The sequence below is a fragment of the Felis catus genome, chromosome B2 (genome assembly GCF_018350175.1).
Source record: "Felis catus isolate Fca126 chromosome B2, F.catus_Fca126_mat1.0, whole genome shotgun sequence".
Taxonomy (NCBI): Eukaryota; Metazoa; Chordata; class Mammalia; order Carnivora; family Felidae; genus Felis; species Felis catus.
In genome coordinates this window covers 137,760,383-137,832,471 of record NC_058372.1, presented here as the reverse complement: position 1 = coordinate 137,832,471, position 72,089 = coordinate 137,760,383, and the positions used below count along the sequence as shown (strand labels likewise).

General features: G+C 36.3%; 1 long non-coding RNA gene across 1 annotated transcript; it reads left to right on the top strand.

Moving 5' to 3' along the window:
• Positions 1-39,130: 39,130 nt before the first annotated feature.
• On the top strand, positions 39,131-44,839 carry LOC102899522. Its single transcript, XR_440371.3, has 4 exons — positions 39,131-39,220; positions 39,580-39,792; positions 44,434-44,490; positions 44,719-44,839. It is a non-coding gene; the product is annotated as an uncharacterized LOC102899522 (long non-coding RNA).
• The last annotated feature ends 27,250 nt before the right edge of the window (positions 44,840-72,089 follow it).

Genomic DNA, 72,089 nt, shown 5'->3' with positions numbered 1-72,089 from the left:
ACACTTGAGCAGGAAACAAATATTTTAACACAAGTTATAATTATTACAATTAAGTATTCTCAGACTCTACGTTGGGGACCTGGAGGAGATCTCAATGCATACTACATTATAAATTTATTGTGTTGGACGCTCCTGCTTATGATCCATATCTAGTTAAACATTGATATAAGGGTCCCTGCTAAAGAATACAAGCGACTTTTATAATACGGAAATAATTCTTACTAAGAAACAGAGTTTTGAGTTTCATGAGAAGCTGGAGCTCACAGGTTCCAAGCTTTGTAGATTGGGAGATCTAAACAAATAGAATTAAATACTGATTTGAAAGTCTAGTCTTGGTGATCTAGGAAGAAAGTATAAGCTATGATAGTGATATGTACTGTTAGATCAAAGTCTGAGAATTAGATAAAGCAAATTAGCTAAAGGAAAACAGATGAAGCAGGTGTTGGGGAAATAGTTGAGGTGGGAGTTAAGCAAGTGAAGTGACTAAGTAAGAGGGTTTTTGCCTAATTAGACCATAGTCTTAGTTTCTGGTATTCTAGTTTAGTGTAGTATTCGTCCAGAATTTTCTTTTATTTTTTAGGAAATATTATTATTAAAAGTTGGACTAGAATGAGCCAAGACTAAAGATAGAAGAGATAACCATAAAGGACATAATCAGATGAGTAATAAAATATGAATATACGGTGCATATTATGTCTTAAAATTGCATAATTATTGTATATTGTAAACGATGTTGATCTATATAAACTTTCCCCAATAGCTATTTATAGTTGTGCTATAAAATAGCTATAGTTGTGCAAGAAAATTCCTTGTTCTTAGGATATGTATTGAAGTATTTAAAGGTCAAAGGTCATAATGTCAAGCTCTTATTCTCCAACATTTCATTCTCCAAAAATTGCATTAATAATATAAATTATTTAGAGAAACAGAGATAAAATTTTTAAAAATTATGAACAATAATTGAATACGGGCAAAAGGCATATGAATGTTTATTGTACTATTCTTGCAAAAAATTCTTTTAATAAGAACCTATAAATATATGTTGTATGCCCTTCCCCAAAATAGGCCAAATGGGTTTGGTAGCCCTCCACTTTGGACTTCCAGGTTCAGGTATGGTTTTACCTACTTGTATGTGAGATCCATGTGCAGTGGACAGAATTATCATTTTAATACACAACTAAATCTGACAGATGACTTACAAAAGCTGGACTCTCTCTTTCTTACCCTTTCCTTGTATACAGCCCATAATAAAGTCTGACTAGTCTTCTGACTGAATCCTAAATCACGATTAATGAGGCAGATTGTAAGAAGTCTGAATTGAAATTAGAGTTGCCATGCACCAAAGGCAAAAAGTTTACAGTTTCAGATTATTGCCTGATAAAAGTCAACTTTTTTGTAGCAATATAGTATATTGCTAGTATAGAATCTCCAAACACAGCATTCATAATATTCAGGATTACAATCCAAAATTATTTAACATAGCAAGAAGAAAGAATATGTAACTCATTCTTAAGGAAAAGACAATTAACAGATACCTAGCATAAGATGATGCAGACCTTGAATGTATCAATTGCAGACTTTAAAAGCAGCAATTTTAATAATGTTCAAAGGTAAGAAAAAGTGTTCTATAATGAATGAAAAGATAAACCTCACCAGAGTTAACAGAATATGTAAAAAATACCTACTGAAAATTCTAGAATGAAAAAAGATATTGTCTGAAATTTAAAAAATTAATTAATGGGTATATTAATGGAATAGAGACATATTAAAATCAATTAATAGAAATTCAACACAAAGAAGAAACTACTAAAAGTTATTTTTTTGAGAGAGAGACAGAGGGGGCACAAGTCAGCAAGAGGAAGAGAAAGAGAGAGAGAGAGAAAGGAAGGGCTCACCTGAAGCGGAGCTCATGTTTACCCGAAGTGGGGCTCCTGTGTTCACCCAAAACATGACCCATCCTCACCCGATGTGGAATTCGAACTCATGAACCTGAGCTGAAGTCAGATGCTTAACCAGCTGAGCCACCCAGGTGCCCACTACTAAAAGTTATAAGACAAAAGAATAGAGTCTGTGGAAAATTTTAACTTGCAGAGAATGAGGCAGAGAAGCCATTTGAAGAATTGCTCCCAAATTTGTGGAAGAGCATATATTTACAGATTCAATCAGCTAAGCATAAATCTAACAGCATATCGCTTATAATGATAAAAAGAAAATCTAGAAAAAACACAGAGGGAAAAAAAACTGATGTATTATATAAAGGGAACAGCAATCCAAATGATCACGGATGTTTTATCAGAATCTACGAAAATAAAAACACAATGGAACACGATTTGTATAGCACTGAAGAAAAGAAAAACTACACAGAACTCTATTGTCAGCAAAAGTATCCTTCTAGATTGAAAGGGATATAGACACATTTTCAGATTTAAAAAACCTAAAAGAATTTCTCACCACTAAACACATACTACACAAAAATGGTAAATAACAGAATTAAGGTGAGAAAAATGTTAATGGATAAAACTTGAATATTCATAAATTAATGACCATGGAAATGGTAGGAATCTGGGAAAATATAAAATATAAAAGACTATATTACTGTTTTAATTTATTTAAAATACATATGGATGTTAAAATAAGAATATTATAGAATGGTCTTGTGAGGTTTTTATATATATAGTTGAATTTTATATGACAAAAATACCATAAATACCATATATACCAAATACCATAAATACCAAAAATACCATATAGAACTGCAGTTCTATACACATGAACTTAACTTAGACTGTGAAAAGATCAGTAACTGCATTTAATTCAGAGCAACTCTGAAGTAATACAAAACTGATAACTCAAAAGCAAATAGATAGAGTCTGCTGCTTACAAGAAACTGGATAGATTCCTATCATAAATTTTCTTGAATCTAGAAAACTGAGATCATCAAGCAGCCAGATGTCCTGAATTCTAACTGGTGCCAGGACCCCGGAAGAGAAATGGGGCACAAGAAATTTTCACCTTTGTCAGAGTACAGGGGGAAGATGAGGCTTCCGTGAAAACCAGTGGGAAGAAGACAGCTTAAACTTGAATGGATGCTTCAAGACCAAGTGTGAGCTAGCATAACTTAGTAGCCCTGGAGTTCTGAGACCCAAGGGTGGTCAGTCCTAACCCACTCCCCAGCTCTTCTCCACGTGCCTTCCACCAAGTACTTGGAAGAACTCGCAGTGCAGCAGAGACCTACAAGAACCTTACTCAATGATACATATGCAAGAAACCTTGCTTGGTTCCAGACCCTTCTTTCCTTTGAAGCTAAGCTGTAAGTCGCTAATGAAAGGAGAGAAGCACTCCCGGTTTCTGGAACAAAGCAAATACTCAGTGACTGAGAAATGTATAAAAGCAAGAGCTATCTGCCGTGGGTGGCTGGGACTAGGGAGAGAAAAACCATTTTGAGCCTATAGCCTCGCACTGAGACCAGGCCGAGGTCTGCTGTCAGAGAGGCAGGGCCAGGAAACTCACCGTTACCAAAGACTTCTCATCGATGCAAAGCTCAATTTTATGGATACAAAAAGAGAAAAGAAGAAGCCTAAGAAAGTCTTATGGCAGAGGCCCAAATGCAGTCACAGCCTAGACTGAGGTTAAAATAGAAGGAAGGAGAAGCCCAGGCCCCATCACAACCCTTGAACTGAACGAGAAGCAACAGTGGTCTATTATGTGATGAGGGGACAGAACACCGAGAGCCGTCTCCTCAGTGGGGAAGACATGTAGTGGCTGCTGAAAGTTGAAGGTGCAGCAGGACATCGAGAAATAGGTCACCCCTGGTGTTAAGCCAAGCACAAGGTGGCAGCAGCCCGATGTTAAAGGAATTCATCATTTATGATGCAGCGAAGGCAATTACTAGAAAAATAAAACCAAAACCCAGACCAATGACTGACCAGAATGACCCAAAACCTCACACTGAAGACCTTCCAGTAGAAGAGACAGGTGCATTTCTGAGCATGAGTATTAATGATGTCAATGTTTACTCTTAACGTTAAATCAAAATGTGTGAGTCATACAAAAAAGTAAGAACAGAGTAAGGAAACAATCCACTGTCAAGACAAAAATCCAGTATATAGAATAGGATCCAGAAAGGACACAAACGTTGGAATTATAAGACAAGCCATTTAAAACAATTATGACTCTTTTGGTTTATATCCAGCATAATAATTAATACACCTACTTTCAGTTTCAAGAGTGTTTTGATTTGGGCAGTAATTTACATGATCATCCATCTTACTTGTAAAGATTTCAAATTTTACCTCCTTTAAACTTCACCAAGGATTGTGAATCAGAAATTATTATTATAATAAAAATTATTATTATTATAATAAAACTTACTTCAGTGAGCATAAAAACTTGCCCAAATTGCATATCTAGAGATTGTGTTGTTATTCAAACATAGCACATTTGATTTAAAGTCTCAACTTTACCATATTAAGCATCACTGAGTTATACAAGTTTTAGATTTTGATACATTTCTCCTCTGTTAGCATAGATGTTAAATAAATGATTATTCTACCTAATTTATAAAACATACTGAAAATCTCATGTCCAAGGTCTGGCATGGTTTTCTCCACAAACTGAGATTCATTTGGGTAGAGATTAGGTTCTTCTGATCTGTTTCCCATATATTTTCAGCTGTTTTTTCAGACCTAGTCATTGATCTTTCTTATTATTTCCGAGTTTAATATCATAGTATGCAAAGAATTTTCTTTTGGATGCACCGAATTGTAGTCGCCATCAAAGCAGAAATACTTGTACCTTCTGATCAAAGCCAATTCCCAGCCAGAGTTTCAGAATTAATTAAATTGACCTCGAAAGCAACAGAAAAGTAAACAGTCTGCTACGGTGACAATAACATAAAAAGAATAATGAAAGTATACCAACAAAAACAACTAGGAAGAAATAAAATATTTCCTTCTTCTCTCTTTTTAATTCACAGTCGCAGGAATGAACATTTTTTACTTATTGATATTTATGCAAATTACATGTCCATTTTACACTCAAAATTCTAAGAATTTGGTATATTGTAATCAGGAATTCGATGGAAATGAAAATATCATTAAAAAAACACGAGTAGATATCTCTTTAAGGAAGCATTCAGTTTGCTGTGATAATGGCAATGAATTCCCTGATCAATAAGATGAAATTCATCAGATGATTTCTGCTATCAAGTTAAACTCCGGTAGGAGACATTAGATTGAGCAGGATAAAAAGAAACCAACTCTAAGTAGCTTTCTAAAAGGACTGTAATTTCTACTGTCAGATCACAAATCTGTATAAAACCAGGAAATGATAAACTCACATATAATGTCAATTTTCCCCATAGCTGAAGATTAATTACCAACAATAATTTTCAGCAAGCTAAGCTAAAGGCTTTTCTTGCTTGCTTACATCCTTATCAGAGCCATATTTTATTGAAAATCATACTGAATTTATTATGCCTTTCTGAACAGAGTATGTGAAACAAAATCCTATGTTTCTGCTGCTGTTGAAGTAGAATTTTGCTGTTGCCTCCTTATTTCTTCAACATTATGCTGTAAATTGCTGGGTGTTGCTGTCTATGGTGTTATTTCCTCTGCCAAAAGATGTCTTAATCTTGGTTTAAGAAACAGTCTTATCAATTATTCTTTCCCCAAATTTTTACAATAGGTGGACTGCTTCTCATGAATCATGCATTTGATGTTGTATGTAAAGACTAAATGCCAAACCCAAGGTCATGTCGATTTTCTCCTATATTTTCTTTTCTTTTCTTTATTTTTTATTTTTATTTTTAACATTTACTTATTTATTTTTTTTAGAGACAGAGAGAGACAGAGCATGAGCAGGGGAGGGGCAGAGAGAGAGGGAGACACAGAATCTGAAGCAGGCTCCAGGCTCTGAGGCATCAGCACAGAGCCTGACACAGAGCTCAAACTCAAACTGCAAGATCATGACCTGAGCCAAAGTCGGACGCTTAACCAACTGAGCCACCCAGGTGCCCCTTTCTTTCAGATATTCATAGCTTTGCATTTTACTTTTAGTTCTATAATCCATTGTGGGTTAATTTTTGTATATGATGTGTGGTATATGTCAAAGTTTGGTTTCATTTCGCTTTGCATACGGATGTCTAATTGTCTCAGCACCCCTTGAAAACCTATGCTGTCTCCCTTGAATTGTCCTTGCATCTTTGTCAGAAGCAAGTTGACTATACTTGTGAGTCTATTTTTTATCTCTTTATTCTGATCTACTGATATATGTATAGATATCAACTCCAAGTTCTCCAATACCACACTGTCCCAATTAGTGTAGTTTTATAATAAGTTCTAAATCAAGTGATGTGAGTTCTGCTTGAGTGCTGAGATCAGTGCATGGGAGCTCAGAATTATTATGGTTCTTCTATTTCTTTTGTCTTTCCAGTATACTTAAAATCACCCTGTCAGTATCTACCACAAAGATTACATTGAATTTATAGATAATATCAGGGGAAAACGGGATCTTAACAATATATAGTCTTCCACTCTGTAACCCTTTATATCTCTCCAGTGCATAATCCATTGAATTTACAGTTAACTACTTCATTCTTTGTGCTACTGCAAATAATATTGATTTTTAAATTTTAGATTTCAGGTGTTCATTGCTAATATATAGAAATACAAATAATTGACTTTTTAATGTCGACTTTGTATCTTGGGATCCTACTAAACTCACTTGCTAATTCTAAAAGTGTGTGTGTGTGTGTGTGTGTGTGTGTGTGTGTGTGTGTATGTGGGTGCATGTAGAATCTATGTTGTCTGTTAATAAAGATAGTTTTATTTCTTGTTATTGATGTGTAGTTGACACACAATATTTCTTTTCAATCCGATGCGGTTGATTGATTGATTTTGGCCTCATTGCACTAGCGAAGATCTCCAATGCAATTTTGAATAGAAGGGATGAGAAAAAATACCTTTGTCTTGTTCCACATCTTATTAGGAAAGTATTCAATCTCTTACCATTTAGCATGCTGATACCTGAGATTCATAAATATTCTGTTAGGTGCAGGAAATTTCTTTAGGCAGAATGATTATGATATAGGTCAGAAACTCATTTATCTCAGTTAGGGATGTTTTGGGGTCTACTTTATTCAAAATCATCTACTCCGTCTTTCTTTTGGTGAATGCTTGTATGGTATATCTTTCCCCATGCTTTTACTTCAAATGTAACGAAATATTTTTAAGTGGGTTTTTGTAAACAGCATGCAATTGGATCCTGCTTTTTTTAAGTTTATTTCTTTATTTTTTAAATATTTATTTATTTCTGAAAGAGAGAGGCAGAGACAGAGACAGAGGGTGAGCAGGGAAGACGCAGAGAGACAGAAAGACAGACAGAATCTGAAGCAGGCTCCAGGCTCTGAGCTATCATCACAGAGCCTGACATGGGGCTTAAGCTCATGAAGGATGAGATCATAACCTGAGCTAAAGTCAGACGCTTAACCTACTGAGCCACCCAGGCACCCCACTTCTTTCTTTATTTTGAGAGAGAGAGTGCACGCATGGCACAAGCATGGTTGGGTCAGAGAGAGAGTGGAGAGCCTAAGCAGGCTCTGTGCTGTCAGTACAGAGCCTAATGTGGAGCTTGAACCCACAAACAATGAGATCATGACCTGAGCAACCCATGTACTGGGGCATCATGTCTTGAGCCAAAATCAAGAGTTGGGTGCTCAACTAAGTGCCCCTGGATCCCGCTTTTATATCTGATCTGATAATCTCTACCTTTTTACTGGTGTATTCGGAATATTTGCTTTTTAAATGATTATAGATATATTTGTAATAAAAACTCTACCGCCTGACTATTTTCTTTTGTTGCTGTTGCTGCCGTTCTGGCTTTCCGGGTTTTTTTAGAGTACATTATTACTTTGTAGTGTTATAGATGTTCAGCTTGTAGTTTTTTGTTTTCTTGCTGTTTTAATTGTCTCGTTTTAGAACAGAGATAATTCAGATGATTTCAAATTATGCTGCTGGCACTGCTGTCTTACTGCCAGTTAAGCCAGTATATTCCAACATGAAAAAGGTTCTATTTATGAATAAAACTAATAAGAAAAATAGATACGATGTATCATTACTGAGTTCTTCAAATCTGCTGATATGATTTTATTACCACCTTATCTTTCTCAAAATCCAAGATAACTCTCCCTTATTTTCCTTACTCAAAAGATAGTTTAAGCAGCCATAAACAAGGTTCTCAATTTTGAAGGTTGTATCCACATTACAGAGCCCAAGGTCAGAGCTGGTGGAAAATGTAACGTAATGTAAAGCTAGACTCTGGTGATAGATTCACATTTGGGTTAACTCAATTTATGATCCGCAAGGCCTTGTGCACATTGCCCTATTTTCATGCCTTTACCTTTCTCGTCTGTAAAATAGGGTGATAATTTTAGTACCATAGAATTTGTGAGTATCAAATCAGTTATTCTTTAATGCAGCTCTTATATAGGACCTAATATGTGTTTGCTGAAAACAATGTACCACTTCTGTCATCCTCACATCAATAGCAGGAGACAATGAGACAGATAGTTCTACAATTAATTGTATTTTGCAAATGAGAGTAACAGAGTCAGAATAGGCTTAATATTCCTAAGGTGGAACAGCTTTTGGTGCCAGAGGCATTACATTAATTTGAGCTGCAAAGAAGTATACTTTAAATGTGTAAATGCAAATTTGGGATGTTGAAAAAGACCGTGCTGCTCCACTACTTGCTGTCATTAATATTTCACTGGAAAACATTCATATTTCACAGCTAATAAAACTGAGTGAGCCACTGGAAGGAATAAGAAGACAGCCCTGAGTTCCTGGCATAATTTTTAACCTGTATGTATTATGTAACACAGAATTTACTTTTGTTGCCTAAAATGGCGTGTGTATGATAAAAAAGAATATCATCAAAATGCACATAAGCCCGAACATGCTAATCCTTGAGAATTGTACACAGGACTGGAAAGTTCATGATTGCTTCATGAATAGTAAGCAACTCTAAAAATTACCTTGCATCTCCATTATTCATGTTTTGCCGGAAGAGTCTCATGGAATTTCATTATATAAAACTTTCTTTAAAAAGGTAGGGAAGAGTTGAACTTCACCTACCTACATTAAAAACCTAGTGAAGCATTATTTTATTACAATATTAGAGCCAAATTTTTTATTGCAATTGTATCCTTTAATTTGGGAAATTGTAGTGGGAGCAGAAATCCTGAAAGAGAAATCAGCTTTTTGTTTAAGGTGTTATTATTTGCACATAAAGCAATTTAAACTGTGTGAGAAAATCACAGAACTCTGTAATGTGGTTTCTTGTTTCTCCAGCCTCCAACTACAGTTTGAAAAGTTCCATGTATTCTTAGGTACCTTTATTCTTCTACGATTCAGAAACTACTCTTCTCAAATTTCTGACTCACTGCCAATACACGCACAAGTATTCATTCAGGAAAATATTTGTTTCTACTGTATCAGATATGCTTCCTGGCACTCGAGATGCTATGGAGAAATACCCAGATAAAATCCCATGCTCATTAATATTTATCCTCGGGGGTGAAGGATACAGAGTATAAGCAATTTAACCGCGAAGCATAATATTACATAAGCCTTTCTCTGCTTCACCGGAAACAGGAAGGCATTAGAAAGGAATAGCCCCACTTGCGTTTATAGACCTCCATTTTTTTTCCTGTTCTAAAGAATTTGGTAACCTTCCTATTATTTAAGGCTTATCTCATCTTTTGTTTTGGAATATAATTCACTTTCTTCATTGTTATCCAAACTATGTCCGTATAATGCCGTACCTCCACTGCTTTCTAACAGAAGACCAATTCACTTCTGATCTCTTTCTCCTCTCCTCCTCCTTTCACGTGAAAACGTGTGTGTGCACGTGTGTGTGTGTGTGTGAAACACACATACATACTCACTATCTCCACTTCCTCACCTTCCACTAACTCCTCAACCTGCCACAAACACAGCTACTAGTCTAAAATGTTCTCAGGATTAAAATGCTCTCACCAAGCAATTCCATATAGATTAGGAAATCTAAAGGAGAAAATTTTTTTATTTATCATTCATTCCCTTAATGGCACTTGAAATAGTTGATCATTTCTTCTTTCTGAAGGGACAGTCCTTTCCATGACACCACATATTCCTGGATTTGTTCTACATCTATGGTTATTATTTTTTTTTTATTTTGTTATTTACTTTTAGAGAGAAAGAGAGAATGCGAGCTGAGAAATGACAGAGAGAGAGAGAGAGAGAGAGAGAGAGAGAGAGAGAGAGAGAATCTTAAGCAGGCTCTGCGCTGACAGTGCAAAGCTCAAACTCAAACTGTGAGATCAGCTGGAATCCAGAGTTGGATGCTTAACCCACTGAGCCACCCAGGTGCCCCTCCTACTTCTCTGATTTTTTTTATTTACCATTTGTTCTCGATGTTTCTCTCCACTGAATATCTTTCAGGCACCTTGACAACAACTACAACAAACTGTAGTAAGCTGATTTCTTCTTGTTTCCCACCCTTTAGCATTTTCTCTGTCACTTACTGGCATATTTAGCAAATTGCCCAAAGCAAGAATTAAGAAATTACTGTTAAACTCTTTTCTATTGAAAAACATCCATACCCAACCGATTGTGAAGACTTATCATTTTTATACTTAATTTTCTTTCAATCCCATCCTCTTCTGCCCATCCTAACTGCTACACTCATAGTAAAAGCCAATATGATCTATGATTTATAGTAGTTAACATTCACCCCAAAACCTGAGCATTTTCTGTTGTTCAGACATCATTCTAGGTGCTGGGGACACAACAAGGATCAAACCAGACCAAGTCACTGCCATCGGCATGCTTAACATCTGTGCGAAAGACATTACTGCAACTTGGTTTGTATTTCTCTAACACTGCGTTATGCACATAAATTTTTGACATTGCAGCCAAAGCCATTTTTTTAAATAACAGGAATATGATCGAATGACCCCTGTACTAATGATCTTCCAAAGAATTTGCAATTTCCTTAACAAATATTGTAAACTTCTTACTAATCATTTTACTGCTTATCTGTTCAACTTCTTCAGGTACTATGGTACCTGCACTATGCATGCTAACTCTACTGAACATCTTTACTTAAATTTTGGGGGGAAAGGGGAAACTTTGTAAAGTTGAAGAAGGAGCGTGCAGCAAATTAAGGCAAGGCACAAAAACAAAATCGCTGTAGTAAAGAGGAAGCAGTGCAATGCAGCACACAGAGGGTCACAATCAGATATAGACAATCACTGAAATGACAAGAGAAATATTTAAAGTCAGTAAAGAGAAAGTGAAGGAAGACAAGAAAATCTTATAATCCAGCGGAAGGGATGAAAAGCAGCAAAGAAGAACCATAGAAAGTGGGAAGCACAACATACGATGCAGAAAGAATTTTAGGTATATTAGTGTCCACGATCAATTTTAAGTTCCATTAGAATGCAGTCTACACAAAGGTGTGTTTTTTTCTTTTTTGCTCGCTGATACATCTCCAATTTCTAGAAGATGTACAAACATGTACCTGCAGATAATCAACAAATCGTTTTTGTTTTTGTTTTTGTTTTTGTTTTTGTTTTTGTTTTTGTTTTTGTTTTTGTTTTTGTTTTGACGTCCCTGGGTGGGCACAAAAACAAATCATTTTTGAATGAAGGTAGTTTAATACACACAAAATTGTCTCTTACGGGGCGTCTGGGTGGCTCAGTTGGTTAAGCGTCCGACTTTGGTTTAGGTCATGATCTCATCGTTCATGGGTTTGAGCCCCATGTTAGTCTCAGTGTGACAGCTCAGAGCCTGGAGGCTGCTTCCGATTCTGTGTCTCCCTCTCTCCGCCCCTCCCCCCCCTCCAAAAATAAATAAACATTAAAAAATTTTAATTGTCTTTTATGCATCTTTTGAGAAGTCTTCACAGTAATTAAGTGAAGCAAGAACTTTATAAAGTTTCCTTGATAGTGTAATACCAGTGCCTTACCTCAGCTACAAGTCACAAATTGTCAGAAACTAGAAACCCTGCCCCCTCCCTGACTCTTCACTTACCTTTCTTCCTCCCACATGATAATAGACTTAGGAGCTCTCTGAATGTAGGAAGCTATTCATCTATTTCTGGTTATTTAATGTGAGAGGTGGTTTTTATTGCAGTTGATAACCAGTTGTATTCTGGCTCATGTCTCCCATGTGTATTTTTCAACTGTAAGATTTTGTCAAAAGTTTCCTTTGTTAATACCTAAAGCAGCCTAGACTAAATTTAATAAGTCCAAATGCTAACAATTGAGATAAAATTATGGCAAATTAAAATTTTTTTGAACTCTTGCTAACTGTAAAGTGGAGAAAAGTGGAAAATACAGTTTGTTAAAAATAAATTAATCTCCATCACTTCAAAATGAAATACTGGATAATAGTCTGAAATAGATAAGGAAAGGTAATGGAATTTTGTACCTTAGAGATTATGCTTTTACTGCCATGGAGGAAAAATTAAATATAACTCTGTTTGACTTGAGCCTAGTAACAGAAAAACAGTTCTTTTTGAAATTTTTTCAGCTATATGTTTAGGTTCCAACATTGAAGTATTTTGTCAATATTTTAATACACTTCATTGGTACAAGCCACCTATGTTAGAGATGAATTGGGATAGTGAATATTTAATTCAAATTTTTCCTTCTTTAGGTTTTCTCATTATATGCAGCTTAAAAAACAAGAATATAGCATGATCTTTAACTGGATCCCTGAAATATGTGAAGAAAATATATCTGAAATACTGACGTACTTAAAAGATAAATGTATTGAAGAGCTGTTTTTTTTTTAAAAAGAATTGTAGTAGACTCTGGGTCTGCAATTCTCTCTTGTCCAGCAAGAAAGCAGGATGCAGGACTACAAACACAAGAGAGGTTAATGTCTGGGAGGTGACAAGAGCCCCGAGTAACAGTCTTTCCTCCGTTTTTATTAGGATCAGAAGGCTTATAAGCGTGACAGGCATGCACAGAGAGACAATGAAATCGTGAACATTATTAACTCATGGGTGTGGGGAAAAGGGGGTTTTGGAGATATGCAGTGTTAGTGGTTTGGGTCAATACAAAGCAAGATTCTAGTTCTGGGTGGAAGGTTGTTTATAGGCTACATGAGGCCCACCTCTGTTTTCCTAAACTGGCCTAGGGGACAAGAAAGAGAGAACATGCTACCTCAGGGTCAACAAAGCATCTTTCTTTTGCCAATTAGCTCCACTCTGGGCAACTTCGCCCCTCTGTGGTCCATAGCCCTATTTACCTGTTTACTTAATTTGGTCCTTCCTTCCCGTGAAAGTAGCTTTCTGCTATTGCACTAAGTTGGGGGACATTTCCATCTTGATTACCTAATCTTGTTAGCCTAATCTTGGATGTTTTCATCCTGAGATTCCCTATTCCTATACCTTTGTCCTATACTGGGGGCCTTTGTTCCATTTACATAATCTTATTTACCTAGTATTGTTTACCCAGACTTGGGTGTGTGTGTCCTATGGCTTTCTATTTCTTTATGTCTTGTTAACCCATCGGTGCAAGCTCAGGGAATTCCTAAGCTTATTCCCCATAAAGAATCATTAAAATTATTAAACCACTAGCTAGCATTGGAAAAAAAGAAGAAAAGTACACAGTCACAAATTTAGGACTAATGGAAGAAAACTGGTTATAAATATAAAGGGTAGAAAAATGAGAGAATAATAAAAAGAAAAAAAAAGAAAAATGAGAGAATATTTGCATATCTACGTTAATACAGTTGAATGTCTGAATGAGTTAAAATTACTTATTAAACAATGATCAAAAATGACTTGTGGAAACATACATATGAATAAAAAAGAAACAGGAAATTATTTGCTTAGCTACCCTCCCACACCCAGTCTCAAAATGAACTCTTTCTAATTTTAAATAACAGATCATTTGACTTTCCTTAAACTACATCAGAACATGCGTTACTTCTCTAAGTGGAGTTTGTGGACCGTTTGTATTAAATTTTTTGGGTTGCTGATTAAAGATGTGGATTGCCATGGATGAGGTAAGACCTAATAGCATAAGCTCTCTAGCTGTTGAATCAGGGAATCCACATTCTTGACAAGCCTCCCGGGTGATTATGATGCACATTAAAATGTGGCCAAGAGAATAAATTAAAAATGTTTTTTACATAGCCTTCATCTTTCAAAACAAGTAGTGGCTTTATCATTCCACAAATCATCTAGAGTCACCATTTTGGAGTAGTCTTTGATCCCTAAATGCAATTATCAGGCAAACTTTTCCTTCCTGTTTGCATTGGGTGTGGATGCTACCCTCTGCTTGTCAATGACTCATCATCTCTATTATGATAGTCTTTCCATTGCTCTATTCACCTCCATTCTCCTCCTTCAATTGGTGCTTCTATATAATTCTTTGTAAATATCAACTTTTGTCCTCTCATTTATTTTTCTCTTTTTAATTCTTTCTTTTGGAGTGTGTGGGGGGGGGGGGGCGGGTAGATATGCATAAAAAATATTATTCTCAAAACAGGGCATAGACTTCATGGAGTAATATCCCCTCTCTCTCACTGTGAATTTATCCTAACATTAGAGGATTTGCAAATGGATTTTAATAAGCCACTGGTGGTTACTCTGTCATTTAATTACCCAAGTCATCACTAATACATCAGTAACCATTTTAAATAAACCTACTTTTACTTTCATGTCTTACCCTAACTTATATCATCAAATGCAAACAGCTATTAACTGACAGAGGATGCCTCATTTCATTTAGAGATCATTAATATTGGGAAGTAAAATCTTAAAATGTGTAGTGATATAGTTAAGGCAATATATTAAAAAGTACCTTATTTATTTTAGATAAAAGAAACAAATTCTATATCTACTTTAGTATTTAGTTCAACATTTGAATTTGAGTAGCAAATAATAAGGAAAATATTTAGATCTTGCAACAAAGTAAAATAAATATATAAAATTGAAGTATGTCCTAACCTCCCTTAGTTATGGAAACTGAAGGGCTGTTTAGTAGCATGATAATTCATTTATTACTTGGAGTTAGTATATGAGATTTTAATATAAGAACCAATAAAGGGAAAGAAAATAGCTATACTGGTATAAATACACCTCTTTAATACTTTTTGAAAATATTATGTGATACAATTGATAAATTGTACCATAATTTGAAATCTACATCCACCGGTGTTATCAAATACTTAAAATCTCGAACCCTCTAAAGTTGTTAGTTTCTAGGTGTGGTGATAAAAACAGATTGTTTCTTCCTAAAATAGTTTTTAAAAGGCATATCATATAATAATACTTGGTAATAAATAGTAAATAGAAAATGGTGCAGAAAGGGAGAAAAGCATGATCTCCTTTAGACTGGCATCTGTCTAGCAATTCCAGGAAGGGCCTCTGACAAAGCCCCACACATGTCTTAGAAAATACTTCCATGGACCTCTTTCTGTATCTTTTTCACTTAAATAGCTTTCCTTGGGGGACCAATTTTCAAGATTTAGAAACCCAATCTCTTGAGTTCCTACTGGAGTGACAATCACTTACTTCATGCCAAGAATGAGGTATTGATTAGTGGTCTGATTGAGAAGTGGAGAATCAACTTCTGGCCACTTCATAAAGCAACACTGCAGGTGGACATCCAAGTCCTCTGATTCTCTAAGCCATTAGGTAAACAGGGGAAGAAAAACCCAGCTGTCCCCTGACTTATTCTCACTGTGAGGACTGCTCTGGGACAGAAGGAAAAGAGCTCATGGTCCATTCATTCACTATATATCTACGTCTATCTCCATGGCTGTTTTCTCAGATTTTGGCAAAAATTTGGTGGCCAATCTTCGTTTGGGCACTGTTTTTAAGCATTCATTTTTATAGTCTTGTTTTTCTTAATGTATGTATTTTCTTGGGCCTTGGTTGGTACTTCAATGGGAATATAGTAACTATAACAGAGATTGTTAGCTATTCTCTATTTCGTTCCAATGATAAGCAAAAAAAGATTTTGAAAACCTGACAATAGTGAGAAGATAACAACACTATCAAATTATAAAGGTATAGCAAATTTATTAAATATATAATGGAAAAATACAGAGAATTTCTAGGTTTATTGGCTCTATTGGATTGAGTAGGATACAAGCAATTTTTTGTCTTAGTTTGACTTCAAATCCAGTCTGTCAGATTTGCTTTCCCTGCACCTAGATTATAACACAAGTAGATTTAAAAGCTTCCAGGTCACTGTCAGATATTGATGACAATCCCATTTTCAGACATTAGCAAGTCCAGTCTGATCTACATCAAATCTCTTGTTCAGCTCAAAGCTTACCACAAACAAATCTTGAGTAGAGGGAAAGGATAATGTTGTTATTTCTCTCCATTGATACTCTATTACTTCTCTCTTAATAATTTTGGTGTTTGTGAGTCCCCTGAGGTTAGTAGACAAAGAGAATGAGACATGAAGAATTAATTGCAACCTGTAGTTTGGGTTCTCTCTACCATTTGGTGTAAGGTGACCAACTGTTGCATAGTAGGAAATATCCCCACCACATAATCACCTCCAAAGATTCATGGTTTCCTGATGCAACTATATAACCTCTGGATAACTACCTGTGACACCGACTAAGTCTCTGCTTCCAAAGTAAACCCCATGCAGACTCTTTCTGCTGGTATATATCATATGTCTATCATCTATCTGTCTATCTACCTATCTATCTTTCTCTCTATCATCTATCATCCATCTCTCTCCCTCAACGTGTGTATATATATATATATATATATATATATATATATATATATTTTATATCTCTCTTGACATATATATAGCTCTATTTTTATGGAGAACTCTCATACGCTGAGGTTTATAGAACACTTCAGCCAACAGCAGCCAAATATACATTATTTCCAGTGAACATGGAACATTCACCAACATAGATCATATTCCACATTTGGGGCCATAAAACAAAGCACAAGAATGTAAAACAAATGAAATAACAAGAAGTGGTCAAAGATAAAAGGTAATTAAACTAGAAGGTAATAACAGAAAGACATCTGGGAAATTCCATATATTTGGCAATCCCTGCACTTTTATTTATTTTTTTATTCACTTATTTTGAGACAGAGGGAGTGAGCAAGGAGCACAGAGAGAGGGAGACAGAGAATCCCAAGCAGCGCCAGGCCCGAGGTGGGGCTCAAACTCACGAACATGAGATTATGACCTGAGCCAAAATCAAGAGTCAGACATTCAACCGACTGAGCCACTCAGGCACCCCATTCAACACACTTTTGTTGTTGTTGTTGTTGTTGTTGTTGTTGTTGTTTTTAACATTTATTTCTTTTTGAGAGACACAGAGAGCCAGAGCACAAGTCAGGGAGGGGAAGAGAGAGAGAGGGAGACACAGAATCTGGAGCAGGCTCCAGGCTCTGGGCTGTCAACACAGAGCCCAACATGGGGCTCAAACCCATGAACCATGAGATCATGACCTGAGCTGAAGTCAGACACTTAACCAACTGAGCCACCCAGGTGCCCCTCAACACACTTTAAAACCATAGAAACTTCTGCCTCTGAAATGGAGTAGCAAGGACTAATTTACCCTTTTCCCTGAAGCAACAACGAAACTTGACGAAATATGTAAAACAGGTTTTAAGACATTGACATCAGACAACAAAAGAATGTGATTTCTCAGAAATGGGAAACAAATGAGGCAAGCTCTTCATGTGCCCTAGTTTTTGCTTTGAGAGAATTTCCAGGCCAAAGTGTAGGGAGGCAGAAGCCAGTCAGAACCCCTGGGACACTGAGTCGGGGAGCTGGCGCCTTTGTGGAGTTCAGGGAGATCAAGACAGCTGGAGTTCACAGGACAGATGGCAAGAGAGGAAAGAGGCAAGCAGAGAAACAACTGTCTCCACCTGCAGATGGTTGGTCTTGAGATCAGTGGAATCCTGCTTAGCATATGTGTGTGAGGAGGCTACCTGAGGCTGTGGAAAAGAAAGAGCCAAAAGGATTTGAGGCAACAGTATTCAGATTGGTTTCCCTTCCCACCAGCCAGAAGGAAAACTTCCAATTCACAGGACATTTAGCAGACTACTCAGAAGGGTCCCGTTCTCTTTGGGACCAGAGAGCTTTTTAAAAATAGCATTATCTCCCATCTGCATTTCTGTCAGAAAAAGACGAAGTTTCCTTTACCAAATGGCAAAGTATTTCTTAAATTTTTGGCAAGAGGAATTTCTTTTGGGCCTTCTCAGTGGACATTATTAGGAGAATCATGCCATGCTTCAGTATTCCCATCCCCTCAAGTTTTTGAATTCCTGCTTCTACTATATACCAGTGATTTCTGGTTGACAATCTTCTTTTATGTGAGCCAATGATAGATTTAATTTTGTACAATAACCCAGAAAACTGTTAGAATTCATGCCCATTTGAGTACATTGACTGTAGCCTCTCTGGTTGGAGCACTAATTATCAATAAATTTACCCTCATCTAAAATATGTTCAAATTCCGTTGGGTGAGCCACCCTAAAACCCATTCCCATAAATATTCTGAGATATAGTCTAATATTAATGACCAAATCTCTGGGTATATCAATTTTTCTTCTTTATTCTAATTCTGTTTAATTCCCAGGGAGTGCTAACATCTGGCCTATTGATTTAACAGGTTGGGATGATTGGTCTTGTATAAAAGAGCTCTATCCAGTGTGAGGTTAATACAGAATGAGCTATAAAGGAGTCTCAGCCTCGGGTAAAGGAAGCTCAATGAGGTATTACAGAAGCTTTGGGGTTTAGCGTTCTGTAAGTCATTTTAACCCTTCCAACAGCCCCATTTCCACCGTTGGCATACCTCTCTTTCCTGCGTGATGCCATAGTTTCATATAAGGAATCTGAATCTGAAAGTGGTATTGTGGTTATGTTTTTAAAATAGTCTTAATCTTTTAGAGAGGCACAAAAATATACAAACGAAATTATTTGATTTTGGGGAATAAACTCAAGTTATTTTGGGGAATAACTCAAAATAACAGAAGAAGGTAGTGCATGTGTGGGAGTGTAGTTGAAAACCAGTTAGCCATGAGGCCCTAACTATCAACATGTATGTTAACATCTTATTATATACCTCTGTATATTTTTACGTGTGAAATATATTTCACTGGTAAAATAGGAGTGAATGGAGAGAGACAATTAATATGGCATTTTAAGCAAGTCAACTCAGAAGCTTATCTGTGGTTTTGAGAAGTAATGGGAGTTAGCAAATGGGAAGTATGACCGAGAATGCTTGAATATTAAATATTTATGGGAATGACTTTCAGAGAGAGAGACATTGAAGACACAGGAGTAAGTGGGTATAATAAAGATATGAAGCCTTTTATAATGTGAAAGAGAATGATAGACAATAAGGGAGGGGATTGGTCTCTTCCAGAAAAAGTACATACCTATCTATGTAAATAAGAGGAAAATCAGAATGGAAAGTAATAAATAATAGAGGTAGGGAAGGATGCGGAGATTTGGAAGATGAGAAAACATGGAATTTGCTGTTTAGTTTTACCTATTTTGTTCAGGGAAGCACGAGGCAAGGTCTTCAGATAACATTGTGTGTGGAAGGCTGGAGAGAAGTTTGAGGAAATGAGAGAGGTATGGCATTGCAAGATGTCTATGCCATGCTGAGTGCCATTACCAAATAGCTAGTTTGCATACTTGTTTGTCAGTCTGTACCCAATGTCAAGACTCTGTTAGGTCTCCAGACGCTGCATTGGAGAGTCGTTGCCTGTCTCAAACCGAACAACTGGCAGGGTGGTGGGTCTGTCCTTTTTTATTTTCTTGATAACCTCTTCTCCAGAGGCAAGGCTCTGGTTCTGAGAATTCTTCAAATTATCTGCCCCACCCCATCAAACACTGGGTCAAGATCACCTAACTTTATGCACTGCAAGGCAGTAATCATTTTCCTAACTCAGCTGCTCAATAAGGCATATGGAAATATTTTCCCAAGAAAATGATATTTTATTAAATAATGCATATCAATTTTCTCTGAAACCCAATTTTTTTTCCAAATTCACATTTTATCATCACACGGGTCATTGGCATTTTTAAAATTCTAACTCATTTTTATAATAACTACATAAATTACACCAAACCTTTTTTTGTGTGCAATATGCCAACACTTTCAATTAAGTCTATTTTCTTAGATGCCTAAATCAATTATAATTAACTGTTAATTAATTAATGAGGTCTTTAGGAGAAATTAAATAACTCAAAGATAAGAAAAATTTATCTATTGTACACATTATTGCAGTCTCTGGGGAACATAAATGGAATAAAAATATATTTATGTACAGGGATCCTGATGTACTGAGTTCTCTTTTCTAACTCAGTGACAGACAGTAGAAAAAAATAATCAAGATCTGTAAGAAAACTCTCCACAATGGTAGGCACACTATATGAGCTGCAATTAAGTTTATGTGCTGAGTTCCTGTCCAAAAATATCAGTTCATCTGCAGTGTGATTTAAGTGATTTTTTTTCTTTAAACATTGAGACACATTTTGTAAGTTTTGATAATTTAATACATAAATGACAGTTCAGCCGCGTTTGTTCTCTGCCTTGACTCTGCCTTCAGTTCCATGGACAGATGTAATTGTATTTTACTCAAACAAATTTTTGTTAGCAGAGGAATTTCATTTATATGCTTTTATCCCAGGGAACAAGGTTTGCTCCATATTTGAAAATCAATCAATCTATTTTACCGTATCAAGTCTAAATTAGAAAAGTTCATATGATCATGGAAGATAGATTCAGATGTGATCTTGCGGCCCTGGGTGAAGCAAATATTTCTTAGATAAGACATTAAAATCAGTGGCTATGAAATTAAAAATATGATAAATTAGACTCCATCAAAATTAAAAACCTTGGCTCTATGAAAGATATTATTAGGAGATGCAAAATGGTAAAAATGTTTGCAAAACACATATCTGGGGAAAAGCCTTATATACAATAAATATGAAAAATTCTCAAAACTCAGTAACATGAAAAAAAAAAGAAAAGAAAAAACATACCCAATTAAATGTGGGCAGAAATTTTGAATAGGCACTTAACCAAAAAATATATGTATTCGGCAAATAAGGGCACTAAAAATTATCCATATTAAAACTACAATGACGTATCACCATATACACATCAGAATGTCTAAAATTGAAAGACTGCTCATACCACATGTTGATGAAGATGTGAAGTAATTGGGACCTTTTTTACACAAAGGAGGGAAATGTGAATTGGTACAACCACTTCAAGAAGCAATGCGGTAGTTACTCATAAACTTAGGCATTCACTTACCATAAGACCCAGAAATGTGCCTCTTAGGTGTTTAACCAAGAGAAGACAGGTGTCTGTGAACCAGGAAGCAGTCTTTCTCCAGACGTAGAATCTGTGGTAACATAATCATGACAATCATGAGTCTCCCAGTCTCCATAACTGTGACAAATAAATGCTTGTTGTTTAAGCAACCTAGTCTATTGCATTTGGGTTATAGCAGCAGCCCAAATGGGCTTAACTGTGTTCCCCCAGAATTTCTATGTTGAAGCCATAACCCCCAGTATCTCAGATGCAACAGTTTTTGTAGATAGGACTTTAATTTTTTTTAATTTTTTAATGTTAATTTATTCTTAAGAGAGAGATAGAGCATGACTGGAGAAAGGGCAGAGAGAGAGGGGAGACACAGAATCTGAAGCAGGCTCCAGGCTCTGAGCTGCCAGCACAGAGCTGGTGGCACAGAGTTCTATGCAGGGCTCCAACTCACGAATGGAGAGATCATGACCTGAGCTGAAGTCGGACGCCTAATCAACTGAGCCACCCAGGCGCCCCTGTGGACAGGACTTTAAAGAGATGATTAAGATACTATGAGGTCAGTAGAATGGGCTCTAATCAAATCGGGCTGGTGTCCTTATAAAAAGAGCTCAGGACACACAGAGAGAACAGGGATGTGCATGCGCAGAGGAAGTAACACGTGAGGACACAGCAAGAAAGCAGCATCTGGAAGCCAAGGAGAGAGACCACAGGAGAAACCAACGCCACAGACACCTTGATCCTGAATTTCTTACCCTGCAGAAAATCAGTTTCTGTTTAAGCCACACAGTCAGTGGCATTTTGTTAGGGCAGCCCTTGCAAACTAATACGACATCCCAAGACAGGATTAGCTTGGCCCATTAAAACAATACAGGGACTGAAAAATTCAACAGAGTGTTAAAAAATGGTCACTGAACCAATATCAGAGAAATATGCATCAAATCCTACCAATAAGTTTGTCACTAAATTATCGATTAGGTTTTCCCTGCAGAAGGTAGTTTACACAATTCTGATCAAAATGGAGTCTCTGGATTTTCAAGCTGGAGGTTCCCGTGTCCTCTTTGTAGAGTAAAACAGAGATGCAGAGGGTTCAGAGAACTTGTCAAGACTTAATGGTTACTTGAGCAAAACTGTACCTGAATAAGCATACAATTTTACTTGAAAATAGCCTGTATGTCCTTAGACAATCTCTGTTGTTCCCTTAAGAAAATAAGCTATCTGTCTCTGACAATTCCTCTGCCAACAAGACTTCCCTCTTTGCATATGTCCCTCATTATTCATCTTAATTTTCAGTTGTACTTTTTTAGCCCATGATCAGGAGTGTGAATCCCTTGTTAAATCTCCAAGTTCTGTCTCCTTGGCAATTGGAAGATCAATATCATTGTAATTTTTTTTTTCACTTAGCCATTCAAATACTCTGGCTTTTATGTAACATCTTCATTAAGGTTTGCTAGTTTTTTTCTCCTGATTCAACTGAAACTAGTAGCTTGCTAACTTTGGAAAAGACAGTCCTTCTCTTTAGCATTGGAAACTTTTCATTTACTTTTAACACAATGATTAGCTTAAATTTGTGTGCTCTTAGACTTTTACCAAGTGAACTCAACTTCTGACCATTAAGTAAAATAGTCCAAATTCTTCAGTAATTTGCCAATATTTCAACTTCAAATTATATTTGGAATTTTTACAATGTAGTTTTTTTATGTTACTTTTTAAAAAAGATTCTTTGAGTAGCTTTAGTGACCTCTGTTTTTACAAATTATGTGAAATTTGCCTTAATATTTCATAATGCGGTTCTTGATTTTAGCTCCACATGATGCAATACTCAATTCAATTATTTTGTGTGCTAAATGAAGACTAAAGTACAGTTTCATGTCATAAAAACTGGGCAAAAACTTGATAATGAACTTAATATAATAATACTTATACTTTAAAAATATTATAGCTTGCCAATATCACTATCTACCCATTTTTCTTAAAAGCAGAATGTGAGTCATTGCCAGCCATTCACCTTTCTCTTTCATTTTTGAGTTAAAAAAAATCCTTTTCTTCCAAGTCAATCGATTTCTCTAAATTAATTTTCAATAAGCACAATCTTTCCCATTTCAAGTGCTCATGCATCGGGTCAAAATTTGAATAAATGCAAAATAGATTCTTTTTTAGTTTCATCATCTTTGTCACCTGAATCACAAGACTAAAATCGTGATTAGAAAACTGTTTTATTATGATAGAAGACTGATGTTTAAGTCTTGTAAATGTCATATAACAAATTATATCCCATATATATCATTCCTACCTGATTCACAGGCTTATCGGGTCTTAGATAATATATGTAGAAGCCCTTTGAACACTAAAAACTAATAAAGTATCAAATTAAAAGAATAATAAGAATAATATTTGAGCAGTTTTCACCTGCTTCATCATTTTCTTCTGTTATAATTCAACCTTCATTATTTGGGATCAAAGTTCTCCCTCCCTCATTTAACTTTTTCTCATGGTCAGACCATCTCTAGGAGCATCACTGGGGAGTGAGGTACTCTATTTAATTGAGGATTTGTAGACTGCATCACAAACTTAGAATCATAATCTTGGGGGATATGGCCAAGGGATTTGCAATTTAATGAATATCTAAGACAGTTCTTTTCCCCATTAAAGTCTGAGAAACATTAATCAGTGTGTTTTTCATATCTTTCTCACTTTGTTATTCTTTAAAATCTTCATGTAGATTGTGAAAATGGCCAGATTTTTCATCCCTGTTTATATCCATGCTTTCTGAAATGTGACTTTGTAGTTCCTCCCATCACTAGGTAGAATTTATTTCCCCATCATTTGAATTTGACTTGCTTTGGTTAATCAAATTCCACAAAAGTGGCAGTGTACCAGTTTCAAGCCTAGGTAATAATGGGATCTGGGCACTTGTGCTCACTCTCTTGGAACCCTGGGACTACCACCGTGAGAACAATTGCAGCTAGCCTGCTGGAGAATGAAAAACCACATGGAAAGACCTCACGGTCCAAGCTGTCTCAATTTAGGGCCCCCAAGACCAGCTACCTATCAACTGCCTTTGTAGCCATTTACAGACGTATAACTGAGCCCAACCAAGACCGAAGTCTCCATCTGACCAATAGACCCATAAGCAATAATACATATTTAGTGTTTAAGCCACTGCAGTTTAGATGCTTTGTTATACATCAATCAGTAACTAATACACTTCATGCATCAAGAAACTGAGTTTAGGGAATTTTGCTGGTTTTCCAAAGTCTTCATAATCAAAGTCAACCCTTTACCTTAAACATACACATCACGTATATACTTTCACAACTTGAAATTCTCCTCTGAATGTTTCTAGCTTTATAATTGGGGGGGGGGGGGGGGGGCAGGTGGTAGTCATAAGTATCATCATGTTATTTAAAATGCATATATAAAATAAGATTATTCCTTTAAAACTCACCTGAAACTTTACCTCAATTGTTTTTTTTCTAAATAAATAAAAAATGGGCATGTAAGTGATTTTCATTGAATTTCATAAAGCAAAACCATAAATCCAAGTGAATATATTTAGTCCACATCATTGTCTAACTTAGAACTGCCTTCAAGTTTGAAGTCTTTGCAGCACTTTTGTATACCTATATAATCTACATCATCATAGGTAGTTTGCATTAGCTCCAAACTTCATTTGAAGAGACAGAGTATCTACTTGGTTAATTAAATATGTTTAAATATGTAAGATAATGTGGCTCTATAGTATCTGAAAAGGGAGACTAACAATGGAAATTTTCTATTTGCTCATACACCCTCCTCTTCTATACTTTTTGCCTCTTCAAATTCAGTCACTTATTTACTGTTATTAATTCCATGCAATTAACTTCAGAATCTCTGTGCCTAACCACAGCTTACTTTTGAAGCATCAAATACCCTGTATCAACTACCTGTTAGATAATTAGACTTGGTATCCTGCAGGCACCTGTCAAAGCATAAATAAAATTTGAGGTCATGTCTGGTACAAACTTTCAACTTTACTTTTTCAAGGTCTTATTTAAACTTTATGAAAATCATGTTATGGCTCAATATAATTTATTTTCCAAACAAAGCAAACACACTTTGGAAATATTACAACTCTAAAGGTTAAACTTGTAGATCAGAAATAAAGCAATTTGACAGCAAGAGAATGCTTTCAACTTTTTAAGCATTGAATTTCCAATATAAACAACCTATTATTTAATCCATTAGAGTTAAATTTAACCCTTAACAGATTATGCCAACACTTCTATTTAACAGATGTACTCTGCTTAGCAATGTATTTAATCTATGATTGTTTGTTAGTTTTAATATAAATAATTCACAATATAGTGTCATTAAAAAAAACAAAAAATATTTTAGGTTTGTGAGGTTTGTTTCAAATTTTCTTTTTAATGAAACCTGTTTCCCTAATTAAAAACTGACTAACATTTATGATTCCATGTTTTCCTTTTTCAAAGAAGGATTTAGTCATTTCCACACTGAAAAACAGATGTGTTTAAAATTCAATTCTTCATTTTCTCCAGAAAAACCTCCAATAAAAGCTTTTGTTGCTGTTGTTATTAGTGTAAAAATTATCTCTTTAAAACACAATTATACTTTTAGGTCTTTCTTTCATATATCACATGTTTGTAAATACTTGCCAAATGAATGAAAAGCAAATGCTTAGTTTTACAAATAGGCGCATTCTGTTTTTACACTATTTATATAAAAGGGCCATATTTAATGGCAAATAATGGTAATAGCAATGCCAGGAAGAGAGGAAGTCAGCAACTTTTAAGCTTCCAGCCACTAATTCCAAACTGGGAACTGGACAATGCAGTAGAGTATCCTTACATTGTCTGCATAGTAGTTTATTTTAATAATTTATGTAATAGTCTATTTTACAAAGTGTACAGTGCCTCTTTGTAATGGTAGAAGATGCTTTCTAGGTAGACTGAAAATATCATCTATTGATGGGTAGCAATCGTCAAGGAGACGAAACCTTCCTTTCACCACTTAGTGCAGTAACAGAAGAGAGAATATTCAGGACAGCTACAGCAGTTGGTCTGCAGATTTGACAAAGATATTTGTAAAATGTACTTATACTCTCGGTCCTCAATAAATCAGATTTCATGTAATCTGCAAAAAGCCAGGCTGTCAAAAGACAACCCAAATCTTGAGCATTCTGTAAGCAACATGAAGGCAAAGACAGAGAAGCTATCTTTCTAATTTTAATATCAGCCATGAAGCAAGAGACCCTTGTTGTTGTTCATGGATTTAAGTGGAAATTCATGGAATAGAAATGGTAAGGGAAAGATCCAGGGTTAAAATAGTGATAATGAAAGAGAATATCTTGTTATTGCTTGTGCAATAGTTTATTTTAAAGATAATTCTGGATAAGTGGTTTGATGTTTATGTACAAATGTTAGTTAATTTTCAAAGAAACCCAATCAGAAACTATGGGGATGGGGGTTAAATAGCATAAAATTTGCTTAATTTTGATTAACACCATCAAGCATCGTTAGTATTCACCCATGGAATGGAATAAAAGAATCTAACAAGCATGGAAAACTTATCAGCTGATTACCCTTGGCCTCAATGTCTAGAGTTCCTGCATTCCTCCACTTTATCGAGGTCCTGCCATCAGATTTGATCGTAAGTCTGGCCAGTTCTGCCATTAGAATATCATTGTGCTGCCTTCATGAGTTTTCTGTTTAAGGAGTTAGTTGGAGTGCTTGACCATAGAGACAGACTCTCCTATACTTCAGTGTATGAACACATAGTTTAGGTTTGGCAGAATTTGGTTTAGGGCTTGCTCTCATTATAATTTATCGCTTGGTAACAAGGTTGTGGTGGAGGACTGCACAATTCTCAACTGTCTCTTAACACTTGGAAAATATCAACATTTAAACAAAGAACCTAACATTTACCAAATGACTAAATTGACTAAGCCAAATATAGATGAGAGTTAAAACAGTAAAATTTCTTTTAGTTCTGCTCAGATAAAAGCCTTTCTAAATAATTGTTAAAAATGACTATTATTTGATAACAGGACCTCGCAGTGAGTAGATCTATGACACTGGTTATTCTGTGTTGTACCACTCATAAATATATACGTATCTTCACGTATATTTATACACGGAAATTGTTAAACCAACCCTAACCTCCTCATTTCATGGGATAAAGTCATCAATGATGACAATCCAGTCATCAGTCGTGTACTATATCTTCTACTGTGTGCTAGTACTGTGTGCTGTGTACTATATCTTCTACTGTGTGCCACAGTGTGTAATTAATGTGCAATACGCCCTGTCATAGGTCATTTTTAAGACAGCAAGAGAGACAGACCAAGTAATAGGTCATATGTAACACAAAAGCAGGATGTGATGAATTATGATGTCTTAAACAAGATGTTGTAGGCAAAGACAGCGTGCCACACAAATATTCATACTGGAGAATCAAACGGTTCTCACAATAAAACTATATGAACACAGAGTGAGGGTTTCCAAGCAAAGAGGGAGTTAAGTAAAGGTATACCAGATGAATGAAATAGCACAGCTTTACAACAATACCTCTATACTTCAGGAATACTATGAAGCTCAAAGTCAGTATAATAAGGAGATAAGGGTATGAGAAGGGGAAAGAGATGCCACTAGAAATTGTTCTGTTGGGGCGCCTGGGTGGCGCAGTCGGTTAAGCGTCCGACTTCAGCCAGGTCATGATCTCGCGGTCCATGCGTTCGAGCCCCGCGTCAGGCTCTGGGCTGATGGCTCAGAGCCTGGAGCCTGTTTCCGATTCTGTGTCTCCCTCTCTCTCTGCCCCTCCCCCGTTCATGCTCTGTCTCTCTCTGTCCCAAAAATAAATAAACGTTGAAAAAAAAATTTAAGAAATTGTTCTGTTGAAATCAGATCATGCAAGGCTTGTCACTAAAGAAATGAGTGATCATTTTAACTTACGGTGATGGCAAGAGAGTTATTTCTGTCTGTTTTTAACAGGAAATGAATGATGTAATGAAATCCACAGTGAGGAATGTGTGAAATCTACAGTTATGAGTGTTTCGCAATGGAGACTGGTTTCAAGCGGGGCAAGACTGGGGGAGGAGAGAAACATGAGGAGAATATTGTAGGATAACAGTCCCATTTCTCTCTTTACTAAGTATCAAAGATTAACAAAACATAACAAGGTCTAGGGCGCGAAACGTACAGCAACCAAAGCCACCCCGAAATCCAGTGGCATAAAAATGATGTGGAGAATCTTGCTAAGACCTGTATAGACACAAGATCTCCAAAATGTAAGGAAAGGTATCACAAATAAACAAAGTACAACAAGAAATTAATCTGACGTTATCTTTACATTTTCCAAGGAGAAGGAGAACGGGACAAGCAGACAAAATTTGAGTAACTTCTGATGTGTTATTAGCCTTACAACCCACCTTTAAGTTACATTTAAAAATTAGCTTAGTTTTTTGGATGGAGACAAGGAAAGCCCTTTTTATGCGTGCTCACTATGTGCCCTATGACGAGAAGAAGCTTCAGGAATCCCTAGGTCTTTGATGTATGCTCGCTTAGAATGTCAGAGTCATATATGCTCTTCAGGGAAGCTCCTTGAATCTATGTCAGCTTAAAAGCCGCTTGAAACACCAACCCATAAAGTAATTCTGTCAAATACTATAGAAACATGCAACCCATGCTTGAGGTTCTATAGTTCTATACTTTGTTGTGACCTACAATGATTTGCCATTTAATATTAATAATAGTTCTTAGACCAGGATTCTTAAAAAAGCATGAAAAGCTGACTTTGATGTGTGTTTTCTTTGAAAAGCCGTGATTTCCAGCCCTGTGCGACATTAGCAATTTTCAATGCTCTATGACCCTTTAATTTGGATTGGAAACTAAGGCTACATGTTTGCCACGTTCTATCTGCCATATTCTTAAAGGTCATAATGAATTTTTTATTTGCTTTTTTATATTTCAGTGTCAATTAGAGCATAATTCAGTACTCTTCAATTTCCAAGATGAGAAGTGAAAAGGCTGAGAAAAGCAATTACTGAGATTTCTTATTTTCACCCCAGACTTTGTAAGACTCTATTCTCACTCAGCGCTAGGTCTCTAAAATAACAGATGTCCTAGAAGTTTATAAACTAGCTTATGTCGACGGTTTGGAGTTTTGCTGCAATGTTAGATATAGAAAAAAAAATGTCAGATACAAAATCCACCCAGAATAAAAAGGCCTTAAAACTGACCAGAAAGGGATAATAAAAGGGCACCAAACTCAGTGTGGAAAGAGAAAAAAATCTATTAAATAACTGCCAGCATGTGACTTGCTATGGGTCTGCACTCTTGTTGCTTTATTTCTTAGTGTTCTAGTATTCTTATTTATAATGGAAGTATCATACCTGACCTACTACCTAGCATTATGTATTACAAATTTTCCTAAAAGATAATATATAAACTGTAAGTGCAGGAGAACGCCATAAGAAATAATGTTTTATATATTTTATGCTTCCTCCATTTCATTGAAAAATAAGGATCAAAAAGTAAAATGATAGTATGTAAATATAGAGTTTCAGTTTCCAAGACTAAAATGAAATTTCTACCCAAAGAAACCCTTCCACGTTTTAAAAATCTTCCAAAATGTAAGACTGGTTTAAGTGTGATGGTATGAGAAATACTAAACAACTTAGAAAAGGAAGGGAGGAAAGAAAGAAGGAAGGAAAGAAAAACGGATTTAGAAAAGATGCTGTTTACCCTTCCGTATTCTTGACTGGGACATCTAAACAGTCATATTTGCTTCGAGTTTTGCTTCAGTGGTCCATTTAAAGAGATCAGAAGAAAAGCCAAAGGTAACATGAAGTAGAACCTTTCGTATCTGAACCCCTGTAAATGGAAAGAACCAATAATGGTGGCAAACTGAGTGGATAAATTAGGGAAAATCTACTGTCTAGTAAAAGACTGTAAGAATATTATCATCAGCATTGACTCTGGATGATAGTTAAAAATTATTTTCCCCGAAAAAAACTCTCTAACACAAGCCAAATACTATTTAAATTAAGAACAAGTATTCTTAGTAGCTTCATGGTTAAATACCAAAAGACAAACAACAGCAACAACCCTAGGAAAAATGTGCACCCAAAGAAAATTTTGAAAGATTACATTTAAATATACAAGAGCTCATAATGGAATAGACAATGGACTAGACAAAGAGTCAGAAGAAATAACAAATAATATATTCTAACCCAGAAATACAGCAAGTTTTGGCATTATCAGATAAATAATATGAAGTAATAAAATTTAACATGTTAAAGTATTAAAATGGAAAATTAACAAATAAGAAATACATTAAAAAAAAACTATACAATTTTACCAGGAACATTTGAAAAAAGTCATATAGAATTTTGTTAAATACAATATAAAACAATTGAGATTTACTCAATAAAGGTGCTCAGTAGCAAATTCAAAGGCACCAAGGAAAGAATTAGTAAACCAGAAAATCAATCTGAGGGGATATCGAAGAATGGATTACAGAGAGACAAATAAAAAATACGAAAAACAAAATTTAAGAAACACAAGAAACTAAGAAAGTCTAATGCTTAATCAAAGTTTGAGTAAAAGAAAGAAGAGGTAGAGGTTCCATTTTGTGATAATCCTAGGCTTTTCCCTCTAATATACTCTGTCGGAAGAAATAATGGCTGAGAACTTTCGAGAAGGATAAAAGACATAAATTCTTCGATGCAAGGAGCTCAATCAATCCTTCCCCAAAATGACAGATGATAGATAGATAGATAGATAGATAGATAGATAGATAGATAGGGAGATGACAGAATAATAGATAGAAGATAAAAAAAACAAAACCAGAGACATTTAGATCACCAAGGCATATTTAGGAGTGACAGAAGAAAAGACAATAGAACAACAGGCCACTAACTGCTTCAAAGCAAAAACTAGAAAACAGAAAAGAGCGCCAGTCTGCCCAGAAAAATATGGAAGATTAGTAAACACTCAATTACATATAAATTGACTGAAACTCAATGCCAAAGAAAGAAATATATTCAGATTGAAGGGAAACAATAGGATCAGCAAAACTGGCATAGGAAAGCACAGTGGGGAAGCAGGTGAGCACGCTCAACTAAAAAAAAGAGGCGGGGGGGGGGGTTGTTGAGACATCCTACTGATAGGCAGAGCCAAGAAATACCAGCCCAAAGTCCCTTCAAGTGAAAAAAGCATCCCACTACTTTTAAGATCTAAAGAGCCTAAATGTCCATCAACTGATGAATGGATAAAGAAATTGTGGTCTATATACACAATGGAATACTACATGGCAAAGAGAAAGAATGAAACCTGGCCTTTTGTAGCCACGTGGATGGAACTGGAGAGTGTTAGGCTAAGTGAAATAAGTCAGGCAGAGAAAGACAGATACCATATGTTTTCACTCATATGTGGATCCTGAGAAACTTAACAGAAGACCATGGGGAAGGGGAAGAGGAAAAAAAAAGTTACAGAGAGGGAAGGAGGCAAACCATAAGAGACTCTTAAAAAACTGAGAATAAACTGAGGATTGATGGGGGGTTGGAGGGAAGGGAGGGTGGGTGATGGGCATTGAGGAGGGCACCTGTGGGGATGAGCACTGGGTGTCGTATGGAAACCAATTTGACAATAAATTTCATATAAAAAAATAAATTAAAAATTTAAAAAACGATCTAAAAACAATCAGGATAGGGAAGAAGCCTTGTGATGTTGAAGAAAACAAAGCATGGAAGGTATGTGGAGGACAAAGGAGGCAGAGCAAAGTCAACACAAGATCTAAAACAGAAGGGACTATCTTGGGCTATGGGGGCAATATCTGTAAGAGTCAAGGTAAAGAGAAGGAAAGAAATGTTTATTGGTAGAAGCCCTCCAGAAATAATACAGCATCACAGAAGCAGATTTTTTTCTGGCCACAAAAAAAAAAACAAACAACAAATATCAAAGAAATTATTCATCATTTTACCAGCAAAAAGGTATCCTTCGGGCTAAGCAACCAGTTAAGTACACTAACTTCTTATCTTTCAGAAAGCCTTCTACTAAAAGCCAGTGGAGAAAATCCAATTTATTCAAATATTGACGACATAAAAATAAGACAGTAGCACTCATACAAAGACATTTCAAGATAAAAGAAATACATTAAGCAGAACCTCTTAGAACCCAAACCAAACTCACCAGAAAAAAATGTCATCACCAACAGAAAGTAGTAATGAAATATTTCAACCTGAACTTAAAAGAAACTCAAACAGAACAATTGCATCAACGAAGAAACATCACAAAGCAAAATTAAGAAAACAAACAGAAAATGTCAAGAAAACTTGGGGTTATAGCTCAACAATGAGAAACTACACAGGGAACTCACAGATTTCAGGAAAAAACTGAAGAAAAAGACAAAAAGTTTTCATAAATGAAAGCTAAGTTACAAGGAACACCAGTGGGTATAGCCACCAGAAAAAGGCGTAATAAGGGACAAAAAAAAAACAAAAAAACAAAAAAAACAAAAAACAAAAACAGAAAAAGGACAGATGTGAAAAAAAAAAAGAAACAAAAAAAAGATTAAAAGGGATTAGAGAAAACATGATTTCGGCTAGATGACTGGTCTCCTTGCCAAATGTGGATTCTACCTTTTGCCCAGGGTGACAGGTGCATCCCCTAAAGGAGTGGCAGCAGTAGCCCTTTATTTCTGAGAAAATACCACTTCCCCCTGGAATTGTAGCCCCTTCTGCCTTTCTTCTGAAGGATGGCATCCACTTTTCCATCCCATGTCTTTTTCATCTTCTGGCATTTCATTGTCTTCACTACGTTCTTTGGGGTTAACAAGCCCCTTGCTTGTGTTCTCTTGATGTTTAGCTGCCTCCATAAACTTTACCCTGATGGATAGACTCACAGGATGAATGTGTGGCAGGCAAGTGATACCGATGAACTAAGAGGAAATCGAATGATGATAATAGTCCTGGAGATGCTGGAGAGTTCAAACCTACCAGAATTGTATAGGTGGATATACTAACATTTAGAAAAAGACATTCATTTTCATATAAATCTTCTAGGGAGCAGAAAAGGGCCAGACTTATATGATAATATTTATATACCAAAGCCAGACAAAAAGTGCTAGAAATTATAATTAATATCCATTTTCATTTCATTAATATGCAAAACTATTAAGGAATGTGTGATAATAGAAAATAAAATCTAGCAATGTATTCAGGTTAATGTATCATTACCAAGTTCAATTTATTCCAAGGATGCAAAGTTGACCCATCATTTGAAAACTTATTTATTCATCATATTAATAAACTAATTATATGTTATGTGTATATGATCATGTCATGGTACAAAAAACCCACATTTGATAAAATTCCATTTCTAGGCAATGTTGTATTTGAATTTTAACTGGTGATCAAAAAAGTTTATATCATGTTTCACATCCCACCAATTTCATCATCTATGGTAAGATACTCATTGACAAATGTTTACAGAACAGTGTTTTTTAATTCAATATGACCCCAAAGGCACATATAGCAAATTATGAATTTTTGTCATTTTGCAATTGTGAGTGATAAAAAATAATGGCCAAATAATGATAACAAGTCAAAAATAACCACTCAGGCCCAATAATCATCAGTTGTATTGGTAACCCAGATCTAGGATCTGATACTATATTTCATCACACAATTCAATCAATTATGAGTAAGTTTTCTCATCTTTGAGATTTTTAAGTACACTTTTAAGCAAATAGTTGAAAAAAGTCTCATACCCTATTGAGGTTTTTCTTTCATGTGCCGGAAGCGGTCTCACAATATTTAACACACAGCTCTCAAGTTAGGCCCAGGTAAAAAACACAAAACTTATTTTTAAAGGGAAAATGTCACCCTTTGACACAAAAGCCAAATGTGTTTATACTCACACTCTACTCGGAGGTCACACATGGTCATGACAATGGAATCACAGAAATTGAAGACTAAACCTGTCTTGCATGAGAAGGGCCTCCAGAAATACCAACTTTGCTTCTTAAGTAGAAATAAAATTTATGAAAACAACTACAGTTTTTAGAAGAATAAATTATATGTTGATGACTTGCATTTTATTTAAAAACATTTCTACTTCAATCAAAATGAAAATAAGAGAAAAATTAAATTCGACTGAATGCAACAAATTTCCTTGAGTTCTAAAGTATCGTAAGCGAAGAAAAAAGGCTTAAATGCATTCAAATTCCTTTTTCAGGGCCCCAGTACAAAGAGCCCTGCTGTCTCATTACCTGCCCCTACAACAAGAAGGACAACTGCCAGCTCTTGTGTTTTCTTCATTTGCTTTCTTTCTTTCTTTTTAAATGTGGAAATCAGAAATAGGATGAGTAATTGGAATCCATTAAGGTGTTATCTGTGGGCATATCATTGTCTTTAATTCCTCATTCATGTAGAAAGCAGAGCAACAAAAATTAGTGATTGAAATTATTGTTTCTTTTTAGTCCCAGGTGTCAAATGCCACAGGGCACAGACCAAAAGTGTGGACAGAGAGAAAGAGAGGATATAGGCCATTAACGGGGTAATTAGCACTAGAACAACAATTGAGAACAGAAGTAATAGCCTATTTTGTGTTTTCTAAAAGGCACTAGAACATCTCTCTACCAAAATGCCACTTAATCTGGTGCTACCAAGCCTGAAATTCTGTAGTTGTAAATCTGGTCCATTGTTTTAATAAAACTGTTCTCCCCCTGACTCAAATTTATCCATTTCTTTCACCCTTCGGGGCCACCATCTGTCAACTTTTCTCTGGAAAGTTCTGCTCCTTACCCATTTGCTTTTCTATCTTTTCTCTTTCACTGCATTTTCCTTGTAAGAGTAATTTTTATAAAATATAAGTCAGGTCGTATTGTTACTTGCCTCAAACACTTTGGTGTCTTCACAGAGCACTTGAGTAAAATCCAATCTTTATCCTGAGTTCCTAAGCTTTATATTATTGGAACCATGTGAATGTCTACAGCCTCAACATATGTCCCTGTTCTTCCTTATCTCCAGGCAGGAATCACACTCCCTTTTCCTAAAATGTGACACTCTCCACTATAAGTCATTTGTACCTGTGAAATCTCAGATACTGTGTTCTCCAGACCTTGCCCTCACTGGTTTCTAATTCCTAATCTCTGGGTTTAAATGTTGTCTCCACTAAAACTTCATTCTCTTTCTACCTTAAATCAAGTAGTCCTTCTCTATAATTCTTTGTCACCAGGCACTTTATTTTTTAATGGTTATAATCACAACATAAACATGTTTATATATACATGTTTTTATTGTTTAACTTTCATAATTGAACAGAAGCTTAAAAATTTTTTTTTAACATTTTATTTATTTTTGAGACAGAGAGAGACAGAGCATGAATGGGGAAGGGTCAGAGAGAGAGAGGGAGACACAGAATCTGAAACACGCTCCAGGCTCTGAGATATCAGCACAGAGCCCGAAGCGGGGCTCAAACTCACAGACCGTGAGATCATGACTTGAACCAAAGTCGGACGCTTAACCGACTGAGCCACCCAGGTGCCCCCCCCTTTTTTTTAATTTTTTTTTAACATTTTATTTATTTTTGAGACAGAGAGACAGAGCATGATTGGGGGAGGGTCAGAGAGAGGGAGACACAGAATCTGAAGAACAGAAGCTTCTTGAGGGCAGGGACTGTTTGTGTCTTATCTGCCATCGCATACCCATCACCTTGGACAGTGTCTACCACAGAGTGGACAACAAATACTTGTTGAATGAATGACTGAGAGAAGGACTGAGAAATTTCAATTACGTATATATACAAATACTGAGTCCAAAATTTCAAAGAAGAATTTAATCTCATAATTTTATTCCTATTGTTCGTTTCATTTTTCATCCATCTCCTGAAAAGACTCTTCAACTCTAGTCAAAGATATTAAGTAACCGTGATCCATACAAATGCAATGTTTTTCATCAAAAGGTATTTCTTTTGAGTGGCAGTAAAGCCATTGCTGAAGTAAAAGTTCACTCTTTTATTTAGTTTTGTAGAAGACATTTTTAGTAGAAATACTGAAAAATAAGTCTATAAATCCTCAGTCTCCCTTAAGAGAAAGCTTTCACAGAGAATGATTTATAAGGCCAAGACATGAAGAAACTTGCAAGTAAACTCACATTAAACCTCATTTTTCTAATTAAGCCCTATATTCCACAGTCTTGAGGAAGATGGAAGAAATAGGAGTGAGGAAAAATAAAACAAAACATACAGAAGGAAAATATTTGCTTTATATATACTGCAGACTATGATTACTTCTGACTACTTCTATTGAATTTACTCATTATGTATTTATAGTTTTGTCTTAATTATTACTTTAAGAAGTTGTTTCAAAATGTTTAGCAAGACGTTGAATCACCAATACTTTGGTATGAGATAGACCAGGATCTGAGGACTTGCACGGCTCTTAGTGGTGTGGACTTAGGCAAATCATGTCATTTGTAAAAAGTGGGTGAAAATATCAAGCTCAGTGATTATTGCTTAATTACAATAACGAAGATATGCTAATAATACAATTCCTGGCACAGACAGCATACAAATATACTATTGTGATTATGACTGTCATTGTTTTGATGCAGCTATAAGATGACAGCTTCTAAAACAACACACACTTTGTTCCTGCCTTCTTGCCGCCTCCAACCCAAAAACACAGAATCTGAGCTGTTAGCAAAGAATTGCTATGACATTAATTTAATACACATCGTGTTTCTTAAGAGTGCGTCTTCTCCTGATCATTGAACATTCTCAAAGAATTGGAGGAAATAGAATGTTAGATATAGTGCTTTTTAAATAAAAAACAGTAATTACCGGGGTGCCTGGGAGGCTCAGTTGGTTAAGTGGCCAACTTTTGGTTTGGGCTCAGGTAGTGATTTTGCGGTTCGTTGGTTCAAGTCCCACATCGGGTTCTGTGCTGACAGTGCAGAACCTGCTTGGGATTCTCTCTCTCACCCTCTTTCCCTGCCCCTCCCGCTCACTCTCTCTCAAAATAAATAAATAAACTTAAAAAAAAAAGAAAAGAAAGCAGTACAGTCACGAATAATAAAGAACAAAGAATAATAATAAAGAATGAAGAACATAAAAATCTTAGAGCCTGAATTCTAAAAATGTAATATATATAAGAGAAAACAAAGACAACTGGCTCATTCACTTACACAACAAAAGTTTACTGACACCTTTCGTGTACCATGGACTGTTATCTGCACCAGAAATAAAGGCTCCTTTCACTTATTTTTTTGCCTATGTTTATTTTTTTCATCTGTATTGAGGTATTATTGTCAAATAAAGTCAAAATACATTTAAAGTATGCTATGTGATGATTTGATTTATGTATATATTGCAAAGGGATTCCTACCATTGATTTGATTAACACATCCATCTGCTCTTTTCTTTTTGGTGAGAACACTTAAGTTCACCTCTCTTAGCGATTTCAATGATACAATGCAGAACTACCAAATTTAGTCACTGTCTTATACATTAGATCCTCAGACCTGTTCACTTTATAACTGAAAGTTGGTACCCTTTTACCAGCCACTCTCTGTTTCACATTTTCTTTATCCATGTATTATCAGTCAATGGACACATAGATGTTTCCATATCATGGCTGCTGTGAATATTGAATATTGTGAATATTGCTACAATGAATGTGGGAGTGCAGGTATCTCTTCGAGACAGTGAATTCATTGGATTTAGATGTATACCCAGAAATGAGATTGCTAGATCATATGTAGTTCTATCTTTAATTTCTTGAGGAACCTTCATACTGTTTTCCATAGTGGTTATACCAGTTGGTATTCCCTCCCACAGTGTACAAGTGTTCCCTTTTCTCCACATCCTCATCAGAATTTAGCTCTTTTTTTTGATAATAGACATCCTAACCCATGTGAGAGGATTTCTCATTATGGTTTTGAAAAAGTGGTTTCATGTAGGAGATGAATCTCATCAATCAGCCCAGCTGGAGCTCCTGTTTGCCTGTCAAACCTTATTGACTGTCCAAGCCACCATCTTTATTCTTAGTGGCTTTCAGTAGCTGAGGACGTGCCAAGACCCATCAGTGTCCCCGAAGGGAGGATTGCAGTCAAAACCTTCATGTAAGTGGATTAGAAGCTGGACCCTTAGGTTGCAGCTGAGAAAGTATGAGGTTAGGTCTCTTCCAGGGAGAAACAGGGTGATGGATGTTGTTGCTTGTTCCACCTGTGCTAAACCCAGTTGCATAGCAATGGGGATGTTCTCCTGTGTCCATTTAAGACTTACTTCTTTGGAGTGGCTGGGTGGCTCAGTAGGCTGTGTCTGACTTCAGCTCAGGTCATGATCTCACAGTTCATGGGTTCAAGCCCCATGTAGGGCTCTCTGTTCGGCACAGAGCCTGCTTCAGATCCTCTGTCTCCCTGTCTCTCCACCCCTCCCCTGTTCATGCTCTCTCTCTCTTTCAAAATAAATAAACATTAACAAAAAAATTTAAAAAAAAACGGATCTAAACCTGCCTTCATGAAGGCTTATGAAGAAAGAAGACATGAAGAAAATAAATCAAATAATTAATATAAAACATAATTATCACTTGAGATAAATGTTGTTGAATAAGAAAATATGGTTCTAAAAGTTATATATGACATACAGAACCATGAACTTGTGTAATAGAAAGACCTGAACTGACGGTATAATGTGTTGAAAGATCAGAGTCATGTTTCATTACCAATAGATGGCATACAGGTAAAGAACAGAAGCTAATGAGCAAAAACAATGTTCATAAAGGTTCTAAAAGGTCATAATAGACTAGATAGGTTGTCATAGTAGCAATGGAAGAGAGTAAGTCTCCTCATTTCAACACTTGTGGAAACTTACAATGGGCAAGTGAGTGCAATAGACAAGAAAAAAAATTAGTAAGGAAAAGTTAGAGTGACTAGAATGTACCAATCACTAACACAAGAAGCAAATAATCAGACGGTCATCTCTTAATTGTTATTAGAAAGACAGCAATTCTAGGCACCATGACACTGGGGCTCTCCTCCCAACTCTATCACTGGAAAATTGTGTGACTTTAGGCACACAATTTAACCTCCACTGGTTTTGGTTTACCTGAAAATCCTTACCAGTAAAATAACCAATTCACTACTAAATCTAATTACCTCTCGTAGAATAAAGGGAATTGAAAAATTGTAACACTTTATTTTTGAGTGACAATTTCATCATTATTTGTTCTTTCCCTCCAGGGTGGAAATCAAGTAGCTTCATTCTGAATCAACTCCAACTGTGTGGAGTTAGCAGAGTGTTCCTTCATTTCTAGATGGTACTTCAATTGAAAAAAAAAAATCCTGGGGAAACCATCCCCACTGGGTTTGTCAGTGGTATAGAGAAGTGGGTGCAGCTAAATCGGGATTGGATAAGAGCTCTGCCTGAAATGAAGGTATACAACCCAGAAGACCGTAAGTATGAGCTGCATTTTTGACAAAATGATACACTGCAGCCTAAAACTAAGTGGAATTTTCTCATAACAGGCTGCAGGCCAAGCTCTAAATTTTGTGGCTCATACTAACTGTATTGTTTCAAGGGAATCTTAGAAACGGTAAGGACCCGCTTTCTAAAATATTAGTGTGTAATTCCTTGGGGCTTCTTCATTCTTAAATTGAATATGGATATAATAAATATTTCCCCAGGATACCAGAATAAGTAGTATAGAGTCAGAATGCAATTAAGTAGCAGAACGGTGTTTCTCTGTGTCTGTGGCTGTGAATCCATTCCTCTCCCGAGAAAGAGAGAGAGTTAATGACAGGTGGACCACATGGTTAAGGGAGAAAGGTTTTTCAGGGTATTGTGTGTGTCATGGCCTCATCCCCTATGTTTCAGAATGAGATACATTTCTCTGCTGTGATAAGGTCGTTCGACAACCTTAGAAACTAGAAAAGATAATCAATACTAGGATGCTGGCCAGTGCAGCTCCTATCCCGTTCATATGCCCAAGGTGATGCTGGATAAGCACCTAGATCTAAAACAAAAGAAATAAAAGCTGGGACAACACGTGTTAGAAATAGGAACAGTGTCTTTCATGCTTCCCCAATCAGATTTTGGGTTTTTAGAGTGTATGAAACACATGTGTTTACTTCTGTTTACTACCGACACCCTCCTGAAATTACATTTAAGTGGTATTTTCTTTTAAGGAATAAACTCACAAAAACAAAGATGATTGTAGAGGAGATGTGGGTAGACAAAGTGTTAGAAACCAAGAGTGAAGAAGTAGTGCAGAAAAGTGGTGACTTAACAGAACAGAAATAGCAGAAAGCTTGGCATGGTGGACACACGATGTGCCATGGATTAGATCCTCCTTTTGGAATGAAAGACATGTTAATCCACCTGCTGGGAGAACTGAGGATAGACAGCCCTCAGCTTTGGGCATAACAGCTGACAAGTCCTGGGGCATTCCACCTTCCCAGGGTATCCTGCATCCAATGACTGACTAACATTGTTATAAAGGCCTGGCCCCTCACTCAGTTCTGAAGGACAGTTCCCGCTTAAGCTGGAGGCAAAGGGGGTCTTCGCTGGAACTACACTGGTACTGAATTTCTTCCTCTTCTCCACTCCTACCTTCTTCCCTTCCCCAAGAGATAATCTTAAAGGTATTCCCTAATAAGTTTCCCACATGTTGCCCAGGGAAATTAATTTGTGGCAGTTGGTTTTAGAAGTAACTTGAGGAAGTAGATGGTAAATATGGAACTTAGGCTTAGATCCTTGTCAGCCAGAAGGCAAAGAAGACTCCATCACTGCAGCTGCAACACACGGTCCCTGGCAAAAAGTAGCAATGAGAGTGTTGAAATTTTCATGGGCAGTGAACCTGGATACTATTCCAGCTTGAGATACTGCATTAGCAGCTATAATATATCTGGCAAAGGACAAATATGGAGTCAATTGTGACCATAAAACAATGGAATTGGAATTACTGATAAGTGCCAATGATGATTTCGAGGAAAAAATGTAACTAATGACTGAGCATGCGTAGTAGGCAAAACAGAGCGAAACTCAGAATTCTCCTTTTAGCTCCTAAAGACATTGTCCCCTCCTACACCTGACAGCAAAGCAAGGTGAAGGGTAGATATAGCACTTAATATTAGAATAGAAGAACTTCAACAATCTCAAACACTTGCCTATATGCCAAGGTCAGAGTCCTGGCTGAAAAAGGAAGGAGCCCTGACACTTGGAATAGGATTACTTAGTTTGATGCACTTAAAACTGTTGAATTCCAGGATTCCCCTTAATGCGCGGTACCAGCAGAAACAAGCACCACTTGCTGTTGAAGCTTAGCACTCCCCTCTTGCTTGAAGGTGATGAAGGTTCTCACGCCTGCAAGAAAGCATGCACTCTCCCACCCCAAGCTTCTGCCTTCGACATCTCCTCTTGATCACGAAGTCAATAAACAGTGCCATGCCTCGCCCTCACCAGTCAGCTTTGCTGCTTCTCCTAAGGGAGAAATGGGACTGTACTTGGAAGGAACTTCAGGAATTAGCCAACGTGTACATTCAGGAGTCCAGAGAATAAGCCTGAGACTGGATTGATTCTAAATGTACGAGACCAAGATGCACAAATCATAGATTTAGATAAATGAAAGTTTATCACTATGGGGGCATTTTCTCCCATAGGGTTTAAAACTCCTGCAAGGACCCTGGGAAAAGGTGCATTCAGCTTCCAGGCAGTTCCAAAAAGCATGCAAAGTGACTATCCATGTATGGTGAGAGAAGCAAAATGTGATGGAATTATCCTATGTTCTGGTAATTGTACATCAGAGAATTAATTTTATAGCATGTCACTTAATATCCTGTGATACCTAACATATATTCAGTTCTCAGAAGAGGAAAGCCAGTGGTCAAAAAGAATGGGACAGAATGCTCTATCATACTCGTAAGGACAGAAATGCAAAGTTAAACCACAAGGAAACACCAGTGTGCTCTCAATGAATGGCAACAATTGTACATCTGTGCCAATACCAAACATTGCCAAGGCGTAAAAACAGCACTAATTCCCATATGATGTTGATTTCGAGAGCATATAGACAATATCTAGGAAATGTGATAACGCATTACCACAAGCAAAGCAATTCAGATCTTAAATGTATACACCATAGCAGAAGTTAGACTACTTTTATATTTGAACATTTTATAGCCTTAAAATGTATTGAGGATGATGGACATGCAGAATATTTGTTTATAAGGATTATATTCATCAATATTTAATGTATTAGATACTATGTGATTTCCATTATGGGACATTCTTGAAAGGATGAACTATAGAGATTTAAGAGCAGAACAATGCTGGCCAGAGATTGTGAGGTGAAGAGGGTGACTGTACAGGAATATCACAGAAAGAAAAAAATATTTAACATATTAGAAATTAAAACAGAAAATTTACAAACGCGGTTTAATTTTTAAAAATCAAAACAAGGGGCGCCTGGGTGGCGCAGTCGGTTAAGCGTCCGACTTCATCCAGGTCACGATCTCGCGGTCTGTGAGTTCGAGCCCCGTGTCAGGCTCTGGGCTGATGGCTCGGAGCCTGGAGCCTGTTTCCGATTCTGTGTCTCCCTCTCTCTCTGCCCCTCCCCTGTTCATGCTCTGTCTCTCTGTGTCCCAAAAATAAATAAACGTTGAAAAAAAAATTAAAAAAAAAATAAAAAATAAAAATCAAAACACACCAATCACACTAACACATAATACATTTTTCGTAAAATGACTACATTCTTAAAAACAAAACGATTGAAAGGGAGGCATGTTTTTACAGTTTTGCAAATCTTTTTACTGCCTGTTAATAGAAGACAACTGGAGTTCTCCTACCCACTTCCACATCGTTTTGTAGTCATAGCACGTGCCATATTACCTCTGGAAAACTCCATTCTGCAGTCATGAGACAATGAGCGTGAAAACTATAATTATTGCTTCATAATTAATAACTGACCTCACAGGCCCCAAACCACACTTTGAGCACTATTGCATTCGAGAAACACCCAACTTGTTTATAAGGAAACCTTCAAACATATTCATCACAAGATTTTTGAATGAAAGAAAACTGGAAATAACACCAGTATCCATTCATTTGGGATGCAATGTACCTCTAATGGTATTCATGTAATAAATATCACTTGACCATTAAAATGAACACCTAGAGATCCACGTACCTGCATGGACAAATCTCACAAATAAACTTAATGGAAGAGAAAAAGTGGCAGGATGCACACAGTCTGATAAAATTAATATAAAATGTTGAGACATGCAAAGAAAAATCATATTTTCTGGGCATACATAGATTTGCCTTAAAAGATAGAGAAAAATAACTATGAGGTGGATAAATGAATTCAAGAGAGTTGCCTGTTCTCTCGGGGTTAGTAGAAAGAAATACAGGTGAAGAGATATACAAAGGGCATTATGATTCGATTTGTTGTTGAATTTCTCATGTTTGGTTATTCTTTTATGGGTTAACTTCATCTTATTTATTTATACCTTTCTGCATATTTGAAGTAGTTCATACTTCTGCTGATAATGTTATTATTAATTAATAAAAATAACCCATGAAATTATTAAGTGGTGATTAGAATAATTGCTCTGGTAATGTTTACAGTGCGAATGGTACAGTGGTACAATATGAAAAGGCACAAACTTCCAGTTATAAAGTATATAAGTCATGGGGATGGAATGTAGATTATGGTGAGCACAGTGAAGAATACACAATTCCATATTTGGAAATTTCTAAGAGAGTAGATGTTAAGAGTCCTGGTCACAAGAAAAATACTGTAACATTGTAACTCATCACAAGAAAAAATTTGTAACTATGTATGGTGATGGATGTTAACTAGACTTCGTGTGGTGATAACTTTGCAATATATACAAATACTGAACCATTACGTTGTACGCCTGAAACTCATATAATATTAGAAGTCAATTGTACCTCAATTTTTAAAAATTGGATTCAAAAGTAAAATAGCTACAAAGAGAAATGGCTACAAAGGAAATGGCTACAAAGGAAAAGGGAATTATGTAGGGATTTTTTAAAGTAATATAGGATTAAAGAAGGCATTTATTTTCTTTTAGGTGGGAGTGACCTGAACAAGGGAGGGACTTGAAAACATGGGGAAGATAAAGATACAGGTAAGAAGTGGAATAATGGAGGGAGCAAGGTGTGTGTGTACTGACGAAAGGGAATAGAATCTATAGCACAGGAAGAAATGGATCTCAGGAGGAAAGCCAACTTTCACTGGGGATTCTCTTAGGGGGAAAGAAGGATTAGTGTTATTGCAGCTAAGTTTGGTCAGAGATTAAAAGTTATGGAGAGTTCACATTTGATGGATTCTGTTTTTTTTTCCTTTTTTAATATAGAATGGGGTAATGGACCGTATCAAATGGAGTATGGAGGACAGGTGGATGCATCCTTTGAAAAAAAGAAGTTGACTTAAAATATTCAATTTTGTAAATAATTATACAGAAGGATTTCTGGTAACTTCCTTTCTGGTGTCTTCTTTGTCTTCCCTATTATTGCAATGAGTGAACTGTCCACGCGCCTTCATAAAGCCACGTCTTCGACACAGTAGCTCCCTTAGCTCCTATCACCTACCTAAGGTTATTCCTCCTGTCGTTATATTCCATACCCTCACATTATCAATTCCCCACATTTACTGTCACGTTCCTGTGTCACCAACAGAATATGTTACCTCTATCTTTGAAGGAAGTCTCTCCCTTTACCTCAAATACTCTTTTCCTTGTCACTCCTTCCCTGCTATCCCTTAGAACAAAGCTTATGTGTAGAATCTGAAAAAAGTCAAACCATAGGACCAGAGAATTGGACAGCAGTTTCTAGAGATTTCAGGAGGGTAGGAAGAGGATGGGGAGATGTTGGTCAAAGGGTATAAACTTAACAGTTATAAGATTAATAAGTTCTGGAGACCTAGTGTGCGGCATGGGGATTTCAGTTACTAACACTGTATTGCACACTTGAAATTTGCTCAGAGAGTAGACCTAGAATGTTCTCACCACACACACACACACACACACACACACACACAATGATAACTAGTGACGCGATATATGTGTTACATTAGCTTGATTGTGATCATCATTTCAGTCTATACATCTGTGAAATCACATTTTACACCTTTAAAAAAATCACATTGTGCAAACTGAAAAATAAAAACAAAACTCAAAAGTGTTGTCCTGACCGCTCTCCTGTGCTCTCTCTCTTTTACCCCAGTCAAGCTTTTGTCCCCAACACACAACTGAAACAGTTCTCACCAAGACCACGAAAGATCTCTTAATTTATTTGTAATCTAGACTTTATCCACTCAACCTCTGTGATCTAATGACACAGCTAAACTCTACCTCCTTCCTGGGCTTTCACCTCCTTGCATTCAGAAACACTCCCAATTGGTTCTCTGGCCATTCTTCCTGTGTTTCTTCGCTCCTTCTCATCTCTCCAGTGCCAAAACATTTAAATGCTTCAGAGTTTAGTCCTTGGATTAATTTTCTTCTCTATCTAAACTCATTCTTTAAGTAAATCACAACCAGTCCCATTAAGACATGTAAAATTTTGATATTTTCCTCATGGACTTTTACATTATTTTTATTTTTAAAATGTTGAGTTAAAAGATTCTCTATGTTGATTACTAGGGTTTTAGTGCCCTTCCCTTAAATTCTGCACTGGAAATGAATGCCTTATTCACCTCTTGTCCCAGACTTACTAAATTCTACCTATATTCTAACAACTCACATATTTTTATCCTCTCCCCCCTGAATTCCAGGTCCTTCCATTTAAATATCCTTTTGATATCACCACCTGCCTAATACACATCTCAAGAATTTAGCATAACCAAAATTGACTCTTCTACCAGACCACCAACAGGTTGCTTCAGTATTCCCCATTTTGGCAATTGTCCATAGTTGACCAGTTCCAGGAGTAGGATTCTACTCATTATAGCTGCATTCAGTCAACAGTGTGATATGGTGTTGTTATTCCTCCACATCCATTCATACCCCTTAATTGAACCAGCTTCCATCAGAAAGTACAGTTATTACAGGTCTCTTTATCTCTTTCAATGAAGGGTCTTTAATGCCACCAACACCTGCTCTCTTTTCATATGCTCATGATTACATTGTTACACCTCCCCTTATCTTCCAATGAGATGTAGATCTCAACATTTGAGGAACTTACAAGGTAAGTAACTCTCCCCCAAATTCTAGGATTTCCAGGTCTCTCTTTTGGTATATATTGCCATGATACTCTCATGTGCTCTTTCCTAAAAATCAAAGTGCATTTCATTTTCTGCCATTTGTGATAAAAGTAATTATGCCATTATCAATGACCTAACACATATAAATACATGATTATTTTAAAATTAAAGAGCAAATTCAATGATAAACATACTATTTTTAAAAGGTTAAAAACCCTTCTGATTATAAAAGATGAATTGATTTATGTAATTTTCTTTTATTTAAATTTTAATATCAGCAATAGTGTTATGGTCATGAATACCTCCCTTCCTCAGGCCAACCATGGGAGTATTTCACACTGCATTCATACATAAAATGAGCTTGTTTAAAAGGGAATGAAACTGATCCATGTTACCAGACCCCATCCCTGCATGCTAAATCTCTGGCTTGTTACTTTTCTTGCACTGCTATCATTTTACTTGTAAGGCAGAGGTTAGAGAACACGTGATGATTGACTGAGCTTCCCCAGAACAGACTGACCATGTGATTACTTCCCTGTATAATATGAGTGCCATGGGGAAAGTAAGATACATTAATAGTTCTTTCATCTGAGGATATATTTCTTAGACCCAAAATGTTATATGTGGGTCAGCAGGAATGGTTTTTATTTTGACAATAAGAGCAGCATTTTATTGAAACAATTTTATTTAGTAATTGTCTGAAGATTTTTTTTCTTCCTTGAAGTGTTATTTGTACTTAGGGTGTCTACCATACAAAACAAACATATTTATCTTCTCTTTGGCTATTTATTCACTCACGCAATGTTCTCAACGTCTTGTGCCCCCATCCCTCAAACTTCACCAATGGTTTCCATGTTACACTATTTTTCTCTCTCCCCTTCTTTCCCATCTATGCCCACTGCTCACTTTTCTCCTCCAATCTGAGCAGATGTCACAAGAGCCAAGATGATTGTTTAACAACAACAAAAAAACAAAAATAACAAAAACCCTCTTGTTTCAAGAGTCACAAGCAAAAGACATATGTTTACTTAATATCAGTAAATGATAGCAATAGCACAAGATAACCGGATAGAGCATCACCATCAAATAGACAGATGAGCTACACCAACTCAAAGGTCCTACCAAAGCACCCAGTTGTCAATTTCATCATCTGGCAACATTACAAATTCCCTTTGTGAAACTACTAACTTCTTGACCTGGGTCAGAGACCAATAAAATGATAAACTCTTTCTAGTATCTCTTTATCATTTATGAAAATGTATGGCTGTGAATAAACAAGCTAGCTTAGACTTTTGCAGGCTTGACACCATTTGTCCAAATGAAGTTGTAACAAAGATGTCCAGAATTTTAAATAAAAACACAATTGTCAGAATTCTGGCAGCATCTAAATGAATGCCCCACAGGCTTCCTGATGAGGTTATAATCTATTGATTGATGACTGTTGAAGCTTTGACTATTGATAATACTATAATGTATTGACATTACCATTTCTGACAGAAATAACTCGAATCTGGTCTTCATACATTTCACTGGAGAGATAAACTTCTTACATAGATTTTTTTATCTCAGTCTCTTGATGGTTCTTTAGACCCTGCATTACCAGTTGAAAGCTCTAAATATTATTCTCTCAGCTGCTAGAACAATTTATTCAAGAATTCAAAGACTTTAACAAATATGTCAGGTACTCTGCAAGGAACTAAAAATAGGACAATAAAAGAACAAACATTAATTTTCATGCAGGGCTTCATAAAATAGAGGAAGATACCAACATTAAAGCCAGAAGAAAGGCTTGCAACTTCAGGGCAGAACTCAACTGAGCACCAAGCAACACTAATGACAGGATATCCAGATATCCATGTCAAAATATGTTTATTTTGTTTTTAAATTTATGGAATTAAGAAAAAATTTTACAACCATCCAGCTAGTAACAAATAACTTATTGACAAAGAAAAATTAAAAACTGAATTGGCCATCTGATGAGTCTTCCACTATAACAAATAGTAGAACACATTTCAAGTGGGCAATATTTATTGTAAAAATGCAACTTTTAATCTAGCTTTTATTCATGCCTAAGGACATTCTTAGACATGGCCAATGATGGAAAACTTTCCCATGTTTTCTCGTAAATAAAAACCTGTCAACGAAATATTCCACAGAAAACAGAAATTAATAAAAATTATGATCTAAACAAAAATGAAATTATGAAATTTAAAAACAGTGGTCTATGAAATCAGTAAAAGTGATCTAAAGTCTGATAAGTGTATTTTAAAATGGTATAAAGCTCAACTCAAATATTAATGTACATCATGAAGGACTTCTATAAAAATTAATGAAAAATAAATTAACTATACAAAAATAAATTAATACTAACATTGACCTGTGTCACAGCTATCTCACAGGGTTATTTGTGAGGATTAAATTTTTTAGTACTTGCGAAGTGCTTAGAGCTATGAATGGCACATACTCAACAATAAGGTGAGCCATGCTGATTAAATAATGATGACAAGATGATATTATCATTCTTTAATAGCCCATATCATCTCAGTAAATCCAGAATATGAAATGAAAGTATAGGGGAGCAAAATTTGCCCCCTCAAAATGTCTTTGGCATGAATTCGTTTAAGCCAATCATTTCTCAGAAGCAGAAGGCTTGGGAAGAACACTTGACCTTCCTCCAACCTGTCTAAAAGAATTTAGATAGTGGAACCGCTCCAGGAAGAGGGCTATCACATAGGTAACTACTGGTATAATATGAACTAGGTATGGTAAACAGGGAGCAACCTAGCAAAATCTGTTAAAATTTCTCTCTACCTCCCATTGTTGTCAAGTGGCCTTGCAAAAACTGTTTACCAAACATGTAGTCTTTATCATCTTCCTGTGAATTGTCTTCCTCCCCTTTGCAGTCTCAGACCCTTAACCCTTAACCCCTTCTTCTCCTTAGCTCTAGATGGCATGTAAGCCTCAAATGCCTGACTGCCCGGAGGCCTCAGAATTTTACAGAACTGCCGTATGTACGTAATTAAATTTGATTTTCTCCTGTTAATCTCTCTCATGTCAATTTAATTCTTAGACCAGCCAAAGAATCTTGAAGGGTAGAGGGAAGGAAAGGTTTTGTCCCCAGGAAAGGGAAGGTAGGATATTTTACAATCTTTTAGAAGAGATAAGTACTGTTCAATCTCCTTTGGAGATTGGATTAACATTTTTCCTATCCCTAGACAACTCTTTTTCTGGATCTCCAATGTACTCATTCTAGGTGTTTATATTTAATACAGTAATCAACACATCCTTCACTAGGTCACTATCACTCTATTTTCCCCTTTTCTTCCCTTCACGGTGAAAATTCTTAAAAAAAACATTTTGGAAGGATGTTAGGAAGGACCAATAAATATCATACATTTTACCCCAGAATCCAGAAAAAAATTAAATAAGACTGAGCACACTGAGAAGTATCACTTGCATCTTTCGCTGCTACTTATTGCCTCTACACTCTACTGGCTTGCTATTCTTAATAAACATTCCCTTTGTATATATTCATTTTATTAATCCATCATAATATTTAAAATAAATAAATGATAAGTGTCCTGCTATTTTGGAAATGCATTTAGTGGTTTGCATAATTATGCTCTTTTCATAATTACCCTCACAGATTTTCTGAAAGGCGTAGAGAATAATTTTATCTACTGAAAATGTTCTTTTCCTCTCCAGTTGAAACTAAATACATGCATATAGCAGAGTTACGTTTACTCCCTGCAAAGTTGCTAATGAACATTTCTGGACTCAAAAAATAACACAATCTCCAACCAAGCATATATTTAAACATTACAGGAGCTTAAAAGAAAAAAATAACAATATTTAGCATATGCAAACCGAAACTTTTTATACACTTAAAAGAAACGTTTTAATATTTGACAACTTGCATAAAGTCTTAGAAATAAAAAGTTTTGTTTGTTTGTTTAAGTATTAGTTAAGAAGGCCATAGACATAGGAACTTCCAACTTTGGGTCTGCTTATTACCAATCATCCTGATAGATTTACTGAGAAATTTATATTCAATTAACATAAATAGAAATCAAAGCACAGATATATAATTAGCCGAGATAATATCTAGAACTACAGTTTTGGTGTGCATTTTGAACCAGCAGCTTAATTGGGGGCTTTCTTCCCACTAAATCCCACATATAATCCTTGGAAATTATTAACAGCCTCTGGCTGGCCGTACAGAATTTTAAAAGTCAAGAGAAAAGGAAAGAGAAAGGATTCATTGGCCAATCTACCTAAAAGCCAGACCACTTCAGCTGACTTGCTAACTAGGTGTGATAAAGAACTACACTGATCCTTCTACACTGATCTCTCAATGTATGAAACACTAGAATATGTCACATGAGCAATATTGTGAAGTTGTGTCAAAGACTAGAATTTTTCATGAATGAGAGGACAGAAGGAAAAACAATGAAGTATGTGGCCCTAATGGCAAACAGAGACACTAATCCCCATAGAAAAACTGCGTAATACAAAATTATCCAGGAAAACAACTTGTCCTTTTTTCCATTCTCTGAGCCCTTAGGCTCAGGTTGTTATCATAGCAAAGATTTCTCAGTTTATGCTGTTATCCAAGGCTTTATCAATGAAATTAAGCCTGTAATAATAATATCACCTGCTTCTCTTAAAATTTTCTTCCCAATGTAAATACATATAATCAAGAAGTTCATGGTTTGTGTTCAGAGATTTCTTTCATCCCTTGCTTCTTCCTTCCACTTAAAGTCAACAAACATCTTTGTCTCCTCAATGAACCAGCTAACGGTGATTTGGATCTAAGATTCAAGAACGAATAGTGAATATGGAAAGAAAGTGTGGCCCAGGTGGTCTTTGAGGTAAGGACACATGGGAAATAACTCAATAAGTAGAAGGTCAGTCAGTTTTGTTTCCAAGGGAACTCCTGATGGGAAGGGCTTATTGAAAAGTAGAGCAAAGACAGAAACTAGAGGAGAATAAGGGTAGATTTATTCCAAAGGCTGTTTTTTTTCTCTCTAATTATTTTCAAATTTTTGGTGAAGGCAGCTATCTGGAACAGTTGGTTTACCACCCCTGAATTTTGTTTCAACAAAACCTCATAAAAGGGGCATGGAGATGAATGTTCCAAGTAGTCATTTTATAGTGTTCCAAAATTATATGAGCTGCCAAGGAAAATGAGGTGAAATAAAAAAATAAAGTTAAAAGTGTATTTTAGAAAGCTGAAGAGCAACAAAGAAATCTACATGGCATATGGAAAAGCAGAAACCATAAACAAAAGTTTATACAAACTTCATACATACAAACCACAAACTAAAGGAATTCAGAGAATCAATTGACGTTATGTGAGGCAAAGAGGATGTTAACCCCAAATCAAAGAACCGTCCTCCCAAATAGATGTTCCCATATGAAACTAAAGCAAAGAATCTGTTTCAACTACATTCTTTGATATAAATGACACCATAAGATACCTAGACACTAAATACAATAAAAGGTGTATAATATAAAGCATACAGCATATTCAAAGTAGGATTTCAATCAATTCTAACAAGTAAAATAAAGAATTTAGAAAAACAAAATTTAGTAGGTAATACTAGGTACTAGGTAGTATTTTTAAAAGTATGTTTTGGGGTGCCAGTGGCTCAGTCAGTTGAACGTCTGACTCTTGATTACAGCTCAGGTCATGATCTCACAGTTCATTGGATTAAGCCCCACATCAGCACTAAATAAATAAACAAAATTAAAACATATACACATTAAAAATTAAAATATATATACATATATATGATATATAGATACAGTATATATATTTTGAAATCTAGACCTGGTTTTAAAGCTAACCTAACAGAAGCATTGAGTCATATTTAGAACTTGCTTAAATCATGAACGATTAAGCATAGACCACATTTAGCTCTGTTGTGCTAGTCTATAGTAAAACTCTAGATAATTAATATCTTATCCAGTTTAATGTAATGTCTACACGAGAGAATCTTGGTAGAAAGCATATTAGTTAAATGTGCTTATCTATCTAAAATAATTGGATGATGCAGTTTACAAGTTTAAAGATTTAAAAGCTAATTTTCAGCAAGTGAGTTAGACTTACACTAAATTTTTCCAAGTCATGGAATAAATAAAACCAAATGAGATTTCTATGAAACTTACTATTACTCATTTTAAGGCCCCCTTTCATTTACACCAAAATTAAACATTGTTCCAAATGGTTTTTTAAATTGATATCTGAATATTACTATATTTATCTAATAGCAATCTTAACAATGATCACAATATCTTATCCACACAGTGTTGTATGTATTGTTCTCCTAAATTTAATCCAAACAGCTACCCCAGAAAGCAGGTATTACTGCTATTCCCCTTTCCAAGACAAAGAAGCTGAGGTTCTGAGAAGTGAAGTGATTTGCCTAAAAAAACACAGCTGGGATTCAAATACAGGCCAAGGTTCCACAGAGACTGATGCCTTAATCATTTCATTATATGAACGGCCTCCCCAGTGATATTGAATGAAGAATAAAGATTAAGTGAATTGTAGGGGACCATCCATCCTTTCCAGAGATACTGAATTTTTCTCTTAATACTTAGCTTGGGACTAGACCTGAAATATTTAATAATCATCATTATTTTGTACATTCTTTGTACCCAAATGACTACTTCTAAATTGTCTCACAATCCTGAGCCTATACACTCTACACAAATTCCTCTCTGTTTCTGTTTCTCCCTCCCTCTCTCTTTTTTAAACACCACTGATGGACTAGGGTGTATCTAGTGAAGAACATCTTATGATATATGTAGCATATGCACTAATTGATTATTGATAATTGATTATGATTTGGTTATGTACAAAGGACCTCAAACAGAACAGCCAAGGGAGGACATTTAATAGAATTAAATGTCAGCGACTCCTGAATTATTGTTTCTGCCCATTGGGAATCTGCTTTTAGTTGAGACTCCAATAAAAAAGGCACTCTTCCCACCAAAACTTCTTATCAAAAGTGATCCCTGTATTATGATAACATAAAGAACACATCCTTAGAAAAGAACATTATCCTTAGACAAAAAGAATAGTGGTTCAAGACAAAGCAGAAAGAGAGAGAAAGAAATCAAGAGAACTCTAAAGGTAAGTAAGAAAAAAACAAGAACGGCATCAAACAAGCAAAATCTTTTTTCTCTGGGGTATTTAGATACGTGTAGTGCAGCCAACACGTTACCAAACACTGTATACCAGAGAGTCACAGAAGAGAACACACAAATGGACTCTAAGAATATAAAAAGTTGTTCAATCTCAGAGGTAATCAGAGGAAAGACTGATGAAAACACAGATCACTGTTAGGTCAAGAATACCAACTGGATGTTTAGCTCCCCCTCTTCTCTTGCCCAATTAGCTTTCTTTCCTCAAGGAATAATTGTCCTTTGATTCATCTGCATCTTTCTTTTTGAGCTCTTGCTCCCCTTCAAAAGTCTAGAAATCTCTGAGTATCAATCACATTTATGAATGAAGTCCCTGGTTGCTGTATAGAGTTGGGTTGGACCAGTTTTGTTTCTGTTATATAAGTCTGTGTCCTGTTTTCCCAATGGCCCAACTGCACTGAAGGACACAGAAGGTGAACTCTGTGTATATGGAAAAGGGACAGCTTAGCTGCAAATGGCAGGGACAGGCCTTGAATTGCATTTTTCGGGAAAACTGCAAGAAGTCACATGCAGATATCTCACTGGGGAATGCTCTTGGGAGATACAGCTGGAAGGAAGTGAACATGGCCTCAATGAGCAGAAACAGAAGCTGATTGACAATGCTGTGGCCGATCCTCCCAGGAGCTATTGAACTGGGATGGCCCTTCAAAGTTGTCCCAAATTGAGGCACACACTCCTGGTACAGCAAGTTTTCTTTAAGTATGGCAAAAAGACTATGCCTTTTAAATTTTGCCTTGGATCATCAGTCCAATCCCGAGATCAAATAGCTTGGCATAGTTTCCATGGTGATAGACCCGGAGGTATGAAGCGTTGAGGAGTGGTCTTAAAATAGAGACTATAAAAAGTGAAGAAGGAAGGATGGGACCCAGGAAAGAGCTGGCCCTCAGTGGGGTTGTAAATGAAACCTTAGTTGATCCTATGGGAAGCTCCGGAGCTCTGTTTGACCCTCCAAAGTAGTCCCAAGTTGAAGCAAGATGGCTCAAACATTCTACTTCTGTACCAACCAGTTATTATCCTTCTGGCATCCTCTGCCAGGGGTTAAAACTTCGGGTGGTGCATTTCTCTGTTTCTGAGAGCCGTTCCCTGAGAAGAATACAGTGGTGACTTTTAACAAACCAATATTCTCAGTGGCTCAGGGATGGTGCATTGGCCCCAAGGAGGGAAACTAGGGGGAAATATAATAAACCATAGATACACAAGTGGAAATTTGAGGAGTTTTGACATGAATACCTCATGGAAAGGATTGCCACAATCAAGATAATTAACACATCAATCAACCTCAATAGTTTTCACACGCCCTTTTGCAATTTCATCTCCTGCCCCTACCCCAGCCCCAGGCAATCACTGACAGAATTTCTGACACCATGGATTAGTTTTTATTTCCTATAATTTTATATAAATGGAATCGTACAGTTTGTACTCTTTTTGTCTTGCTTCTTTAACTCAACATAAGGATTGTGAGTTGCATCTATTCTGTTGCATTTATCCATGATCCATTCCTTTTTTTGCTGAGTGGTATTACACGGCATGGATATATCACAGCTTTTTTATTCATTCTCTCACTGATGGACATTGGGTTGTTTCCAGTTCTTGGCTATTACAAATAAAACTACTGTGGACATGCATATCCACATTTTCGTATAAAGGCAGGCTTTCCTTCCCCTCAAGTAAATACATAGAGGTGGAATGCCTAGGGGGCAAATGCTAAGTGAAAATTTAACTTTTTATGAAGCTGCCAAACTATTTTCCAATGTGGTTGTATCATCTCACATTATGCCCAGCAGTGTATGAGAACCACTTGGTAAACGTCTTCACCAAGACTTGGTGTTGGTAAACCTCTTCATTGTAGCCATTCATTCTACTGAGAGTATAGTCGTATATTGTTGTGGTTTTAATTTGTATTTCCCTAATTATTAATGATGTTGAGCATTTTCTAGGTGTTTATTTGCCATTAAGAAATAGATATACCTGAAAATGTTCAACATCATCTGTTGAACAGACACACACACAGACACGCACACACACTAGTCAAATAGTCCAAATCTCTTGCCCATTTTCATTGGATTTTTTTGTCTTATTGAATTATCATAGTTCACTACATATTATAGATAAAATTCCTTTGTTGGCTAAATATTTTGGAAATATTTTCCCCCACGTGATAGCTTTGCCTTTCCATTTGCAAAGATCCCTTAAAGAATAAAAGTATTTAATTTTGATGAAGTCCAATATATAGTCTTTTCCATCAATTTACATCGTATTTAAGAAATCTTTGTCAAATCTAGAATCGCTATATCCTTCTGGGTTTGTCTACAGATTTTATAGTTTTTAGCTATTATTTTTGGGCAACAACCCATTTTGGGTTAATTTTTATACAAAGTCTGAGGTCAGGGTTGAGGTTAACATTTTAACATACGGCTGTAAAATTGTTTCAACACCATTTGTTGAAAAAAATTTCCTTTCCCCCCATTGAATTGCTTTGGCACCTTTCCTGTGTCTTTGCATGCTTGGTAATTTTTATTGGATGCCATATATTTTGAATTTTAACTCCTGACTGATGGATGTTTTTGTATTACTACAAATATTTTTCAGCTGGGTTCTAAAATGCAGTTAAGTGACTTGGAATTTGTCTGATCCCTTCACATCTTATTTATAATGTTAGATGGGACCAGGGAAGCCTTTAGTAGAGGGCTAATTTTTCCCCGTTCTTGAGGCAAGAACTTTCTGTGTGTTCCACCCAGAACCCTATGAAGTATGTTTTCCCTCTTGGGTAGGAAAACAAATTCGTGCTGGCTCTGTATGAGACCAAGAATCAACGCTTTTTCTTCTTTCAGTATTTCTTTCTCTTGCCTCAGATAATTTCCTCACACACACGTGCTAATCAGTACTCAGCAAAGAAGTGAGGGCAACCCTGGGCAGATCTATAGATTCTTGCTCTCTCAGTGGGCTCCACCTTGGTTTGCCTTCCTGCTCTGTAGTTAGTAAACTGGGTGGTAAATTGAGATAATCATAGGCTTCACCTCATTTATGTCTCCTCTCTCAGTAATCCTATACTACTTGATGTCCAGTTTCTGAAAAACTTGTCAAAACTTTTTTTTCAGATGGGAGGGTAACTCTGGCTCCTGTCACTCTATCTTGGTCAGAATAAGAAACCTACTACAGGCTTTCAACACATTTTAAAGGAAACCTTGCCACTACAAGTCAGGTGGTTCATTTTCTTTAGTGTGATAATTCTCAAAATATAACGGGAAGCAGAAAAATCACTTGAGAAACTTTTTTAAAATACATATTCTAATGTGTTGCCCCAGAATCTCAATGGAGTAGTTCTTGAATGGAATACATTCTCTGGATTTTTAGTAAGTCTGCTACAAGTCTGATACTGATATTGAATTTTTAATAGCTCTGATACAAGGGGTTAGCAGGTCATAATTTGAGAAATTTGCTTCTGTGATTATTCTGTCCAGGGTAACTTGGGCAACAATAACTCAGCTGCATGCTTGAGGTAGGAAGAGCAGAGACTTTGGCACTACTTGTGTTGTTGACCCTTTGGTTACCACTATTTTAGCACCCTTTTCCCCTCAAACCCTTAATGCCTTCTTATCCAGAATTTGGAGTCTCTCCATAGCTGAGCAGGGTGAAAAGGGCTTTCATGTGCAATCTAGCCATATTCTGTGTTTGCTCCATATTGCTGTCTCAGCTTTAGATTGTCACAATCCCGTCTTCTCTCTACCTTTCAGAAATTTTTCAAAATCTTTGGGTTGTTAATGACCTTTGTCTCATTCTCAGATTGCTAGGAATCCATTTCTTTATAAATATTTCATTGTCATTTTAATTTAATATGTCAGGGAATAGAGTAAGGATAGATTCAATTTGCAATCTTCAAATGGAAGACATGATTTTTAAATGGCTTTGGAAGTAGTCTCTTAAATGGAGTGGTCTCTTATTCTTTGAGGAAGGGAATTTCTATAAATTTCCACCAAGGTAAATCTTGTATAGTCTTAATAATAATATTTGCATTTTCTCCAGTGATGAAATCACTTTCTAATATTTTTTTAATTTATCACTTAATTTCATCCTTTGGTCATGCCTTTTACAAGGATCAGAATTATTGGCACATTTTACTAAGGTAAGTTCAATGACTTACTGAAAGTCACACAGGCAAAATAAAATTCCAGGCTTTCTGAATTTTAAGATCATTAAGTCTTACTCGTATGCTCTGTTTGTTTTTTGTTGTTCATGTTGTTAAAATCATCTTAATTATAAAAGTATGCATTGCTGCTAAAGTCCATATTGCTGCAAAACTTTGAGGATGAGTAAAACTAAATAAGTCTATTGGGAATTTTGATTTATCCTATTGATATTAATATCTTAACGTGTTGTCCTATAGCGACTACTAGTTGCCAGGCACTGGTGTAAGTGACTCTTGTAAATCAGCTCTTCATCTTCACAAGAACACCGTGAAGCATGCATCATTATTCCTGAAATTTTACTAACGGAGACACTGAGGTACAGAACAGTTCAGGTTACATGGTTAGAAATTGTAAAAGCTCACACCCAAAATCTAGAAATTTTGCTCAAAAAGCTGTGCTTTTAGCTACTATACTCCACTGCCTCTTATACTGAAGAATTCTCTGTATTTAATCTAAGAAATCCTTTATTAGTTGATCAGTTCAATATTATAAACACTGTCAGAGGACATTTTAAGCAGTCTGCTTCACAAAAATACAATTTCACAGAACCTCTGATCGTTCTCTTTAGTGACATTAACCAACTCTGATTTTTGCAGCCTCCATCGATTTCAATCATCATCTTCTCACTGGGGAGTGAAGTATTAGGTTTGCATATTAATCTCTATTGCAAGACACCTTCTATTAGAATCTTAAATTGACTTAGCAATAAAAACAAAATATAAAAGTCTACCTAGGAAATTACTATTTCAATATTTTTGTGGTTTAAAAGTGGTCTTGTGTGTGTTTAAGTATGATTGTTTACCTTATCCTTTGATTTTTATTCCACCTCCCCTTTTTAATCAGCTTTGACTTTCTAACTGCTATGTCTCCAATGCAGTAGTTAACAGGTGACATTATGAGGACCAACTTTAAAGAATCATTTAATTATTTTTTTTTTTGCTTCCTGAAGAAACAGTTTTATTGAGATATAATTTATAGACCATACCGTTCACCCACGTAAGTTGTAAAACTGGCAGCTTTTACTAATGCACAACTTTGTGCCTCCATCATGGCAATCAATTTTAATTACCCCACTTTCATTACCCCATAAAGGGGAATGCACTCCTTAGCCATTTTCTTCTTCAGTCTCCTTCATTACCCTTCTGAGCCTTAGGCAACCACCGATCTACTCCATTTTTATAGATTTCCCCATTCTGCACGTTTCATGTAAATGGGATAATACAACATGAAGTCCCCTGTGACTGGTTTCTCTCACTTAGCATTTTATTTTTGAAGCTCATTTAGGTCGTCATGTACAAGCACTTCATTATTATTTTTGCTGAATAATATTCTGTCATAAAAAACACACCACATCTGATTTATCCACAAATCATGTGATAGTCATTTGCATTGTTACCACCTTTTCTCTTTCTTTGTTTTTTTTTGTTTTTGTTTTTGACCGAGCTACCTAGGTGCCCCTCTTGTGTCATTCTTAATGTTCTCTTTTACAAGTTTTTTTTTTTGCTGCAGATTCTCATCATGTAAGTAATAACTATAAACAGAATTGGATGGATGCCCTTTCACCATTCTCCCCAGAATCAAAATTCCCTGTGTCTCCCTCCCTCCTTCCACCCCAGGCCCCTCTCCCCCACTCTCCTTTTTTTTATTATTATTATTTAAATTCAAGTTAGTTACCATATGCATGACTGCATATTTTCAAATTTCCAAGTATACCCATCTCATTATTTTGGTCCCTAACAACAAAATACAGAAGCATCTGTTTGTTCTTTAATGTTACTATTTGACAATAGGAAGAAGTAATTTTTCGAGGAGTTAATGGAAAACTAAACTTACTCTAGCTTTTGTAAGAAAACACTGCTCTTCAGAAATATAATAATTGGTTATTTTAAAAACTAAAAATAATACTATTGTAAACTGTCAGAAATTCAAAATAGCAATTAAAAAATTTTTTATGTTTATTTATTTATGTTGGGAGAGAGAGAGAGAGAGAGAGAGAGAGAGAGAGCACCAGTAGGGGGAGGGGTAGAAAGAAAGAGAGACAGATTTCCAAACAGGCTCCCCACCATCAACACAGAGCCCAATGGGGGGCTCGAACTCAAACTGTAAGATCATGACCCAAGCTGTGATCAAGAGTTGGAAACTTACCCGACTGAGCCACCCAGGCGCCCCTCAAGATACCAATTTAATTATAAGCTCAAAGTTTTTGTTTGTTTATTTAGGATCATTATTAACCAGCCATTTTTACATTTGAGATCATCTTTTAGACGGCATTTAAGGAAAGAGGACTGCACTCTGAGTCAGGAAATATGAATGTGTTCTTAGCTAATTATCATCAGTGAAATGAAAAAGAAAATTGCATTAGAATACCTCTCATCTCTATCCCTAAAAAGTTATAAAAATATAATTTATATACTATAGTACTATGTAATAATATTGCCTACTATATAATCAGCCAGCTAACTGGAAAATAAGGAATAAAATATAGATGTAGAAGAAAGATAACTGATTAAGATTCCTAGATCCAGCTCTATCCAGCCCTCATGATATTACCTTTAAAAGTCATATAAGGTGTCTGGGCCTCAGCTTTGTCATCTGTAAAATGGCCAAAAAGATTGGCCCATATCCCTTCCAGCTCTCAAAATCATTAATTTTGAGACACTGGGTTATTTCTCTCAGATTGAATCTCTACTGATTTGGACAAGGTTAAATATTTGAGTACTTTTGAACTCAGAAATGATTTAGAAAGCAGAACTGTTCATACAATTATACACCTCTTGAAACTTCTTTTCTGGTAGATCACATTGTGAGCCAGAATTGGCATCCACCAGATGGCACTATGCCATCGTCATGGGACCGGCCAGCCCTCAAGTGCAGGTACTCATCACCTCTCAATCAGCAATCTTAATCATTTGCAGTAATTAACAGTGCCACACTTTTTTTCTTTGTAATTATAAGATGATCTCCATACTTTCTAATTTGAATAATTATGTTCCACTTCATTCTTCTTTCTGTGTCAGGTGGATAAAAGCTGAAGAGGGAGTTTGCTAGTTCTAACTCTTGAGCAAATGACAGAGACAGAGATGATGAAGTTATCCATTCTCTGATAGATTGAGTCATTCTCAGGAAGACTGCTGAATCCAATGGTGAGGCTGTGAACTCTATGAAGGCAAGAACCATGCCTGTTCATGTTTGTATCCCCAAGACCTCCCTTATTAGGAGATACCTAATAAATCTGTTGAATGGATTAGAAACAAAATATGGGATCAGTGAACACAAGAGGTGGAAGAATGTAGAGATAATAATCTGTAGAAATTCTGTAGTACTCGTTGCTTCAATTTTTCCAAGAAAAATTTGCAGCAATGTGATCATCTGAGAATGAAGATGAGAGAGGAGGTGTTAGAGAAGTACAGAGGGCAGAGAAGTTGTAAAATGTTCCTAGGAGATGTGAGAATGAATGAACTGTACTGCAGTAACATGGTTGGATTGCTGACCAGTTTTGAGAATACTCTGAATCTTGGGGCACTTGGGTGGCTCACTCGGTTAAACGTCTGACACAAGTCATGATCTCACAGTTTGGTTCCTGGGTTTGAGCCCCACATTGGGCTCCACACTGACAGTGCAGAGCTGTTTGGGGTTCTCTCCCCTCCACCATCCCCACCAATCCTCTGCATTCTCTGTCTCTCAAAATAAATAAATAAACTTTTAAAAACAAATAAATAGGGGCATCTGGGTGGCTCAGTCGGTTAAGCATCCAACTTCAGCTCAGGTCATGATCTCATGATTCATGGGTTCAAGCCCCACATTGGGCTCTGTGCTGACAGCCCAGAGCTTGGAGCCTGCTTTAGATTCTGTGTGTGGGTCTCTCTCTCTGCCCCTCCCCCATTTGCATTCTGTCTCTCTCTCTCTCAAAAATGTACATTAAAAACAAACTTAAAATAAATAAATAAATAAATAAATAAATAAACAAACAAACAATAAGGTGAATTTATCTCCAATTGTATGCATGGGTCCAGGCACGGTGCATAAAAAGCCTATAATACAGTTGTGTATAAGATTTATCAGGAAAGATTCAGAGAGCAGGATGGGGACAAGGGAGTAAGCTTATAGGAATGATTGTAATGGTGGACCATGGAGTTTAAAGTGAGTAAAGAGGAGAGAATGCCAAGGAATGCAAATGAGGGAGTATTAATGAATTAGAAATCCTGGTTGGCTTGCAGGATTGTTGGAGCACCGGATGAAGTCAGATGAAATGATAGGTGGTGGTAGTGAGCATGAGCCATATGTAATTATGAAGAGATTGCAGTTACTGGCAATGACAGGCTCTAGGGTTTGACCACTAGAGTTAGAGTAGACTAATGGGCAAGATTATTGAAGGAAACAAGTCATAGAAAGTAAGAAGCAAAGTGGTTGAAAGTATTATCTCAATGTATCTTTATTTTTTTTTTAAACATTTTTTATTGAGAGACAGAGAGACACAGAGCGTGAGCAGGGTAGGGGCAGAGAGAAGGGGAGACATAGAATCTGAAGTAGGCTCCAGGCTCTGAGCTGTCAGCACAGAGCACGATGCGGGGCTCGAACTCACAAACTGCAAGATCATGACCTGAGCCGAAGTCATTGGCCCAACCAACTGAGCCACCCAGGGGCCCCAATGTATCTTTAAATCAATAGGAAGAAAGTCGGGAGAAATGTTAGAGTGACAGTCAACAAAAATAAAGAAGAATAAGACAAGGGCCTCTTAGATGACACTAACCATGTTGATGATACGATATTCAAAGGTAGAGAATTTTAGGTAGGAGGGAGCGATCATGGTTTGAAAACAACCGTAAGGAATTAAGAATATTGCCCATAGGTAAAATACAAAGTCATCACTTCAAAGGGCTGTAAGTAAAGCAAGATAATCAGACAAGATCTAGATTTCTGTTCGAACAAGAAGCTGAAAGAATCTTACAGGGTGAGCATTTAGCATGTAGAAGTTAAGGAAGACTGTACATGAGATTTTGTCAATGATGAGCCACAATAGTCAAAGGGAACAGTGGAAAAGGTTTCAGAATTTGTGAAGTGATGGGAGAAAGGAGCAGAACAGAGGATAGAAGAACTTTATTGGGATTAGTATAAGAGCTAAGGGATGGCACAGGGGTGATGAATATAAAACAAGAAAAAAGGATGTAATAATGCTTATAAATCCTTATGGGTTAAAGACATCATAGCAAGGAGGCTCTGGATTTGGAAACAAAGGAAAGAGTAGGTTATAGGGCTTCTGTTGACTTCTGCTGATGGGTGGCAGTGAGATCTATAGATCTTATTGTGGGTTTGGTCCCACAGTATGAAACCCTGTTGACCCACACCAGAGGGAATAGATGCTTCCTCCCTTATGCTGGGGTTCACTTTTGACACCTGTTAGGAGAGAGGTAACCCAAAACACAAGTGCACAGTTGCTGTTCTGAAGCCTGATAATGAAATTAAAGCTTCTCAGGAAGTCATCTGTTACTTTGCATAGATAGGAGTCCACTCAGCACTGATGATGGCTATAGAATATCTAGACGAGATACATACTCTCCAGGAAAATTCTCATGTTTTTTTTTTCTTTCTGGAATTCCTATTATTTAGATGTTGGACCTTCCTAGGATGATGCTTTAGTTTTCTTCTATATTTTCTGCATGGCTTTTGCTTGTTCTGCTTATTCTTTCTGAAAGATTTACTCTCTTTTATTTTTTCTACATTTGTATGCATAATGGGGGTGACATTTAAGAACTTTTTTTCTGTTTTCAAACACAACAACAACAGAGGATATAGTAGTCGTCTTATGGATGCAAGATTTTCTTTTTTCTTTTTTTTCTCCCAGAAGATATGCTTTTCTTTCCTTAAATAGTGTCTCTATAGAGTTCTTTTCTCTTTTCCTCAGGAATGAAAAAGTCAGTTATAGTATTGGAGAAAGACCTTGTCAACTGGTGGGCTTAACCAAAGGAGAGTGAGCAAGCACCCAGAAGTTTCACTAGACTTCTGCCAAAAAGCCATCTCTGTAGATATTTTCTTTGAGACATTCAGTTCTCCCATAGGAGAATATTTCAATATCTTTAGGAAGTGAAACAGTGAAATTCATCTAAAGTATATAAGCTTCAATCTAATTTCTGTTTTTAATAAGCTGTGTTAGTCTCCACTTCACTGTGTCCTTATTCTCTTTGGTTCTAATTATGCAGAAAACACATGTGCTGCTATCCTGGGATAGGGTAGTTGTCTATAAGCATAGTTGAAGAAAAACTTTTAAGAAGTCTATGGGCTTTTTAAGGAGATGCATGACAAATGTCCTAGTTTATCTCACTCCTCGCTGCACCTAACTCCTTAGCCTTTCAGGGTTCTGCCCTGTAGCTATCTTCTTTCGAAATGGCTTTGCCTTCTGCTGGCCCTGGATTTTGGCTTTCTCCACTCTGCAAAGCCTCTTGCTGCTAATACATCTGTTTCCCAACCTCTGAACATTCACTGATGTTTCTCATTTGCTAGAGTCCCTCCTCCTGTGCTCTTAGACTTGTGATTCATTCCTTTTTTTTTTCTTTTTCCTGTGCTCTTATTTTACTGAGATATTTGAATAAGGCAAAGAGTTGCACATGTTTTTAAGTCCCACTGTTCCTTACATCCCTTTCACCAATGATAACTAGAACCTGGATTATAATGCAAAGAACCTTGCTGGGGCTTCCGTTGGAGCAAGTGTGGCCTGGAGTTAATGCCCATATGGTCATATCACCAGCAATGATTTAGTCCTCAGTGCTCTAGAAACCACAGATAAAACCAGGAAGGTGATTCTCTGGATTTTGCCATGTTCTCAAAGGAAAAGTGATTTATTTATACCCCTGCCTTATTTATTCCTATGTGATAAATGTCATTATCAATCAACATCTTATAGAGTTGTCAGCTGAACTTCACATAGAATTGCTTAACAAGGCTGCCAAGTGAAGAAATGCACATTTGTCTCAGGTCTCTCTGAATCCAGAGATCATCTTCTGGACACTACCCCACACATCTCCCTTGACAACCTCAAACTGCCATGGTTAGAAGTTATCTGGAATATGCTATAATTTAGTGAATTCACATGAAGATATAGTCACTGTAATTTTTGTCACAAGTTTGCATTCCATTTGGCATAAATAATAATCTTATAAATTATTACAAGAATTATGCAATATAAATATTAAATATCATAACATCAAAGTATTCTGTGAAATCACACCAATGATTTCAAAACCTCCCAAATATCTCTACCATACCACCCTAGATTAGCCATTTTAAACTGTTTCCTAAGATGTCCTTTGGGCTTGTGGTGGTGGTAATCAGAAATGGGAGGCAGAGAGAAGAAAATGGAATAAGAAACGTGAGAACTTGGGTTTCATGCTTAATTTATGCCTGTGAATCATATTCTCAATCCATTTCAAAGTGACAGACCAAAAATAAATATAATAAAATAGAAGACATTCCCTCACCTCAAATAAAGTGGACCACTTGAAACCAATGTATCTGAAATATTTGCAAGTGAATTTCCTGGCAGAGGCAAGACAAATGTGGTACCATAATTCAGCAGATGAGAGTTAAAAATCCTTGGGGAAATGGCCATTACTCCTTCTACAAATTGGATTTACATGCCTGTATATTTCATCAGTGCTTTCCCATCAAATCCATCACATCCTAAATGGCATTACAAAAACAAATGCTCTTCTTCTAATGAGTTTTTCATGTTTTTCTCTTCTGTTTCCCTACGAACATTCTTTCCTCATCAGTGAGGGCAACACACTTGTTCTTCAAAACAAATTTGAGTTGAAATTCCAGAAGACAAATGGGTGGTAAGTGCTTGGCAAGGTAAATAATTTGATGAGACATAGAAATAATGAAACTTCAACCACCTTTACTGGAGTTTGAAAGTCTACTTGTACTAAGAAGTATTAGGGAAAAAAATAGCAATGATATGCTAAAATTGCAACATTAATCCTTACTGAACCAAAAAGTAGGATGATTCACTGATGGAAACTTTCATGTCTGAATCATTGATGTCAATATTCTTTTCACTATAGTAATTAGAATCTGAATTGTGATCTATTTTTATCATTATTGTTTAGATTTTCTTTTCAATATGTGAAGAATGTGCAGGGGAACTCACTTCAAACACGATGTAGCTCATGATAGAACTCTATTTCCACCCCCCTACCTCTTACCCCTTAGCCTAGGCAGTAATAAGGAGCATGGAGGTGATTGAAGGGAACCCTCCCTCCCCCTTGTGTTTCTATATTTATTCGTTTCTTGTTTTTGCAACAGTGTAAGATTTATCTCAGAGAATTACTTGAAAGATTTTTAAAGGATTTTTTTGTTAGAAAGAGAGAGCACGTGCATGTGCAGGGGAGGGACAGAGGGAGAGGGAGAGAGAAAATCTTAAACAGGCTCCAGGCCCAGTGCAGAGCCCGACCGTGAGATGTCAGAACCATGAGATCATGACCTGAGTCAAAATCAAGAGCAAGATGCTTAACCAATTGAGCCACCCAGGTGCGCCTGAAAACTTTTTTTTTAAAGAACTAAGGTAAAGATACTTTTTAGCCATGATCAAATAATATATTGAGTATATATTTTGGCACTTTACATTATTTTTGTTAGTTTAATACTCAAAATTACCATTTTAGGCATACTATTTTTACAAGTTTGCTTATGAGAAATATGAGGTTTCCAAGGGTAAACAACATGTTCAAGGTCACACAACTGAGAAGTTAGGCAAGTTTTTCGGAGTATTAATCACTAATAAATATTTAAATTGAATCAGCAACATTATACTACTTTAGTAGAGTTCATTAACTTAAAATCAACTAATAGTGAACTTTTTAAAATGCCAGTTCAAGCATCTATTAAATTCTGTTTAAAATGTTAGTAATTTAATGACCTTAATTAGGAATGAATTATTCACATTTATAATAAATTATTCCTTTTGGAAAAGACCAACATAAAAGCTGGAGGGAAGTTAATGATTCATCAAACTTGGGCCACAAATGAGCCAACACATTTGTCTTATAGAAAATATGCCTTGTCCAGCTCACATGGGAAGAATCTAAAGAATTCTGGGAAAGACCAAAATGTGTCTCCCAAACCAAATTAATATTTCCTTTTGCTTAGTATATACCCCAGCAGCGTATAGCTGAATTGGAATTAAATATATTGCTAGCAAACATGCTGTAGGCACTCAATAAATAGTGATTTATTGACAAAACTTACTGTATAGAAAAAATGGTTTGTAAATTCAGTCAGAAAATGTTGCTTCTGTTCATAAGCTTTTCCTTTCTGAATTGATCTCATCTTGTGGAGGATTACACTTCAGTGTGGCAGGGGCTTGTCAGTTGGTGGCTGGCTCGGTTGGTTAGGCATCTGACTTCAGCTCATGTCATGATCTCATGGTTCTTGGGTTCAAGCCCCTCTTTGGGCTCTATGCCAGCAGCTTGGAGGCTGGTGCCTGCTTCAGATTCTGTGTCTCCCTCTCTCTCTGCCCCTACTTGCACACTCTCTCTCTCTCTCAAAAATGAGTAAACATTAAAAAAAATTAATGGAATTCCTTAAAATGGGTATAGCTAATGAAACAAACAAACAAACAAAAAGAAACAAACCAAACACAAAGTCCCATATTTCTTCATGAAATATACCTAAGAAAAAGCTAATGCTCAATTTAATTCCTATAATGTTCCCCTTTTCTGCATCTTTGAAATTGACTATACCTGAATTCTTTGTGTCAATGAAATATGAGATTATTTGTTTGGCAAGAATAACATATGTTGCATTGTTTGCCATTTAAATAATCAAAATATCTTAAAATAATAGTGACTGTCATGGGGGGGGGACTTCTTATATGCCAATCACTATGAGAGTTTTATTTATATAATTTCACTTTATTTTCACCCTCTTGAAAAACCCTGCAAACATTTATCTCAAGATTCATCCACTATTCTGTGATACAGATGGTACTCTAACCTACATTATGGAAAAGATTAAAATACCAAACAGGTGAAATATCAAATTCCAGAGAAAGCACGCTATGTCTCTCTAGAATAAAATGTGCCAGGACACCTGGGTGTCAGTCAGTTAAGTGCCTAATTCTTGATTTCAATTCAGGTCATGATTCCACGGTTTGTAGGTTCAAGCCCTGCATCAGGCTCCATGCTGACGGTGTGGAGACTGCTTGGGATTCTCTCTCTCTCTCTCTCTCTCTCTCTCTCTCTCTCTCTCTCTTTCTCTGTCTCTGCCCTTTCCTCACTCACACCCTCTCTCAAAATAAATAAAAATAAATAAACATTAAAAAATAGCATAAATATGCCAATCTAAATGGAAACCAAGATACCCAGACTGACAGTAGAGTGTGGTTCCTTGCAGTCCAAACTGTGACGTTCAATGGGTCGATGAAGATGTGTTGAGCTCACTGCCATCAGCATTTCCATGCAGGCCCACACATCTCCTTCCAATTTATAAGGATAATGAAATATTTCAAAATGGTCCTATTGACTGTTAGAAATTATTGCATTAACAGAGTCCTTTGGCCTTATTCTTGCCAGGCTTGTTCCATGTAAATCAAATCAGAGCAAAATGTGTCTAGGCAAACCTCAGATGTATTTTGCTCCCAAGTTTCTTAATTTTGAATGAGAAATATGTAATTTCCAGTGAGTATCTCCCAAGATGCATGCAGTGCAGAGATAAATTTATGCACCTTATGATTAACCTTAAATGATTATGATGCACCTTAAATGATTAAGTACAATTAACTTAATTGGGAATATTATTTTGCGTGTCTCTATTAGTCCTGTTCTAGAACAGGAACAAAAATAAATGTCAGCAAAACTGAGTCCTTATTAGATTCATGTCATGTCTTCAAGATGCTTTCCATTTAAAAAAAAAATCAGGAAATAGTTAACATCATTAGCACTAATAGACATTTCTTATTTTCATTGTTTATATTGTGATTTGGAGGTGACGGGATTCTCAACTAATGCAAGTAAGTGAAAATACATGAAACATTAGTTTGTTTTGTAAGGATAACAAATATGTTGCATTGCTCATTGTTTAAATATTTAAAACATGTAGAAAAAATAGAGGCTGGCATTTGGAGGCACTTGCTGTGTGCTACGTACTATGAGAGTTTTATTTATATTATTTCACTTCACTTTCTCTATCACCTAATGTAATAGGAGTCAATGCCCCATGAACAGGTGAGGAAAATGAGAGCTTGAGGGGTTGGACATTTTGTTCAAGGTCAAACAACTAGTAAGGAATGGGTCCTGAAACTGAACCATTGTTATCTGAGCCCCAAACCTGTTTACTTGATGGCTCTGCTGTTCTTCCTATCAAGTGTTTGACTCAGGCGAATCTATTGCTTCATAAAGTATAGTTCTCTGGATGTTACAAATGCCCTTTTAAGTTTCTTAAACAAGTTTGAGTCTACCTCCACAAAGCATGCTTGGCACATACTACAGCAAGTGTCTGAATCTCTAGGTGCAGTAGATTGAAGCCTCTCCATCTCTTGATGGAAAAATAGCGAGAAAGTTCATGTCACCCCCTTGGCTCAGCAAATGCCCATTTGCTAGGAATAATTTGCTCTATAACAATAAGGAAATGATCATTAATCACCAAAGTACTGTGTTGCATTTCTCAGTTTAGTTCTCAGTCCTTGGAATCTGTTTTTGTATCAAATATCCCCAGGCATTGGCCCATTAGGATACTTCTCAATTAGGCAGTGTTGCTGATCAAGAAATATTTTTTCCTGATTTAAATGCTAAAAAGTTTGGAACAGGATATGTTGCTATGACTTTGTCTCTTGTCCTTGTTAAATATAATTATAATAAACAATACTTTACTGTAGTGTCCTTGCAACTCCATATCAGTAATGAAAGAGCTTGGATTCAACTTGTCTTTAATAATTACTGCATTTTAGCTCTGTTGACATTTAGTGTGTAGTTGCTAAAAAATCATTTAAAATTATTTACCTGGGTGCCTGGGTGGGTCAGTTGGTTAAGCATACAACTCTTGACTTCAGCTCAGGTCATGATCCCAGAGTCGTGGGATCAAGTCCCATGTCAGACTCTGCAATGAGCATGGAGCCTGCTTGGTATTCTGTCTCTCTTTCCCTCTGTCCCTCTCCCCTACTCATGCTCTCTCTCTCTCCAATAAAAAAAAAAAAGATGGGGCGCCTGGGTGGCTCAGTTGGTTAAGTGTCCGACTTCAGCTCAGGTCATGATCTCACACTCTATGAGTTTGAGCTCCACGTTGGGCTCTGTATTGACAGCTCAGAGACTGGAGGCTGCTTAATATTCTGTGTCTCCCTCTTTCTCTGCCCCTCCTTGTTCATACTCTTTCTCTCAAAAATAAAATAAAAACATTAAATAAATAAATAAAATTAAAATTAAAATAAATAAATAATTTATCAACAATTTATCAAGCATATTGAGCAAAAAACAATGTGAAAAACATATTGGAAACAAATATTAAGGGGTTCTTTCTGCTCAGATTTATAGATAGTAACAAGTGATTTAAAGAAAAAGTGGTATGAAATAAAAAAAGAGAGGAGTTCTTTTAAAGTAGGTCAATTAAATAGTTATGGTTCTCAAGTTATAAAACCATGGATTAGTTGGGAGTAGGGAATGGAAAGAATTAAGCAGTTTTAAAAGTCAGTATATTGGGAATAAACTTATTGGTAAATAGCCATAATGACATAAATAACAAAACCATGTCCATTAAATGCTTATTTGTTAGTAATTTTCTATTATGCCTCATGATATATGATTATAGTGAACATTTAAAAAAAAAAGAAATATAGTGTCAGAACTTCATTAGTATATCTTAAATCATATTCAATGTTACTGGAGCCAAATTTAAATTCAGAATCTACCTGAATTAAGCCAGATGGCACAAACACACAAAATGTCTCCAGTATCCAAGTCTGTAGTAGAACTGGGGACATGATTACCCCTATTTGGGATCTATTTCAAAAGACCCACACTGCGTTTCATTTTCCAAAGCAAGTAAGAATAGATCCTAGGAATTTTCTTCAAGTGAACTGTCAATTCAAATAACATAAAACACTCCTAGTGGTATTAGAGACTGTTTGGGGTATGAGTTCTGGGAGAAAGACAATGTAAATTCCTATTGAACCATGATTAATTCATTTTAGTACTAAGCTTATATTTTTAAGGAGTATGTTTTGTTAAAATGAGGCCATATGCACCCTCCACAGGCAGAGGTCCCAGCAGACCCAAGAGAGCAGCCCCATTTGCTGGTATTGAAACAAAGACCCCATAGTGCAATGAAACCTGTGCTAGCATGGTGTTTTGATTTGCCATAATCTCTGAACCTCTGCTGCTGTGGGATTGCATAAACGTTTTCTGGGGCAAGCCTGCACCTGGCCATTGCTCAGCAAGACCCTCCCCCAGACCAAGCTGTCTGAAGTGTGGGGTTTTGAAGCATAACTCCATCTGAGATAAAACTCTGAAGAGAGGTGTACTTGGAAGTCAGAAAGCTTGGACACTGACAGGGTAAGGTAGGGAGTGGACAGAGGCCTGAGACAAAGGAGAGGTACTTGATCCTGGGGGGGTGAGAGCCTGAAGTTCCTGTGTCAGAGGAACCTAGGGAGCTAGGTGAAGCCATTTCCACCTCTCCCACATACGCACATGTGTGCCATACTGATCCACCCCAGTGAGCTAAGCAGCGCCATCTCATGGAGAACGGAGCCATTACATCATGCCCCGCCCAACTGCACTCTCCAAGCACACCCACTAGAAGACCAGCAACAAGTCCCTCCACCTGTTTAGTTTATAGACCATAGATGGCCCCATAGTTTCAGTTCTAGGGGAAACTGGATGTGACTTCATTGGGGTTTCTTTCTGTTTGCTGGTTCATTTATTTATTTGTTTTCTTTGCTTCTGTTTTTGCCTAAAGCATTTTCTTTATTTCCTCTTTCTTGGACACAGAAAGACAAACTTTTGTTTTTGTTTCTTTCTTTTGCATTATATTTTATATTTAAATTTTTTACTCTTTTTAATTGTGTTCATTTTATTCTATTATATAATATTTTTAATTTTATTTTTTTTCTTTTCTTTCCCTTTTCTTCCTCTATTTTATCAAGCTT